At 38.7% G+C, this 72,089-nt stretch overlaps 5 protein-coding genes and 2 long non-coding RNA genes across 9 annotated transcripts; 1 reads left to right on the top strand and 6 right to left on the bottom strand.

Annotated features, from left to right (window-relative positions):
• Nucleotides 1–14,122: 14,122 nt before the first annotated feature.
• On the bottom strand, nt 14,123–18,843 carry LOC113321296. Of its 3 annotated transcripts, none has more exons than XR_003346599.1 (11): nt 18,061–18,843; nt 17,879–17,973; nt 17,615–17,751; nt 17,438–17,488; nt 17,242–17,333; nt 16,665–17,133; nt 16,125–16,217; nt 15,840–16,041; nt 15,601–15,675; nt 15,185–15,282; nt 14,123–14,958 (listed from the first exon to the last, which is right to left on the bottom strand). It is a non-coding gene; the product is annotated as an uncharacterized LOC113321296 (long non-coding RNA). The 3 variants fall into 3 exon arrangements; XR_003346597.1 differs by having other exon boundaries at nt 15,185–15,270; XR_003346598.1 differs by lacking the exon at nt 15,185–15,282.
• A 756-nt stretch (nt 18,844–19,599) lies between these two features.
• On the bottom strand, nt 19,600–20,661 carry LOC113325066 (AP2/ERF and B3 domain-containing transcription factor At1g50680-like). The gene has a single exon (XM_026573303.1). The coding sequence runs from the start codon at nt 20,659–20,661 to the stop codon at nt 19,600–19,602; it is 1,062 nt and encodes a 353-aa protein (XP_026429088.1).
• An 819-nt stretch (nt 20,662–21,480) lies between these two features.
• Nucleotides 21,481–22,479, bottom strand: LOC113325065 (AP2/ERF and B3 domain-containing transcription factor At1g50680-like). Its single transcript, XM_026573302.1, has one exon. The coding sequence runs from the start codon at nt 22,477–22,479 to the stop codon at nt 21,481–21,483; it is 999 nt and encodes a 332-aa protein (XP_026429087.1).
• Nucleotides 22,480–27,141: 4,662 nt separating this feature from the next.
• LOC113325064 (mucin-5AC-like) lies at nt 27,142–38,848 on the top strand. Its single transcript, XM_026573301.1, has 6 exons — nt 27,142–27,418; nt 29,414–29,472; nt 35,685–35,807; nt 35,883–36,953; nt 38,391–38,471; nt 38,561–38,848. Exons 1-4 carry the CDS (start codon nt 27,142–27,144, stop codon nt 36,894–36,896), a joined length of 1,473 nt encoding a protein of 490 aa, XP_026429086.1. The 3' UTR covers nt 36,897–36,953; nt 38,391–38,471; nt 38,561–38,848.
• A 791-nt stretch (nt 38,849–39,639) lies between these two features.
• LOC113320294 lies at nt 39,640–41,621 on the bottom strand. The gene is made up of 2 exons (XR_003346017.1): nt 41,445–41,621; nt 39,640–39,891 (listed from the first exon to the last, which is right to left on the bottom strand). It is a non-coding gene; the product is annotated as an uncharacterized LOC113320294 (long non-coding RNA).
• A 6,110-nt stretch (nt 41,622–47,731) lies between these two features.
• LOC113322034 lies at nt 47,732–48,449 on the bottom strand. The gene is made up of 2 exons (XM_026570041.1): nt 48,233–48,449; nt 47,732–48,145 (listed from the first exon to the last, which is right to left on the bottom strand). The coding sequence occupies exons 1-2, from the start codon at nt 48,256–48,258 to the stop codon at nt 47,824–47,826; spliced, it is 348 nt and encodes a 115-aa protein (XP_026425826.1). The 5' UTR covers nt 48,259–48,449; the 3' UTR covers nt 47,732–47,823.
• Nucleotides 48,450–65,005: 16,556 nt separating this feature from the next.
• On the bottom strand, nt 65,006–67,042 carry LOC113321015 (mitochondrial import inner membrane translocase subunit Tim13-like). Its single transcript, XM_026568892.1, has 2 exons — nt 66,807–67,042; nt 65,006–65,427 (listed from the first exon to the last, which is right to left on the bottom strand). The coding sequence occupies exons 1-2, from the start codon at nt 66,924–66,926 to the stop codon at nt 65,278–65,280; spliced, it is 270 nt and encodes an 89-aa protein (XP_026424677.1). The 5' UTR covers nt 66,927–67,042; the 3' UTR covers nt 65,006–65,277.
• Between the last annotated feature and the right edge of the window lie 5,047 nt (nt 67,043–72,089).

The following is a 72,089-nucleotide window of genomic DNA, read 5'->3' as shown; positions in this document are numbered from 1 at the left end:
ATTACGGTTTGTAGTGATACACTCTCGTAATCATATGTAGAAATTGACATTTGTCCGAATTTTCATGCACAATGTATGAAAATTGCATTGATTAGCATATTTCTGAAACTTAATGCTCCTAGGAATTGAACTTAATTAGCGCAAGGCGTTAGGTTAGTCTTTAGGTAGAATTCACATTTGCAGCTCTAATGTGTTTGTTGATGAACTCAGGAAATTGATGGAGTATTCTTGCAATAAGGTATTTTAGGGCTTTTGATGATAGCGAGATTAAATACGAATTCTGTTTATGCATTCAAAAACTTGTTTACAATTGAAGATGAAACCTTTATCCAATATTTTCTCATCCTTGATTTGCGTGCGTTATTGTTTTGTTTGCTTTTATTTTACTTTTAGTTTATAAAAATCAGAAAACCCCCCTTGTTACTTATAGGAAACCATAACATATTGACAACCCAAGACCTCTCTGTGGGAACGATCCTTTCTTGCCCTTGCTATATTATATATTTTAAGTTGTGAGAAAGTAATATTATTATTGACGCATACGACAGCAATCAGTAATCAATTTAATTGTCAAAAGTTTTGCTCAAAGAAGACTTTCGGAGCAAAAAACTAAATAATCAACCAAGATGATTAATTTAATTCATAATGCTCAACATATAGCATCTTATGGAACAACCAACAAAGCCAATAAGAATAATCGACTTAGTTGTATCGTGCTCAACATAAGACACACAATGGAGCCTTCACGGTAATACAAAAAGAATGGATCAATGAAGATCAATACCGTGGATAACATACAAGGATCTATTCTATTTTCCATCAAAACGACATAATAGACTTTATCCTTGTCACACAAAAGATTTTATCCTATTTTCCATCAAATACATGACTGCATAGGCATAACTTTTGTATTTGTCAAAAGTCCATTCGTCCTTTCATCAATACGAATACCAATTCATGAACGACTTTACTTTTGTCAACATATGTGACCTTCAAGTTCACGGACGCAAACAATACATATCCCATCATCAAATTGCAATATCACAAAATCATAAAGATCCATACTTCAATAACATCATCCTCAAAATATTTTTAGAATTTAAAACCAATAAACCTAAAAAATAACATAAGAAGATGAAAACAAAAATAACTATGTGTAGTCACAATCATCGCTATTGAAAGCACTAGTTATTCTTCTAACTAAACCAAAAAGAAGACATAATAGGCATCTAAACCTCTTATAAATCATCTCATTTACCTTAAATATTCTTCTCGTATTCCCTATATTTTTCAAGCTCATCTTCGATTAGGTCAATCCTTGATTCAAGACTATCCATTTTCTCCTCAAGTCTTTTGGAAGAGACTTCAAGTTAATTTTTCAGAGCACGAACTTGTTCCAAGACGAGATTCATGGTTAAAAAGAGCTTATCAAACTGAGAGACAGTAGGGTTCTCATCAGAAGAAGAGACATGTTTGTCATAGCACATCTCATTGTCAGAAGAATCAAAACGAATCTTCTTCGAAGGAAATATAATCGTCGTCCATACATCACTTTCTTTACTCAAAAGACTAGAGGAGGACATGATAGAGAAGATGGAATGAGAGTGCTGAAGAGGTAGAGATTTTAAAGGAATACAGGTGTAGAATTCCCAAAAACACCCTTTTTACCAAATCCTAATAGAAGATGGTTATCCAAAAAGCTGAAGCCGTTCACGAACAAGACCTGGTAAAAGCACAAACAGAAAATAACAGGATTATATTACAGTCCTCTTGTATATCATGATTCTTGTATAAGAGGAATAAAACACAAGAATCATTTTTCAACAAGATTATCAAGCGTAAGGCCTCCAATCCAAGGTTGGACTGGGATAATCTTTGCAAAGAGAGAAACCACCCATTCCACTAGGTTTCTGCTTATCCATTTGAAAATGAGAGTTATGAAGAACTTTCCTATCCATTGTAATCACAATTTTAAAAAACTTGACTGCGGATCCTTGCAAATCCTGCACCGTTTTTGAAAACCCCTTTTGATGAAAGGTAGACTTCCTTTTCTTTTTCAGCATACAACAGTTAGCCAGGCAGGACTGTTTTTGATTTATCGTGCTAAGATGATCCTGAGATGATCTCAAATGAACCGAGAGATTTGGTAGATCCTTTTCTGAGAAACTCCTGGAGTTCAACACAAAATCAGGAGAGGTTTTTTGATCCAACTCATGAGACACAGACGGACATGTCATGAAGGAATCATGAGAATGATTTTCAGCAAAAAGACTGTGAGAGCAATCATAGATTTCCTCAGGACAGTAATCAAGAGTATTCATCCATGCTTTAGTTATCTCTCTTACCTCCGTTTCTGGATCTTTCGAAGTGACCTGAATACTTTTATAGCATGTAAGACCAGTTTCATTAGTACGGCTTTTCTGGATATTCTTATCCTTTACATTGACTAACAGAGTTTCTTTTTGAGACTTTATTTTGCTACGTATGAGAATTTTCTTAAGTTTCTGTATAAACAGAGACAACGTAGAAATAAAGCAATTCTCACTTTTCTCGTTCGTCAATTTAGGACGACAGGTATTACAATCAGGAGAAGTGACATGATTGCTAGACAATTGATGGTCATCTCTTGACATGTATTCGCGATCGAAAATTCTAAGTTTTCCGACAAGTGTGTTTCGCGAAAGAGTATTAAGGTTATTTCCCTCAACGATGGCATGTTTTTTGGACTCGTATCTGGATGGCAGCGATCAGAGGATTTTTATCACAATTTCCTTTTCAAGAATGGTCTTACCCAATGCACATGATGCATTAACAATTTCAGACAGTTTGTGATAAAAATTGTCAAACGATTCTTCTTCTGCCATATAAAGGTCTTCCCATTCGGAATTAAGGTTTTCAAGCCTAGATTCCTTTTCACTGGGGTTACCTTCAAATACGCTTTCCAAAGTATCCTAAGCTTCTTTAGATGTCGTGCACAAGGCCACATAATGTCGAAGATTTGGGGTAATAGCATGCAGGATGGCGTTTAGCCCGTCGGAGTTTTGCCTTGCAGCAATTAACTCGGCAACATTATACATAAGAAATTATTTAGGTACAAATGCATCTCTTTCCATAACAAAGGGAGTTTCATATCCATTCACAACATAGATCCATGATTGGAAGTCACGCTACTGAAGAAATGTGCGCATAACAATTTTCCACCATAGATAGTTTGAGCCATCGAAGACTGGTAGTACGTTTACAGAGATATCACTTCCGTCCATAGAGTCAGATCGCTACAAACACAGACTGGTGAGGTTTTTAACGTGTTTTACTGCTCTGATACCAATTGAAAAAGCGGGGGTCTAACAACACCATCCAGTATTTTGCTTAGCAGTCTGTATGGACTAACTCCAAAATACTTTGCTAGAAAATCAACTAGACAGTCAGACTCAATCTAGATAAAAGTATCTCAAGGAGTTAATATCTCTCTCTTGAATTGATGTTTACTCAAGCTAAAAACAATAGCGAGTCTTTATCAAATACAAGGATTAACTTGGACGGTACCAAAGACCAATGTACAAGTGTTAATCAATGAAATCAACAACCACAAGGTCGGATCTCTAATCGATTAAACTTTAACGCACAACCTGTATTATTTCAATTATAAAGATAAACAATATAATGCAAATAACACAGACACCAAAATTTTTGTTAACGAGGAAACCGTAAATGCAGAAAACCCCCGGGACCTAGTCCAGATTGAATACACACTGTATTAAGCCGCTACAGACACTAGCCTACTCCAAGCTAACTTCGGACTGGACTATAGTTGAACCCCAATAAGTCTCCCATTAATTCAAGGTACAGTTGTACTCCTACGCCTCTGATCCCAGCAGGATACTACACACTTGATTCCCTTAGCTGATCTCACCCACAACCAAGAGTTGCTGCAACCCAAAATCGCAGACTTGATAATAAACAAATCTGTCTCACACAGAAAAGTTTATCAAAGGATAAATCTGTCTCCCACAGAAAAACCCTAGGTTTTTGTTCCGTCTTAAGATATGAAAATCAAGGTGAACAGGAACCAATTGATAATCCTGTCTTATATTCCCGAAGAACAACCTAGATTAACCAATCACCTCTTAACGATCTTTCTTGACTACACAAGCAGATGTTGAGGAATCACAAACAGTGACACGAAGATGTTTGTGACTTCTTTATCTTGCCTATCGGAGAACTCTCACGATCTCAAGCCAATAAATAGATTGTACTCGTACGATAGAAGATGCAAGATCATATCACACAACTACGATAAAAGTAGTATCGGTCTGGCTTCACAATCCTAATGAAGTCTTTAAGTCGTTAACCTGGTTTTAGAGAAGAAAACCAAAGGTTAGAGGAGAATCAACTCTAGCGAGCGCACTAGTATCACACAGACGTGTGGGGATTAGTTTTTCCCAATGCTAGATGTCTCATATATATAGTCTTCAAATCAGGGTTTTGCCTTAGTTATAAAGCAATCCATATTCACCGTTAGATGAAAACCTGATTTAGATTCAAGCTAATATTTCTCAACCGTTAGATCGAAAACTTAGCTTGTCACACACACTTGAGATATACGTTTACTGGGTTTGTGAAAACCGTGCCCAAACGTGTATGTATATGTTGGTTCAACATATTAACCCAAAAGGTTAACCATATGAGCATTTCATATTAACCTTGTTCTTCGTCACCATAACTAGTTCAATTGACTCAAATGAACTAGTTAGAGAGTTTTTCAATTGCTATGAGATCTTATGTAACTACACAAGACACAATTGAAACAAAGATGATTCGATTCGATTGAATCGGCTCATGAACTTTATAGCCACGGTTTGCATAAAGCATTCCTTAGTAATTTAAGTTTCATGTTCAGAGCACATCTTTAGATCATAACCCACTCAAGTACGCAAGCAAGTTCGCGGACTTAAGGCAACCGGCAGAGTTTTCCAAACTCAGAAGAAAATCTCGGCAAGGAGACTTCTGCCAGTTCACAGACTGAGTTCGCGGACTAAACACGCAAACGAGTTTTTGGAAATCCCAGCAGAAATTCTCGGCAAGAGAACTTCCGTCAGTTCGCGGACTGAGTTTGCAAACTGAGTTCGCGGACTTGGCAAAGCCAATTCCTCCGGTTTCTCTCAATCAACAAAGTTCATGAACTTCGGATTAAGGAATAGGACTTATGCACATATGTGTTACCACACAATGCTTATATCCATCATTGGTTATATTGACCTAAACTCTCATTCCAACCATTGAAACATTCTTAGAGGACTTTATATAGTTGTTACACTATTTCTCGTCAAAGCGATTTTCAAAGTAGTTGAAACAATATCACTTTCGTCATTAGGTGAAGATAAACCCGACCAAAGCGAAACGCTTTACCAACACATGATTTCGAGATATAGATAGGCGAGATATACTCGGCTCGAAATATCAAATGTGTATGATCCATTCTATATAGCATACGACTTTTGTCTCATAAGAGGTAGGAGATAGAAGAGATACATTTTTGAGTGATACATAAGTTCAAGTCTCCACATACCTTTTTGTTGATGAAGTTCCACGGTTCTTTGAGTAGATCTTCGTCGTTGTATGATGAATCTCCATGAAGTCCTTGATCTCAACTACACTTTTCTATCCTAGTCCGAGACTTAGTTATGTAGACTAGAAATCAAGACTCATAGTTTTGATCACTAACATTGACAAACATGCTTGAGACAGCAATGCATGCGAGGTCGACCGAGCTATGCTATAAGATTTCCGAAACCGTGGTACTGAAAATGCTAAACATGGAGGGGGATCATTACAGGAAGTGAACCAAGAGAATGTTCGTAATGTAATCCAAGATGTCAATCAAGAGGTGATGGAGGAGAATATAATTGATAATGTTATTGAAGAAGAGAATGATGATGAATAAGAGGAAAGAAATGAAGACCAAGGAAGAGTTTGAAGAAGAAAGAGAACATGTTGAAGATGTAGAGGAAGAAGACCAAGTACAGGGAAAACAAGGAGAAGGACAAGAGGAAGAGGAGGAAGAGGAAGAAGAAGACCAAGAGGAGGATGAGGAAGAAGAGGAGGAAGAGGAAGAAGAGCAAGAAATTGTTCATGTTAAAGAGAAAGCGAAGCCGAAGCCGCCTTGTGCTAGATACTCACACATTCCACCTGCTAACTTGTGCTTATCACCGAAGAGCCCAACTTATGGTACTCTGAATGATGGAGGGACAACATTGTTTGGCTACAAACACTCATGGGCCGCGAAGATCTATGCGAAAAAGGTATTCTTAACTAACAAAAATAGTTTTTTTTTTTCTTTTTTTGATATGTTTCGTTAAGAATTAATAGTGTGATGTTCTTTTTGTAGGATCATAATGATGCAATTCGTCTTATTCGTCGTCAAAAGGCGTCCAAATGGGATCTTTCCAAGGAGTGTGTCGAGTTTTAGGCTAAGGTTAAAGAATGTGTGTTGTGGAGAGTTATTGATCTCCAACATGTGGATTTTGATGTTGTTGCCGTATCCGCATTTCTCGAGAGACATTATCCCGAGACATATACAATGCATATTCCATTTGGCGAGATGGGAATTATTCCCGATGATTGCATGAACATCACCGGCCTACCCGTGTAAGGTAAATGTCTTCGAGAAGGCTACGACCCCTCGATACGTTATGAAGCTCTTGAATCATTGGCTCTAAACTGTCTAAGATGGGATGCAAAAAAGGCCCAATGTGAGTTTAGACGTGTTGTGAAGTCTCCTAAACGTGGCGATGAGTATAATCCCAAAGAAACAAATGGATCCTTGAAGAAGATGGTCAAGAAATTTAAGTTGGTAAAGTTGAAGAAAGCATTTGAAGGGACAACTCAGAAGGTGAAGAAGGGAAAGCTGATGATGGATAAGGATACGCTTAGGCACCATGTCGCCGCTTATTGGTTATATCACCTAGGAACTGTCATTTTTCCCGACACTTCTGGAAATAAGGTAAATGAACATTATCTACAGCTTTTGGAGAATCTCGATGAGATGAACAACTACTTTTGGGACACTGGAGTGCTTGCATTTGTTTTAGAAGAGATGAGAAAGGGGTCGAGAATTAAAATAACTCAAATTGGAGGTTACCTAACTCTTGTTCAGGTGAGCTTCTACATTGTTAATTAACAAAATATTTCGTTAAAATTTTCTGCTTCCAATTCAATTTTCATATATGTGGTAAATATTTTTGTTTTTTCGCATAGGTTTGGATCTACGACCACTTCCCTAAATTGGGATTGGCTAGGGAAACTCCAAATTATCCCTATAACGAACCTACAGCAGGAAAATGGGTGTTTTTGGACGCACAAAAGAAGTCTAAAGAAGAGCAGTTGGCTTCGTTTGAGAGAGCAATTGGATGATCTAACGGTGAACGATGTGGTATTTCACCCATACGCCGTACCCGGTGATGTCCCTGTAGATGAAGATGATTTGAATGGTTACTCTTCCGTCTCGGCTTACTATGTACCAATTTGGCATCCTCACGGCTACGCAATTTATAATCTAAGGAGAATACTAAGACAACTTTCTTGTGTCCAAATGGATCCCGACGTGGAGAATGAAAATTTCACTTTGATGGTTAAAGGAACAAAGAATAACGAGAATACCTTTGTGCCAAAACATGAACCAACTCCTATGGTAAGACATTGGAATGAACAAAACAAGTACAACTTACCATTAGGTGATTTAGTACCTTGTGGAGAAGATGTAAATGCATATGAAGAAGATTATATGAAGTTTTATCAAGAAATTATTCATCATATTGTGATAAATAGACAACAACAAGCTATTGCTGATAAGGCGAAGGCGAAGGCAAAGGAGAGGGAGGCTCAGAGAGCTCAAAAGGAGATGCCAATTTTTGGTGAAGAAGCCATTAAGTTGTGGGATAATTTGGTAAGTACATATCTTCTCTTTATCTTTAAAGTTGTTACAAATTGTTGAAAATATATTTACTTATGGTAAAAATTGGAATCAGGTGAAGAAGGGTACGAAATTGTTGAAGAAATGGATGACTAGAATCCATAATGGAGAGTCTATGTCGCCAAAGGAATAAACCTTGTATCACAGCCAGTGGGAGCAGCTTATGTCTCAAAGAATGGTGGAGACAAGTCGGTCTAAGCAAATGAGGAGGGGTCGACAACAAGGAGAAGGTTCAAGTCGTGAAGCTATTACCACGGTGGAAGAAACCGGTGGAGGAGATGAAACCCCAACTGATGAGGAAGTTCCATCTAAGACTCGTGGTGAAAAAGGAAATAAAAGGCCTCGTCGTAGTGGTCGTAAGTGATTTCGTATGGTAGTAGTTTCAAAAAACATCTTAGTTATGGATTTCGTATGGTTTAATTTCGTATGTTTGTATATTTTAAATAATTAGTTGAGGAATTTCGTAGTTTGGTATGTGTAACACTTTTATATTTTGTTTTAATTGCGTTTGTCTTTTTATTTTATGTTTGTTTTACAAGTAGAGCGCAACAACTCTCCAATGTTTTGGCTACAGGGAGAAGTTCGGTTAGTCAGTTATGCAGAAAACCGAACACCTATTTCGAAAACCTGTGAAAGTTTAGCAGGTAACCGATCATAAAGTTCGGTTCCCACATAAATTAACAAGACAACCGAACTCCAAAGTTCGGTTTGCTCGCGAATTTTTAGTCATTGCCGAACTATTATCTGTAGACTCAAATAAAAGTTCGATTTCATCTTTACTTTACCTGGTAACCGAACTTTAGAGTTTGATTAGCAAAGCATAATATTCTAGGTTGCCGAATTCTTCTCTGGGGACTCAAAATTTTTCTTTTGCACAAGTTGGAAAAGTCATTCTCTTGATGAAAAAATCACACAACTCCATTCTTAGGTTTGTTTTAGAGTGGTTTTTGTATCAAATATATGTTCAGTTTGTGTCCGATCCTTCCAATAAAAGTTCGGTTACCTCATTGTTTTCCCTGTAACCGAACTTTGCAGTTCGGTTTGGTCGCATCTTTTTATCTGCTAGCCAAACTGTTAATTTGAAATTAGAATGTACTTATCTGACACAAATATAAAGTAACAACTATTTTTATAGCCTTTATACACCTCAATGGTATATATATGTGTCTCATAGTTAACTTTTTGTTTCAAAATCTCCAAAAAATGGCAGCTACTAGTCCTAAATTTACTCTAGATGAAGATCTTTCTCTTTGCAGAAACTACATACTATACTATCCAAAGAGGGGTGAAGAACGAAGAATGAATGGTATTATGAGTCAAAGTTATTGGTGTAAAATTCATGAGAAATTCTGCTCCGACACAATAAACCCTCATAACCGTGATCATATAGCTTTGTTCATTCGATTTGGAAAGATTAGAGAAAGAGTTGTGGAATTTATGGCTTTATTTCGTATTGTAGGTACCGACTTAGGGGTGAAACCGGAGACGAAATCATTTAACATCAAAAAATGAATGGCGAAGATGGAAGAGAAAGAATTTCAAATATGAAGATCATTTCCGCATCCTTAAAGACTTTTTCATAACGCGTTTCGGATACTAAATGTTCTGTAATTTTATTGAGGAAAGTCCTGTAATAGTTCAGAATGTCCTGTAATTTCATTTCTAAACCGAACTTCTATCCAAGAATTTCATTTCATTAAATCCAAAAGAAACAGAGTGTTCGGTTACCTTATGAATTTTTTTAGGTTGCCGAACTGTACTGCCAAAGCAGAAGTGGCCTGAAAATATGTAATTTGGCAACCTGAAATATTTGCGCAGGTAGCCGAACTAGGTGTTCGGCATTCTCTGTAATCATACTTTCTAACCGAACTATTATCTGTCAACTCACTTACTAACATTAACTCAATAATTGATACCACACTTCAAAAAACATAGTATTTAATTCAAAGCTTTCCACATCTCCATGTTATGCTCATACATAATACACCAACCCAACATTATATCGGGGTTAAATGCAGGCCAGTAAGAGTTTCCGGAGATCAGAGGCAATGGACAATCGGGTTTTAACCGGAGGCCTATAAAGTGGTTGTTGTCAATCAATGCAATCACACATCTCCTTCGTTTGAGTTGCTCGACACATACCGTTGTTTTTTGGGTGAATGTGAAACTAGCATATTTTGAGAAATAATGAACCACACAATTGAATGCCTTGGCTATTAAGTGTCCACATATCGACATGCTCATCCAATAATCCATTGTGATCGGATGGCCCCCATGAAGACGAATTTGATACCTAACAAATTGCTCGTTGATAGTACCTTCCCCGCATGGTCTTGTAAAAGGCCGGATTCTCCTTTAGTTTCCACAACAACCTTTGCCTTACATGAGTGATTGCACACCCATTATATCGCTTGGCACCTTCGATGAAAGGCCCTGGTTGTTGTACGACAACATGAAAACCACAATTACCATCCAGAGGAACTTCGTCGGTGAATATAACGAACTTTCTAATGTACAGTGGTAGCTCTTCCAAGTAGTCTTTATTAATAGGTGGCAATTGAGTTGGTTGGCTTGGTGGCGATGGACACATCAGACCTTTTTTCTTTAAATCTCGCTCACTTGTTTCTCCTTTCTCCGCAACACTCCTACCTCTTTTCTTAGAGTCCTCAAAGTAATTTTCATTGGTCCACTCATGTGCACAAGGATCTCTAGTATTTTCATTTTGCTCACTCTTCTTCTTAGCCAACACGTTTGCATATTCTCTAAGTTGCTTTTTTGTTTCTTTGGAGCGTGGCCTACCTTTCCCTTTGCCTTTTTGCGGTTCATGAACATTTCCGAAGTTTGTGGATATATGATTGTCCTCATGTCATCCCAAAACATTTGTTTTTGGAGCTTGTTCATTCCTCAGTACATCTCTATTACGGTTCTTCCCATTTCGTTGTCACCAAACTCTTCCCCGGCTTCTTCTCCTTTTGGAGGGGGGATAAAACTTAGATGCTTCCAAAATGGATCAATGTCGCTTAAAGGGATTACGCCATCCTCGTAGTTGATTATGATATGGCGACAAGGGAGTCCCATAGACTTCTTCATGTTACAAACACACACCTCATCCCGCTTGGTTTCCCACTTTTCAATCAACTCGACTTCTATAATCAACAACTTCATACATTGACGAGATACGTTGTAACGGATTCCCTTGAACAATTGGTTATTAGCATACTTTCCCGTCAATTTGAATATACGTATTTTTTGGAACTTCTCTTTAATTCTATCAAAGTCGCGCTTGAAGTAATTTTCCATGGCATTCCACACGGTCACAAAATTATCAACACATCCAAAGATATTCTTCTTCAACCGGTGGTGAGCCGACTCTACCAAACTTGTCGCTTGATTTCCCAAGTGTTTATATTTGTTGGTATAGACATAAACAAAGCTCTCTTTGTGCGGTTCCAACCATTGGCGAAGAACATACGATACAACATCGGGGTAACCAGAAGTATCCCAATGGGCGATAAACATCGCAAAATTTAGATAATACTCTTCCTCGGTAAGAGACCAACACAATTACTCCCATTCACCTTTGAAAGCAACCCATTTAGTGTAATTTAGTTTGTATTGTTTTTCAACCTTCTCTTTTTCATCCTCTTGTTTATCTTCCCGTAGATTCTTAACCTCCTCATATCATTTTTTCTTGGGTGGACATATTATTGGCTTGCACATATTGACCAAATTACACCATATATGGAACGTATAAAACATATTATGGGCTAGTGGGAACACTAACTCTATTGCATTCATCAATGCGACTTCATTATCGGTCACTATAACCCCGGGAATATCATCACCTCGGAAGATTTCCTTAACTTGTTGTAGTTCCCAAATGTAACTAGGTTCTTGCTCGTCCCTTAAGAAACAAAACGCAACGGTAAACGGTGACTTCATCGAAGTACGTCTAACAATATTCAACAATGACATCTCGTACTTGTTTGTCTTAATTATAAGTGAAATCCATTATTAGAACTTCATGAAAACATTGAGCCAATTGAACACTCGTCGGATGCGCAATGAAGAGTTGTGTTATATCTCCGTCTGAATCCACATCCTTTTGAACCGCGTAGTCTTTCTCTTTAGCCAAGAAAACAATTGTTGCATCAATTGTCTATCTCTCCATTCCTTCCTTTTAATCATCTCAATTGCATTGTAAACGGCGGACAAAGATGAGTGGTTATCCTTGTTATCTTCCTTTAGTATTTGGAGCATTTGAAGTGGTGAAATATTCATTTTCCTCATTTTAGCTACCTTGTCCATCTCTTTAGGAGTTAGCTTTGCCGCCATGAAATGTCCTTCAAGATGCTTCGGACGAGGGTGGTTATGACGACCTTCCATAAACCGGTAGAGAACCCATCCATCCAAATCTTTGTTATGATTAAATGATAGCTTGAATGGGAAATTAATCTTATTTGAGAAAGTTTTGTTCTTCCTATTTGTCTTTCCCTTATAAACATAACCCTCCCTCTTGTGGATTTTGTCGGGATCACCGCTTCTCTCACATACCATTTTAAAGCGAGTTTTTGTTTCATTCCCATTCAAAACTAAAACGCACATGTCTTTTTGTGCATGTTTTCTAGCCCAACTCTTTGCCTCCGCCGGATCTTTGAATACCAAGTCATTCATGTAGTGATGGGATGTGTCCTCGTACAAAATATCAACTAGGGAAGGTTGATTTTCCGTTGGTATTGGATCACATTCAACCTACGAGAAATAGCACAACGTCAATGACAACCACAAACAAGAAACATTTAAAAGTTCGGCAATGTAAAAAGATTATCGGCCTTACCGAACTCAGAGTTCGGTTATCTAATCACTAGAAATATTTTGCGAGCTTCCCGAGATTTGATGACAAATTTTCTCCTCAAAAGTTCGGCAACAAAGTTAGTTCAGGTGACAAAACCGAACTCTAAGTTCGGCAACCCCGATAGTATACTAGACTAAACCGAACTATTATATGTCTACTCTATGCTATTAGTTCGGCAACGTGTTCTGGAAAAAGATAACCGAACTCGGAAAAAACTCCATTAAAATGGAGTTCGGCTACCTGCGTATGCTACATCAAGTAACCGAACCGCACATGCAAAAGAGTTCGGTTACATCGCAATGTGTATTTTGTAACCGAACCACCTTGACCTAGCCGAATTTTTTTACTGAAGTTTTCATTTTGGCCAATTTTTTGCACAATTCAAGCTACATTAACAAAATTTGAGCCATACCTGAGTACCCATATCTTGATCTTGTGGTTGTGGCTGATAAAATTCATCATTTGGGTCGTTAGCTTGAGTTTGGGGGAAAAAACATTCATCATTTAACAAATAACTCATACCCGGATCGTTAGAAGTATTGACAAATACTCTAAGAGATGAAGGAGGTTCTGAATCTAAGGAGAAGTTATCATCACATGAATCACTCATATCATATTTAGAAAACTCAAATTAAGATTTTTGGGATTCAACCCTATTTTTCTTCATCTTTTCTTCTTCTTCTTCTCACTCAATAATTCTGATTCTAACATAAGTATCCTATTAATAACTCACTAAACTCTAATTAATCATTACACTAACACTAACTAATCATTACACTAAGAGCAAGTCTTACGGTGGAATCCATCCATCTTCCATCTTCCACGCCACCTCAGCACTTGAAATTGTAGATGGAAGTGCAAGTGTAGAGGTGGAATAGTAGAAACGCTATTCTTAATAGCGCTAAGTGCTATTCTTCATAGCACTAAGTAGAGCTATTAAGATTAGCGCTACCTTGTGCTATTAAGAATAAAGCTTTTTTTCAGCCATTAGATTTTCAACCGCTCATCTTAAATCTACGGATAAAAAAAAAGCTCTATTCTTAATAGCGCTCAGTGCTATTAAGAATAGAGCTCAACGCTATTCTTATTAGCCTTTTTCATCTTTTAGCACGCTATTCTTATTAGCGTTTCCACGAATTCCACGGACCCTTCCACCAAATCATGGAACCCTGTTCGGATTTTCTATGGAAGACCCCAACTTGGAAGTCACTAGACTTGACATTCCATGGTTTTTCCACACTTGGAATAGCTAGGATTCCACCATAAAACTTGCTCTAACAATAATTTAATTACAAAGGGCTTTTTTGGTATTAACGAAAATAAAGATAAGGGGTGTCTGGATTTTACTTCAAATATCCATCCCCAAATAAAATGAGTATTCCCCCGTCAAAATGAGCTAGTGCCCAAAAAATCGTTCATGTTTAAAGTCACCAATGGATAAAGTTGGCATTTAAAAAATTGAGCCTCTCAAACCGGCCAGTTTGCTAAATTAGAAAATGAAAATAAATACTTATTGCCAATGATGAATTTATGATCTGTCTCAAGGCCTTTTACTCCTCTGGTTGTGGTGATTCCAAAATTACCTGGTCCCCGTCCTAAATTTCCCAAAACAACTTCTGGCACGGTACAGCTCTGTCGATGGCACTTCTTGTAAACAAGTTCAGACAAAACCAGGTTCCTCATCTTGCTTCACTGAACAAGCGCGTTGATAAATTCAAGCAACTTTGTTTGATATAATCCATCAGTATGTTCAGTACTTCCCCAAGTGTCCACAGTTCCTGGACAGTTCCGATGCGAGTCTTCACTTTGATGATGCTTGACAGCAGCACTATCATAAGTATTTAGCAGCTTCGGACTCTGATTTGAATGTCCAATCCAAATAAGGTTACGGTTTGCATAAATTTGTGCACCCCATCGTCCATTTGGCTGCAACCTGCAAACAACACCCTTAAATCTTGCAGATGGTGTTACGGTGATATCTTGTCTCTGTGACGTTTGTTCGTTACACGGGGACTATGGCTGCTATTACAGCTGTTTGAATCGTAACACTCTTCTCCTACTCCATTTAACGCTGCAGTATTTGAACCATATTGAATATCCCTTCTTCCATTAAATAAGCCTTTGAGAAATTCTAGAAGAACCAAGAAAAACAGAATCAAAACACAAACAAAGCCTGTTATTTGATATGCATATCAAATAATCTTTGATGAAAAATACACACTCATGGTAAAGTTATGCATTTGCAGAGATTGTAAAAAACGACAGTACTGGATGAGAAGGAATGAATGCAGCTAATTTTGATTTATGCAGTGCTCAGAAGCAAATCCAGTTTGCCATAATAGTGTCACGAGTCTAACCTTATGAAAATGTTTCACATCCTCCTTATAAACATATAGGCAGGTGTTAAATCAGTATCACCATGATTGAGGTATTCCTGGTGTGTCTGCATACAAAACTTTGGCAATTTAAAATATTTGAATTTGCAAGACATTATAAAAGAACAAATTAGAAAATTTTCAGTCTTGAATTTCTATAATTGAAAAAGCAATCACAACACATAGAAGCAGCAAGAAAGAAGGGAAAAATGAAAATGTGTATGATGTGCTACACTGGACAAATGTTTCATGCAATAATGGAAACCCTCAGATGAACACAGACAAATGGTTTTTAACCGTTCTTACAAACTTCAAGAAGAATAACAACATGCTAAGACCGAATTATTTCAACAAAATGTACACGGACAGTAAAGTTAAGCAAGCAATTCAATGTGTACCTTTTGGAGCATCAGTCTCGAAGTAGTGATAGCTGAAGTGGAGTGTGGGTGCAAATAAATTCTTTGGAAAAATACCTGTTATTATTATTACCATCAAAATCAAACAACAAAGCAGTGAGAACATAAATAGGCTATACAAATCCAATTCAATTTAGATAAATAGAAAACCCCAAAATATAAAAAGTTCAGCACATAAATCAATAAAATGACTAGCAGCATCATTTATACGAAGTACTTACTTAAAAAGCTAGTCCCAGCGGCAATGAAGGGAACATGACAGGCCTAATTGCAAAGGCGGAATTTCAGAAACGATACTGAAGCTCAAGTCAATACAAATTTGTGCAAGCAATCACTGTCTTGCAGATTCTTGACTAATGATCAGTGCCACAGGCTCTAGCATATACCACATTCTCAAAAACATAGGTACCATTCAATCCAGGCCTGCGAGCATCAGCGATTCAGCATTACTAAGCCATGGTCTATGTTAAGCTAAAATGTCCAAACATATATGCTTCATATAATACCTGCCAACAATCTGTACGGGTCATTGTGGCCTGAAAGTGCCCTCAGCATCGATGTAATTTGCTTTTCCTTCACCACCCCTTGATCTAGTGAAGCTGAAAAATATTCATGCATCATAAATATAAATGACTATTAATCAGCATCAAATTAGTCTACTTCACTACTGCGTATTACTTCAATTAGATGATCAGCTTAAGGTTCTCTATCCAATTATAATGCTCTAGACGAACTATTTTCCAAGAAAGCGATGTAACGAAAACAAGACCAAATCTTACTTGCCAATTGGTATGCACTAACAAATGTCAATTGTCGTAATCTAGAGTTCTCTTGATCTCGATGTTCTCTGAATGATTCAAGCCTTTGCGCATTAAGTTAACTAGCACTAGATTGGATTAGTGTTGGTTGAAAATGGAATGGACTACTAGTTTCATTCACATTCACCTATTGTCGTGATTTATTCAGTTCTTTTTGAATTACAATTGAAACCCAGAATTAATCTAATCAAAATCAAACTAAATAGCAAGGATAGAGATTGTTATTACCTTATGGAGTGAAAAAAAGCAAATCTTTGGAAACCACACTCAAATTTAGTGATGTTTCTCTCTAATTAGCTGGTGTTGACGATGAAGTAGTAGTTTGAGAGGTGAAAAACAAGAAGTAAGTTCTGATGATGAAAATCAAATCTTTTGGAGAATAATCTTGGAACCGACAGAATATGATTGATTGAGAAGATGAAACAATTAAGTGATTTCCTCTCTAATTAGCTGAGGTTGATGATGATATAGTGGTTTAAGAGGTGAAAATCAAGAAGAAGTAATTGATGAAACTGCTGCTGCCTGCAGGTGTTCGCTTGTTCTTTTCTGTTTGTTAATTAATAAGCTGAAGAAGTGAGTGAGTGGGATCCAGTGAGGAGGATTTGTTCGACTGATGGAGAGACTTTTCTGTTTGATGATGATGTTGATGAGACTGTGCACCACTCTTCTTCTCTACTCTCTATTTCACCAGTAGCTCCTACAAGTAACAACCAAAAACTTAACATTTAGAGCAGTTGTTGTCCAGATTGGTGATACAAAAAGTACCGGACTAAAAATGTAAAGAGTTGAAAATCAGCGAGAGTACCATGTCGGTAATCTAATCTAATGCATTGAGCTCCAAACCGGAAGTATTTTCAGCAATCTCTCCAACTATTTATTCCGAGATTTATTTCTTCTCTGATAAAATCAAATAATCATCTCAATAAGTACAGATTCTGAAATAGGAATCGATCGATAATCAAAAAAGTAAGCAGACAAACTAGAAGTGGGAATTCTGAAACCTATTGACATGATGATTCTGAAACCTTTTGTGTTGTAAACCTCGAATTATCCTCCTCAATTGAAATGCACCAGAAAAGAAGAAGTTTCGAGTAAGGAGTCAATCCATAACAGTACTTATTATGCAATCACAGTACATTAGTGCAATCAAATAAAAAGTACATTAATGAAGTACTTACAAGCAACAGAATTCCCAGCACTCAATCCATTAATCCTATCCCCAGTAATACAAACTCTGATAAACAGCAATATCAATAGCTTCTTCTAATGCAGCTAAAGAATTCTCGATATCCAAATTAATCCCATTGCTATCATTCTGCAGTTCACATGTGTCCATTTGTAGTCAGTGTTTGCTCATAATCCAAAAGGCATGCACAGGAAAGAACTCTTGAATCTCAGTGATTCTAAGAAAGTTAAGACAGAGAATCTGGTATTATTGTCACCTGGTGATATATAGTAAAGATAACAGCCCATCTATTTTACATGCGCTAGAATATAAAACTTCCTTCAGCACTCCTATAATGTGTAGATGAATAATCTGATCCAATAAATCACCAAACAACATTAGAATGATGTCCAAGAACCCGGTATTTAAGTACTAGAAAACTCACGAAAGTGATCTTACATTCCAGAGATTCTGCCGAGGAAATCTCCAATTCGTCAAACTCCATTTCGCCGAACTCCATTTCTCCAAACCCCATCTCGCCACACAAGACTGAGGGGCAATGGTGAGCAGAAATGGAGAGCGGCAATAGTGAGCAGCAATGGTGAGCGGCAATGTTGAGCAGCAACGGTGTTCTGCAATGAATAGATGGCGCTGGATGCGAGGTAATGAAATGTGAAGCATACTCCATCATCAGCTTTCTCAAACAAATCCAAATCATTCCTAGAACATGATGACCACAAAATCATCAGTATATAATCAAATTACAAGGATTACGAAAATAACTAAACTAAATCTTAACACCGTGTTTACAAAATTAATAAGATGAATGTATTAGAAAATAAATAAGAGTGCCAAAGAAAAGCCACTAAGCTTTGGGTCGATTTGTGATACCAAATCACGAAATTGGGGGCAAAAATATCTATTTAAACCCTAAAATTAAACAAACTCAAGAATTTTTCTCACATCTAAAAGAAATAATAACTAAAACAAAACGCAAATCAACATAACAAGAACAGCTAATAATCATTAAAAAAATAATTATAAGAAGAATCGAAGTCGCTGTAACCAATAAATTTCAGTGAGATTTAAGTAATAAGGTGGTAGAATTTCATGTTCTTTTGAGGGAGAGTTTTTATAATGATGAGAAGAAGTCGATTTGTTAAAGAGCGGATGATACTACTGGTAGTATTGATGATTATAATTCAGATCTGCATCTGCTCTTCATTTTGAGCTTCAGATTTTCTTTTCTAGGTAGAGAGAGAAATAGTAAAGTAAGGAACAGGGATGATGTCGTCACTTCGAACTTTTCCCAAAATTTTCATTTCCCGCCCATTCCTAAATTTTTCAAAATTCAAAAATTTCGAATGTCTCTATCAATACGTGTACTTTTACCTCAAAATACTAGTATATTTAAGCCTACTTTGCTAGTCTCATCCAAGGAATTTTTATGGGCGCACACACCATAACATTTAGCCGAAGGCTTCACTTTTTGTCGGGATAACACTGCAAACGTTGTGGATGAAAAATGCTCAAAAATTAAGCTTATTTTTGGCGTAGAAAAGATTTATCAACAAAAATTTGAATTTTTGAACTAAAGTCATTTTTATTTGTTTTTGTGATCGGTAAATTAAATGATTTGATTTAAAAAGAAAAAAAAAAGTTACAAATAATTATCTTGATGATTGCATCTTGAGTAACTAAGTAAAATATAGGACACGATACAAATATTTTGATTGCAATATTGAATTTGGGCAACTCAAGTCGGGTTATGCCATTATGTTGCATTTCTGGCCATTCTCGTAGCTTTAGTTTTCGAACAAGTCAAAGTGCTCAAATCAAAAACATTAGTTAAAAGGAGCCAGACACTGGTGTGAAAAATTGAAAACAAAAAATTGTAGTAGCTAATGATGTTTCTATGATCTGTACGTCTAAATTCCTAGAAATCTAACAGACAAAATTGCAAAGTTAAACGCACAACTCATCTGTCTCTAATACTTGTTAACTAATGTTCACACCAAAAAGCATGACAACCTTTTTCTTGTCCTCCTCTCTTTGCGGTGGTGCAACTTCCATGTCTTCCTGATTTTGCATTAGTGTGCTGGTAGGCCTATCTGATGGTCCACTTTCGTTAATACTAATCTGACCAAAACCTAATTGTAAGTCTTCTCTATTTCCAGCAGCATGCGTACCAACAAAACCACCATTACTCTCAGCTCCATTCAACGCTACGTCAATCATGTAATACTCTTTCTGCTCTTTTCGACACTTGTAAAACGTAACCATGTCCTTGGCCTCTAATTTCCTGTCTTTGACAAATCGGTTCCAACCTCTGGTGAACACATAACTCTGGCTAGATCTCCAATAGCAGTACCGGAACGTCCAACACTTCATCTCTCTGTCAAAGAATGATAGCTGGATGTCATCTATCACGCCAGGATGCTTTTCTTCTTTCGAAACCTCGGGGAAGTACTTTTCAGCAAACCTTTTAGGAATCACAAGCCTGTTCAGCTTCCCGACGTCACTTGGAGCTAGTTCTTTCTGAAACAACTGTTGGTACCATACGTTAGCACTTCCCACGGTAGACAAGCTCAGACTCAAACCATCAGGTTGCTTACCTTGGTTCAATGAACGAGAGTTGACAAATTCATTAAACTTTGTTTGGTATAAGCCATCCCTGAGCATACTCAGTATTTCATGTCGTTCAAACAGATTCTGGAAATCAGGTTCCAACGAGGTTTGAGGGGTCAATGGATAGTTACGAGGTGAATCTTGGCTTCTTAGATGGACAGTAGCAGAATCATAAGCCGTAGCCGCTTCGGACTTTGATTTGAAAGTCCCAATCCAAATACGTTCTTTCTTTACGTATATTTGTGCACCCCATCTTCCATTTGGCTGCGAAACAACACCCTTAAATCTTGCAGATGGTGTTGCGCTCATATCTTGTCTGTGACGTTTGTTCGATCCACGGGGACGATTGCTGCTGTTAGAATCTGAACAACCTTCTTCTACTCCGTGCAATGTTGTAATATCTGAAACCCTACTCAACATCTCTTCTTCCATTAAACTAGTCCTCAAAAAGAAAAATAATCTAAGAAGAAGCAAGAAAACAGATTCAAAACATAAACACATCCAGTTTTATTAAATAATCTTTAATGAGAAAATACACATTAAGAAAAAAAATCTTACATCGAAAGCGCAAGACTGTTCTTCAGGCAGGGGAACAAGATATTTGAATAGATATCATTGATCGAGTACTCAACAAAATCATGGTTTTATAGAATCAAAGATAAAATATAAACTTGACAAAGCTATTAGCAGTCTATTTGAGGTGTAAAATTTGATAGATATTTGAGGCTTTACCATATTAAAAACAAAACAAAAATTCATTGTATTTTCTTTCCATATTAATATTTATTACTTAATTTAGTTTTAATATTCGGCTTAATGCGAAATCAATGTGAATAATACCCAAAAAAGGAAACTGTAAGAAAATTGCTAGAAACGAAAGAAACCCAGACTGGCCACCCTAACGTTTGCTGATCCGGAATGGTGTAATATGCACTTCAACTTTCCGAACGTATCTGTAGGACGGAAGACGGATATTTTGCATCACTAAAAAGACCAACAACTCTGGACACATACTTTAGGCCTGCTGAGTCCTGACAATGGCATTTTCCCCTGACACTTTGATGAGTAGCAGTATTGGTAGTTAAAAGAGGACATGCAATCATTTAATCATCAGTTCGTCCATGCGAACAAGTTAGAATATTAACTAAAAGAACAAGTAAAAGATCAGAGAAATACAAATTGGTAATGCTGTGTCTAAATTCTTAGCTAGAAATCTAAAACAGAAATTTGCAAAAGTAAACACACAATTCATTAACTAATGTTTACACCAAAAAGTCTGACAGCCTTTTTCACCTCCCCCTCTGGTTGTGGTGGTCCAGTTACAGTACTTTCTTTAACCGTAATCTGATCACCAAAATTTACACTACTTCCAGCAGCGTATGTACCACCATTACTCTCAGCTCCATTCTGCGCTACGTCAATCATGTAGTACGCATTCTGCTCTTTCTGACACTTATAAAACGTAACCATATCCTTGGCCTCCAATTTCTTGTCCTTAACAAATCGGTTCCAACCTCTGGTGAACACATAACTCTGGCTAGATCTCCAATAGCAGTATCGGAACGTCCAACGCTTCATCTCTCTGTCAAAGAATGACAATTGAATGTCCTCTATAACGCCAGGATGCTTTTCTTCTTTCGAAACCTCGGGGAAGTACTTTTCAGCAAACCTTCTATTAATCACAAGCCTGTTCAGCTTCGAGACGTCACTTGGAGTTAGCTCTTTCTGGAACAACTTTTGGTACGATACAGCTGCGTCGTTAGCACTTGCAGTGGTTGACAGGCTCAGACTCAAACCATCAGGTTGGTTCAACGATCGAGAGTTTACAAATTCATTAAACTTTGTCTGGTATATTCCATCCCTGAGCATACTCAGTAATTCTTCTTTTTGAAACAGGTTCTGGAAATCAGGTTCCAATGAGGTTTGCGGTGGATAGTTCCGAGGTGAATCTTCACTTCTTCGAAAATAGACAGTAGCAGAATCATAAGCCATAGCCGCATCGGATTCTGATTCGAATGTCCCGAGCCAATAACGATATTTTCTAACATAAATTTGTGCACCCCATTTTCCTTTATTCAGACTAAAAACACCCTTAAATCTTGAAGAACTAGAGGTTTCTTCTCTTTGACGTTTGTTCGATCCACGGGGACTATTGCTGCTGCTGTTAGAATCTGAACAACCACCTTCTCCTGGTACTCCATCCAGTGTTGTAATGTTTGAAACCATACTCAACATCCCTTGATCTTCCATTAAACACAAAATCTAAGAAGATCAACCAAGAAATTAATTACTACTGAATAATCTTTGATGAAAAAACCTTGTGCGAGATAAAGACTGTTCTTCAGGTACGAGAAGAAACTTGATAGATAGCTGCTGATATCAACAATCTTATTTATATGGTTTCATCGGAAATCAAATATAGATATAATCAAACACAAATAAAATATTGATTTGACGAATTACGGTAAGCACTTCTATTTTAGGTGTCATTACCTTATTTAAGACAAAATTGAGTATAAAATCTATGTTCTTTCCATATTTATAATCACCTTCTTAAATTATTTATTTTCACTTATTACTTAAAAATAACAAAAAAGGAAACTGTGCGGGAAAGAAACTAGAATGGCCGCACGGCTAGCCCTTAACGTGCATGAGGTTTTAGCTAAGGAAGCTTAACTCTTGTTTTTCATCAAAAGTAATCGCCAAAAAATAGCGTCAGTGTGATTTCCTGATTGATCTCCTAAATTAACAAGTTTACTGTGCCAATTTTTTTTACTGTACAAAATAGGAAAAGGTTTTGATCCCGCAGTGCGGGATCATTTTTGAACTAGCAGGGTTATAGCCTTTGGATTTGGGGAGATATGAGGTCTGTTAAAGTAGAATGACCTCACCGAGTAATTAGTAAACTTTTCCAATAACTTATGTTATTTGCTCAAACAACACAAAAGTAGACATCCATAGCCGTCTTCCTCTCCATTATCTCTGCTTGTTAATGAATCTTTTGTCTTATGATTTTGTTGGCTGAATATATAAGCACCCAAATCTTTGTCCCAAAGTCTAATCAAAATCTCTTCATTTGTTGTTCCTTGAGTATTTTATGAATTATGGTCCGGTTATTTTTAGTTTGGATAGACCTAGAAACACTGTTTCCATATTTTTCTGGACAATATGCAACATTGCTAACAGGGGTACCAAATTAACCTCGTTTAATTAGGGGTCCCTAACAACAATTAGGGGCCTGCACTACATGACAAAAAAGGTCATGAAATAGCAAACATGGGTTATCCTTTATCCCATTTTTTTGAAATGGCTAAACTACCCCTAAATGATTAGTGCTAATGATTAGTTAAGTTAAGTTAATTAGTTTGTTTAAGTTAAAATCAGATTTAAGAGTTAAAATTTGGGGGGAAAAAAAGGTAGTGTTTTTGTTTGTTGAGAAGAAGAAGAGGAGTTATTGTGGGAAAAGTTAGGGTTTTTAGAAATGAGTGATTCTAGTGGAGGAAATGATGTTGGTGAAACTTCAAATAACAACCATGATTGTGTTGATGGTAAGATTGTCTCAACTAATCCCATGGATTGGATGTTTGATGAAGAGATGTAAATAGAGGAAGCCATGAATAATGGTGAAAATGAAGAACATATTGCTCAAAATGAAGGAACCAATCCTCGAAATGAAGAACCCGGAGCTCAAAACAATCAGGTAAACTTCCTACATTCTTCAAATTGTCTGAATGGTACTTCAAATGGATGATTCATGGTCACTATGAAACTACTCAGAGTGAGGGTCGTTATAGTCGGGTGTTGTATAAACTAACGACTCTTTAAGGTCGTCAGTATATTCACACTACCAATGACGACTTAAACCTGCAACTTTTCCAGGTTATGAAAAATCGTTAGGGTGGTGTGATAAACATTGATGACTCTTTTAGCTAGGTCAGATAGGGTCGTTAGTTTTTTTGTTTACAGAAAAACGACTCTAAAACCAAAACTCTCAGTAAATAAAACACTTATAGTCGTCATATATGTATTCGTAGCAGATGACGACCCTAGCCAGCCATTTCAAATTTTATGTAGAGTCGTTCGGTTTCTTAGTTAATATACTAACGACCCTTGCACTGGATTGTCATAATTTTTGATTCCATAGGATCATTTCATTGAATCGTAAAAGGCATACATCTTGCATAGCGTTACATTGAAGGAAATGAAATACAGTAGATAATAACGGTGCACTGATACACTTAACCATAAATGGCATAATTATACATAGTGCCTTCCAAGATAAAGTAGCAATCGTCGAACTCAAACTTTTTCCCACGAAGCACCTCATATCGCGCATTAGCCTTCCCCAACTGAAAACACAAAACAAAAACTTAGTTAGTATTGTTCAAAGGTTTTGATAAGTTTTACCTCTTGTTTAAATGCTTACTCTTATAACACCCAACATATTGGGCATGGCTTCCCTTACGGCCTTCATTTATATTTTGAAAGCATCACATTCCAATTTTATCTCCTCGAATCGTTCCTTGACGAGTTTCAAAGACCTTGAGTTGCGATTTCCGTCCAACGCCACAAAAACGATGAATACGCGGATCCACCAAGCATCCGATGTTTGATCAATGTCTTTGTCTTGATCTTCGAAGTGGTTTGTGACTGTTTTCCAAGCTCTCACAATGGCACAATTCTCCTCAGCAGTGTAGGGAATACTCATGGTGTTTCCTCTTGGATGATGAGAATGAATGTAAAGGTTGAGAAATATGGTTTGGGTGAAGAAGGGGTGAGATATGGGTCTCTATTTATAGAAATTTACGACCCAACAGTCACTTTTGAATTTTTAACCGTTGCCCGACTCAACCACATTTGGTGAATTCAAAATTCACATTAACTGCTATATGGGTCATTACCTTATATAATAATAAAGTGACGACTGTTGAAGATGGAAAGAGTCGTCTTTTATTTTGTTTATTGGTTGACGACTCTACTATCAAAAAGTCTTTGTGTTAAATAACATTTAGAGTCGTTAATATGTCTTTCTTCAAAAGTGACGAATCATGCCGACAATTTCAAATAATTTATAGAGTAGTCACTTGTTTTTTTACAAACCATGACGACCCTTTCTGAACTATAGTTACTGAAACAATATTTGAAGTCATGCATTTTATTGAATCCGAAAAAACATACATGTACTTGAAATAAAATAGAAAGAAAACACATAAAATAATTCGGAAAAAAACACACATGTTCTATGAAATAAAATAGAAGGAAAAGACATAAAATAGTTGAATACTGTGACTACTCGTTTTCCCGTAGTCTACGTAATGCATACAGCTCAGAGAATCTGATGCTAAGTAGTATAGATATCTCTGTTGAACTGATGATGCTAAGTAATAAAAGATATCCAAGATCACAATAATAACAAAGAACATAAAATATAATGTAAAATCTTCTAAGTTATCAGGAGACACGAGAGATTACGTGGTTCGGCATTTGTCTACGTCCACGGGGTAATGAGTGATTGTTTTTGTATTAAGTATGGTGGTTACAAAGATCTTAAATGCTTCCGAAAGTAATAGAGAGAACTCAAGTTGAAGTAAATACTTAAGTTCTAAACATTAAAGAGGTATAAGCTTAAGACTAGATCTTCTCTTCTAGTTATTGAATGCCCTTATTTGTTGGTGAGGTTTGGTATTTATAGCCCCTTTTGCTCCAGGTATATCTTTGCTGCCTTTGGGTTCATCGTCTGCTGATACACCTTTCGTACACATTGTACCTTCGCACACCGCTCGCCTTATCCAGTCGAACACTGCCATCTCAGCTGACCCATGTTCCTTTGGAAACTCCCCAACCTTAGTATAGGTTGTACCTTCGTTCACCGCCAGCTTCTGCCAATTGGGTTCTGCCACATAGTCTCTCTCCACGTGCTCTGATTATGCGTGTAGATAAGAGATTTGTGCATTTAATGCCGATTAGGTATCTCATCTAATTTTGTCCCTTCCCCAGCTGCCTCCTTGTAGACTAGGCTTTTACTCCTCTGATCTCAACCGTCGAGGCATCCTTTCTTGGGACGAGATAAAGTAGATCTGCGAAGGTATAGTTTGTAACGCAGGCTTCTTTGAATAGCGAGGGATACACAATTAACTTTTGTATTCAGCCACTAAGATCGTGACACGTGCCCTGCAGAATATTGGTATTCACAGTTTTCCCCTTTTCTTTCATATTCTATCGCTTGGTAGGATTGGAAGAAAACTTCCGTTACGCCACCATTTTGCACGTACCGATTAGGTGGTCCCTTCATGGCCCTTCATGCAATAACTTCCCCTTGAATTTCGGGACATCCAAATTTTTGGATTCTTCAGCCGCCTATAAGAAGGAAACAAAGAGAAGGAATTTTCATTAATTCCTTTTCTTTTTTCGTCGAACTGTCGCTCTCCATCTATTTCACTGAGATTTTTCTTCTGCTGCTAACTGCTCCATCTTCTCTTTGATTTCTCAAGACTCGGATTCAGCCTCTTGTTATACAAGTAAGTGACACTTTCTTTCCACTGTTGCCTTCATATTTCTCCATGCACGATTTTGTCTCTCCTCTTTTGAGGGCTTGATGTTGTTGTGGTGCTTGCATGTAAGAATTGTAGTTCTTTTTTCCCCTTTCCACGTTGTGTGAGGATTTGGGTTTCATCCCATTTCGCGTTTTGATGATGATTATGCCATGATTGTTCTTTGTCTGCATCTTTGATCATGTGATGAATGATTTTCAGTTTTTCCATATGTTGAGTTTAAACCTGCTTCCTTTGGTTGATTTAGTAAAACTCATGCTCAAAGTACGCTGGTTTTTGCCCCAAATTTGCTCATTTAGTCGACTGTGATTTTCACTCCGCCATTGATGAGGGACTGTTCTCCCTGTTGGTGTTAGGAGATATGAGACTTCCGAAGAAGCTTACGCGTAAGGGTCCGAGGACCTCTTCGTCGACTGATCCACCTTCGCGGATGGATCATCCAGATGCTACGCCATCTACACCACCTGAGGACGCGGATATGCCTGTTGGTACTGAGGTGGCTCTGACTCCTGAGGATGCTGCGGATCCGGAGGTTGAAGAAATTGTTGTTGAGGACCTTCCGCCTCCTCCTCCTCATTATGAGCTTCATAGGCTTCAATTGTGTGATAAGGATAGCTTTGTGATGAGTGCCAAATATTGTATATATTTATCCCTTTTTGTTGGCATTTAACTCATCTTTTGTGCAGTAATTCTACATTTTATCCCATATTCTGTATTTTCATTGTTTTCAAGAATAAATATTTTCTGACTTAATTTTGCATTTTTAGGTAATAAATAAAGTTTGGATGAATAGCATAGCGGAAAAGAGCAGAAAAGTAGTGAAAAGCCGGGAGGAATTACGTAAGGAAGCCGCAAAGAATGGAGCGCACGTCCAAAAAGATAGGAATGGGCTCAAGGAGGAAGAATTGTTCTTAAAGAAGATATGGGATTGGCATACCCAAGGCCCAAAATCCTTATCCAAACCCATTTTCTATATCCATACCCGCCTCCATTCTCAGCCGTTAGATCGGATCCATCTCATCATCCGATGGTCGCTCCTTCATCGCGCATCAAAATCTGAAGCTCCTGCAAAACAGCATAGTGCCTAAATTCCAAGCCATCAGATTAGAACACATTTAGATCCTACGGTCGCTTCTTTGCCTGCTCATCAAATCTCGATACTTCCGCTTAACACTACAGCACCTAACCTCGATCTTCGCCGTTAACTTTGTTGTATTTCACAATCCAACGGTTGAAGTGATTCATCTCTCATACCACCGTTAGATCTACCAACCATCTTCACATCCAACGCGTCTCCTCGCTAGACATCAAAGTTTGATGAACCCGCTCAACACCTTAGCCATCGAACCCATCGACCTCAAGCCAAACACCCTCTTCTTCCCAAATCATTTTCTTTCTTTCTTCTTCTCCTCCACCCGACAGTTGCAGAGCTGCAACTGCAACACCATGTACGCCACCACCATCTCTTCCATCACCACCTCGAGCTTCACCATCATCCAGCTCCCTAGTATTTCCCTTTCTTGTTCTTAGCATCAACCCTAGGTGCTACAGATAAGAAAGAGAAAAGCTAGGGCATCAGTAGACGCAATTGGGAGCTGTGGAGCAGAGGAGGAGCAGAGGGAACATCAACAGGGCATGGGTCGAGCTTAATTCAGAAAATTGGTGAGAGAATTTGATTTTCCCCAAAATTTTAGGGTTTCGAATTAGGGTTTGTATTTTTTGTTGTAAACTATAAATAGGAACTGATGTGTAGAGAGAAAACTGTTCTTGGACTAGCCAAGTTTCCACCCAATTTGGGTTAGGTTAATTTCAATTGTTCCTGCACTGTTAATTGTTCCTGTTAGTTTTCAGTTTCAACTGTTAAATTTCTTGCCATTGTTAATGTTGCTTTGTTACTTTCTTGTTACTGTTAAATGTGTTTTTGTTAATGCACTGTTAATGTTAATGTGTTAAATATCATGTTAGGTTAAATTTATTCCTGTTAGTATTGCAATGTTGTCATGTTAGCTCACTGTTGTTGTCACTGTTAGTTAAATTTTCATTTGTTGTTCCAATTCACTGTCTTGTGATGTTAGTATGATGGAATGCTAGGCTAGAAGCCTTTAAAGCACTGTTTTGATTGAGCAGTGGGGAGAAATTAGTGCTCATAGCAAGCTAATTTTCTTCCCACTCCATGTAATTGCTTAACTCTATTGCATTGTGTTATTTGAGTAGTGGGGAGAAACTAGTGCTCACTAGTGACAATGAGCAAGCTAGCTCTCTTCCCACTCTAAAAGAGTGCCTTAGTTTAGCTCCATGTTAGCTTAACCTTCTTCCCCTGCCTTAGGCTAGTTGCCTTTGTGTCATTTCACTTTGCTTTTGTTTTGTTTTTGCTGTTTAGTTTTTCTTTCATTGCTCTGCATTGTTTGCTTGCCCTGCCACTCCATCTTTGCCTTGTGCTGTGCACTGCCTTGTGTTGCTGCCACTCCATTTCCCTGCAACTCTGTTGCTTTTCTTGTTGCTTCCCTTACTGCTGTTTTCTTTCTTTGCCCTGCATTGCTTCTTTCCCCTGTAGCTGCTGTGCAGCACTTGCTCCTGCTGCTGCAGCCAAGCTGCAGCTGCCTTTCTCTACTTCTGCTGCACTTCTTCTGCAGCTCCTACTTCTGCTGCAACCACTGTTTGCCACCCCTGTGCTGCTGTAGCTGCTGTTGCTGTTGGCCTTGCTATTGCTGTTGGCCTTGCTGCTGCAGTACTGCTCCCTTTTTCTGCAACTGCTGCTGCCAAGCTGCTGTTGCCTTTCTGCTGTTGCTCCTGCCTACTCTTGTTGCTGCTCCAAAGCTCAATTCACTCCTGAGCCCAAGTCCCATTCATAAGTGAACAACTGAGCACAAGACTCAGTTCACTGTAAGGCCAAAGCCTATTAAAATGTTAAGCCCAAGTCATAGTTGAACTGTTGAGCCCAAAGCTCAATCCAGTTTCTAGAACCAAAGCCCATTTGCACTTTAAATATAACTGAGCCCAAGCTCAGTTCATTTTATGTTTAACAAACCCACTAAGCCCAATCCATTCAAAGGGCACTCAAACCCAATAGTACATTAAGCCCAACACTTCCAAAGGGTTTCTAAGCCCAAAGCAAATCTAGGAACCCATTTAGCTAAAACACTTCCGAAACACACCCGATCTCTGTGGATCGACCCGTACTTGCACGAGCTACAACTGACAACCGTGCACTTGCGGTATTACTGTAGGCCCGTTTTCATCGCATAATTTCTATACACTTTCCGGACCTGCCAAGTTTTTGGCGCCGCTGCCGGGGATGGAACCAAGTTTTTGGCGCCGCTGCCGGGGATTGGTGCTGTGTTTTATCTGTGTGTTTTTAGCTATTTTGTATTTCATTTCATAGCATTTGCATCTGCATCTGCTTCATTTCATTTGCTGTTGGACCTGCTGATCCTGAACCTGTTTTTCCTCTGCTGGGACGCCACCAAGGAAAAGAACCAAAACCCAACTGGGTTTTTGCAACAATATCAGAGCAGCTGGGCTGTGCTACAAAGGTAAGCCTAAACCCATTCAATTGAGAGAACCCAACCTGTGGGCTTCCAATTTTTTATTGTGGGCTTGTAATAATTAACCCAATTTTTTGGGCTTTTTATTCCTCTATTTTGGGTTTGTAATAACTTATTTTTGGGCTTGTTTGTTTAATTTGTGGGCTTGTATTTATTTTGTGTGGGCTTGTTTAAATTCTTTCATTGGACTTGTATTTTGGACTCTGGGTTTAAACCCAGCTGAGCTTATAACCGATTGTGGACTTGCTTCCACTCGAGAGTGGACCTCGAAACCAAAGTTTTAAAACAAACGTCGGGCCTTAACCAACTGGGCCAAATTAAAATTTCAAAATTAAAACTTGGATTTTCGTAGGCCGCAGCCTTCCATCCATTTCATTAGAGGCTTGCACAGTGGACTTGCTCCCATACAAAACCAAATTTTATTTTATTTATATAAAAAAAAAAAAAAAAAAAAAAAAAAAAAAAAAAAACCTTTTGTTCCTTTTGTATATATTTTGCTAATCCAATTTGATCTCGGCTAAAATATGTTGGATTTTTGCCTTGAATAACGGAGTTTTAATTCTGCTTTCGCCGAAATCGGGTATTCTCTCTCCTTTTAATCTACTCAGCATGTCCTTTTCCATATGTTGCATTTTAATTCTTTCCATATTTTGAAACATTGAGGACAATGTTTAGTTTAGGTTTGGGGGTATAGAGTAGATACCACGATAATTTGCCATAATTGAAAACAAAACTCCTTCTTCTTTTTGAAAAAAAAAAAAAAAAAAAAAAAAAAAAAAAAAAAATTGAAAAATTAAAAAAATTAAAAAATTAGAAAAATCATAAAAAATGGAGCTCATTTACCTTGAAATGTTGACTCTTGTGCAAATATGTATTTTTATTAGGAGTCTTAGTCTAGATATTTAGGCACCCTGATTCTAGCACAATTCACATAGTGATAAGAAATTTGCACGCGCACGATCTACCAATACATGTATGGCCTCGATCTTCAAGGTGTTGGATAGGAAGTTACGATTGCCAATCACTTTAGAATACTGAACGAAACTTGACTAGCTTGTTCTTTGGTTGGTTGGGATAGAAGGTGGAGGTTACATTAAGAAAGACAACCATCGAATTTAACTGGGTGCATCAAAAAGGGCTACCTCTTGCAAAGTGTCATGTAATCTTTTGTTTCTTTTGTTATGTATCAAAAGTGTTCGTAGTTAAAAAAAAAAAAAAAAAAAAAAAAAAGAGAAAAAAAAAAAGAAAAGAGAAAAAAATATCAGAAAAACCAAAAAAATCAAGTATTTATCAATTCCATCATCTCTTGTTCCAAAAATAAAAGAGAGTAGTCAATGTAAATAAGAGTCATGTAATTTGTCATCTTTTATTGTTTCTTTGTAATAAGCAAGGAGGGTGTATGCCATTGATGTACAACGCGAGAAATTGTGAAATACCTCCTACTCATTCACAATTCTCGTAAAGTCCGGACAGCTAGCTAGATTTCGACCTCAGTTCTTAGCCTGAGAAACTATCTCTTGGTGATTAGTAGTCATGATTTCAGATCTTTCTTTACACATGTGTAGATACACTTTACACTCTTATCACATGTCCTTATTTGTTATCAGTGCTAGGATTGTGCCTTGATAGCTAGATTGACATCTCCATTTTGCTGTGAGCTTAACTGTTTTGCACATGTCACGTTTGATGGAATCTGAGCTTATATTTTGCCCTTAGGTTTTGTAGGCACACCTCTGGTAAACCTTCACGAGACTTCAACTCGTCCACTAGGGACACTTAGTGGTTTAAAAGGCTTAGTGCATACGCTAAATGCATTCGAGAGACCAGCGACAGTGGTATAGTTAGGATTTCCTTAGTTTTGTTTTACTTGAGGACAAGTAAAATTCAGGTTTGGGGGTATTTGATGAGTGCCAAATATTGTATATATTTATCCCTTTTTGTTGGCATTTAACTCATCTTTTGTGCAGTAATTCTACATTTTATCCCATATTCTGTATTTTCATTGTTTTCAAGAATAAATATTTTCTGACTTAATTTTGCATTTTTAGGTAATAAATAAAGTTTGGATGAATAGCATAGCGGAAAAGAGCAGAAAAGTAGTGAAAAGCCGGGAGGAATTACGTAAGGAAGCCGCAAAGAATGGAGCGCACGTCCAAAAAGATAGGAATGGGCTCAAGGAGGAAGAATTGTTCTTAAAGAAGATATGGGATTGGCATACCCAAGGCCCAAAATCCTTATCCAAACCCATTTTCTATATCCATACCCGCCTCCATTCTCAGCCGTTAGATCGGATCCATCTCATCATCCGATGGTCGCTCCTTCATCGCGCATCAAAATCTGAAGCTCCTGCAAAACAGCATAGTGCCTAAATTCCAAGCCATCAGATTAGATCACATTTAGATCCTACGGTCGCTTCTTTGCCTGCTCATCAAATCTCGATACTTCCGCTTAACACTACAGCACCTAACTCCATCCTGAGCCGTCAGTTTCGTTGTATCTCGTAATCTAACGGTCGCTCAAGATTTATCCCTATCTCGCCGTTAGATCATCCATTAACTACACATCCCACGGCCCAGCTCGTGAAACATCATCTCTTGATGAACCCGCCTCACACCAGAACATCCCATACCCTAAAAACCATCGAGAACTACACATTACATTTCTCTTCTTCTCTTTCTCCCGACCGTGTGCAGAGAGCTCTGCAACCACCTCTCCCTGCCACCACCATCACTACCAGTCCTTGCCACCGCCGCCTGCGCCACCCTCACCACAGACACCATAAACCCATTCCCTAGTTGCCTCTCTTTCTCGTTCTTAGCATCCCCACACACTAGGTGCTACAATCAAGAGAGAGATAAAACTAGGGTTTCACCACAGTCGACAGAGGAGACCAAAAGAAGGGGTTGCTCGAAGAGACAGAAGCAGAGGGGAGATGGGTTCGACAGAGGAGACAATTTCAGGGTAAGGGTTAACTTTTCACAGACCCTAATTATGTACTGTTTTCAATTTGGGGAAGAACAAACCCTAATTTTGGGGGAATTAGGTAATTTAGGGAATTTGGGTCTGTATGTATAAATAGATGCTATGGGGTGTGTGTAATTTTCATGTTGGGACTAGCCCACATCCAGAACTTCCAAGTTCTGTTAACTATTCACTTTTAAATTTCAGTTCACTATCCATGTTTGTTTGTTGCTGTTTTGTCAATTTGTTTATGTTCAAATGTTGATGTTAATGTTAAAATGTGAATGTTAGTATTCCTGTTATGTTTAGTTTCATATCATGTTAATACCCTGTTAATGTGTATGTTTGTACTTCCTGTTTTAATGTTCATGTTAGTATCTTGTTACTGTCAATGTGCAATTTTAAAATGTCACTGTTATGTTTAATTCATTGCTAAGAAATGATGGTATGCTAGGATAGAGCTTTAAAGCACTGTTTTGATTGAGCAGTGGGGGGAAATTAGTGCTCATAGCAAGCTAATTTTCTCCCCACTCCATGTAATTGCTCAACTCTGTTGCATTGTTGTGATTGTGCAATGGGAGGAAATTAGTGCTCATAGCAAGCTAATTCTCCTCCCATTCCATTGATATGCCTTAGAATGCCACCACTGTTAGCTTCCCATCTCCACTGCCCTTGGCTAAAACAGCCTTGGTTTGTTCCATTTTCCTCCATTGTTTCCTTGTTACTTTAGTTTTCCTCCATTGTCATTGATGTTCTTTGTTTTGTTTTCTTTGCTATTTTGGTAGTTTTCTTTACTTCATTGTCCTTGCTTCTTCACATTTTATTGCATGGTCTTTGCTCCTGCCACTACTTGCATTGCTGTTCACCTGCTCCTGTTGTGCAGCACCTGTGCTGCCACTTCTCCTGGTGTGCTGCTACTGGTGCCTGCTGCACTGCTACTTGCCTCTCTGCAGCTGCTGCTGCCAATCATCTTTCTCTGAGCTCTTGCACTTCTGCTGCTGTGCATTGCCTCCCTTCCACTGCTGCTGCCTTCCAAGGCCAAGCCAAAGACTGCTGCTTCAACTGAGCCCAAAAGCTCAGTTCACTCTCAATTCTTTGAAGCACAGTTCAGCCCAAGTCCGAAGTCCAGCTAAGGCCCAAATCATACCAAAAGCCCAGGTTTAAATCCCAAGCTCAGTTCACTACACTGAGCCCAAGCCTAAGAATAAGGCCGAAGCACAAACTCAACTGAACCCAAGTTCAGCCCATCAAAACCACTGAAAGCCCAACTGATTCCAAGGGTATTCATAACCCATTAGCACTCAAGCCCAAACACTTCCAAAGGGCTTCTAAGCCCAAAGCAAGTTAGAAACCCAAAATAGCTAGAAACTCCAAACACACCCAGTCTCTGTGGATCGACCCGTACTTGCACGGACTACAACCGACGACCGTGCACTTGCGGTATTACTGTAGGCCCGTTTCCATTGCATCATTTTTATACACATCTCCTGGCCCAACAAGTTTTTGGCGCCGTTGCCGGGGACCATTTTGCTTTTAAATATACACTCCCCCGCTGCCTACCACTTTGCTCTTCTGTCCATAGCTGAGATCACCAAGTCTTTTCGTCTCCATAAGTTCGAGACCTCATTTGTTGATGGTCCCGATGTTTTGACTGAGTCCCTGATCCGGAGTTTTCCTTATGACGAAAATAACATCCTAATCAGTGTTGGTCAGTTGGTTGCTGGTATGCTCCTCCCTTTGTTTAGTAGAAAGGATCCCTTCTACTATGATGTCTTGTCTATTAGGGATGACCCAGTAAATAAGACTCAGGTCCGAGGAGTTATGCAGTATACTGGAAACTTTTGGCGTGCCCTTCGTGAAAGCTGGTACCGTAGAAAGGGTGAGACAACCCTGAAGTCCTATGATCCCTTTGCTGAGGGGAGATCTAAGCGAGAGGATTATACCCCCGCCAACTTCAATGCCACGCATGATGATGCTATCCATAAGAGTAATCTTCTTCCTTGTTGGCCCTCGTCGTATCCATGTTACTGCCAGGAAAATCCGGGAAGGAAATAGCCTTCGTCTATTGGAGGAGATTGATAAGACTGGTTTGACTGTCATCCCTTACTCTGCCAAGCTACCTTTGTCGAAGTCTGATCGCATTCGTCTTGACCATGATGATCGCTTGGACCGTACCCCTCTTCGTGTGATGGGTCCCTAGGCCTATGGTTTTACTACTGTTGATCTTCACATTCCCCTCACAGCTTTTGCTATACCTGAGAAGTATGATGGATACCAGCCTTGAGTATTCAACCCTGCTGCTTCTCACGAGGGATCCTTCGTTTTTCTCAAAGATGTTTTTGCTTTTGAAGGTTTTTGCTTCGTTTTTTCTTGATTTTCTGATGGATTTCTTTTGTAGTCTGCCCCTACTGCCCCTGCTTCGTCTGCTGGAACTGGTCCGGGCTATACTGGTAACTTTGTGGCTACCAGGACTAGGAAGAGGAAGGCTTCGGTTGACGCAGCTACACCAACACCTACGGAGGTAAGGATTACTGTCATACCTTTGTGCTTGTAAGTTCCTTAGTATCTTTCCCCTGATCCATAGTTGTCGCTATAGTCTTCCAAGAGGAAGGGAAAGTTGAAGGGTGTAATTGATCTTGAAGCTTTGGATGAGGATCCCAAGGCTGTCGAGGAGGTGCTGGAGGATGAATCCATGGAGGATATTAAGGATACCGGCCTCAACCCTCGTTTGGATGATATTGAGGAAGATTTTTCCAAGGATATCCTCAGTCCTGTTCGTGCTGGTTCGGTGGAGGGTAAGAATCTTCTTGCTGGTAGTGGTGCTCAGTTGATCAACCCTGTTAGCGTTCAAGCTCCTGTTCCTACTTCCTCTTTGAAGATTCCTTCGTTTTCTGCCCCTACCAGAGCATTGCATGTTGTCTCGGCTACTGCTGAAGCTGTTGTCGTATCTTCCAAGAGTCTTCCTTCATCTCCTGCTACTTCGCTTCAATCTAGTAGTTCGTTTGCAAAGTTTGTTACCCCCGTGATGAGAGTAAGTATTTCAGGCTCTCAACCGAAGAAGAAGGTTGTGATTTCACTTGGTAGCTTCTCCTTCAATGTTACGCCAACTTCATTTGGGAGCGCTCAATCTGTTTCTACTGCCCCTGTTAGTAAAGTCGTAGGGCCTCCTCCTTCGTCACCAGATTGGACTAGACTGGGTAATCTTCTTTCTGCTGGTGACATGGACTTAGGAGGAGCTCAAGTTTTTCCTTCGGTTCCTAGCTCATCCACCATGCCGTGTCTTCGTCGTGGTGAGGGTTCTACAGTCGTGTCCCTTGTTCATTCTCAAGCGGTTGAGGGAGTTGTTGCTGAGCCTAGACAGGGTAAGCTGTCCGAGAACTTGAGCCTTGGTAGCTCTGATGATGTTATCCTCGAAGCCATCTTGCGGGACTCTAAAGGTCCTTTTTCTGTTGGAGTTGATCATCATCGTCTTAGTAGTTCTTTTGAGGTGGCTTCTCAGCTGGATGTGCTATCTGCCCAGTATCGTGCGACTAAAAAGTTGTTCTTTTACCCGGACTGCCTTCGCTCTAGTCAGAGCTTTGGTGAGATCCGTAGGGGTAGCATCCAATAGATAGAGGCCTCCATGGACACCTACGCCGATTTCCTCCCTCGCCTCTCAGCATTCTCAGTAAGTAATTCTTGCCTTACTGTTTTGCTTCTCGTTTTTGCTCTTCATCTGCTCTTATACTTCTTTCTTCGGAAGCTTTGTAAGCAGATCGATGTTGGTTATACCTTATTCAACGTTTATAGAGCTAAGTGTACTCATTTGAGTGCTCTTTTGGAGCGTACCCGTCAAGAACATGCCCTTGTTGTCTCACAACAACCTTCGTCTAGTAATGCTGCTACTGCTGTTAAGATATCTTCGTTGGAGGACGGTCAGAGAAAGACTCCGAGATCCTTAGAAGTAGAATATTGGTATTCACAAATACATTGCGCTTGAAAACCTAAACAAGTTTAATTATATGAGGCGAATTGCCATTCGATTTCTTCCAAGAGACTATAGCAGTCCTCGTGCAAAAGCTCATGGCCGTACTTTAATTTGTATTGGCTCCGACCCAAAGAGTACTGGAAAAACAATTTTTTTAATAAGTTAGTTAGCGTTGTTGAATAAACGTAACCAAGAAATAATTTTTGATGAACGGCCTATTGATTCACAAACTTACTCTATCCATTCGAGGTACGTTGGGAAGAGCGTCAGCCCGAGCTTTCAGTTCGTCTCTCAGCAGTACACATTCATTGGATAAATAATGGTACCTTTCCCTTATTTGCTGGAGCGTCCTTCTATAACGATTTCCATTTAGTGCTTTAAAAACTTTAAATACACGTTTTCACCAAGCATTGGATGTTTGATCCATATTAAGGTAGGGCTTTCTGGTTGGGTCTTGGTTACTGGCCACCCATTGCGCTTCCTCAAAGTCGTGCTTCATGAGAGTGGTGTGTGCTCTAACAATAACAACATCTTCTTGATTATTGAACGGAGTTGGAGCCATTTTTAGTGTGTGAAAGTGATGGGTGACTGATTTGGGAAGATTGAAACTGATGGATGAAAAACTTTGAAAGGGATAGGTCTTTATTTATAGCAAAGATGTACCCAGCGGCTAGTTTTTTTTGTTGAATAAAACCGTTTCTTTGTTCAGAAAAAAGCAATAACTACTCCTAGGAATCAAACATAAATTTGATATTCAAATTATGCAATAACTGCATGTAGAGTCGTCATTGGTGATATTTATAACCTAACGAATCTTTGAGAAAACTGAACAGAATTGTCTGCCTTTGTATGTAAAGAGTCGTTATCATACTGTTAGGGTCGTCATTCTTAGCAGATGAGTCGTTAGCCTGCAATAACAACCGTGACGACCCTATCCCTGGTATACATACCGGATTTGGTCGTCAACCTGGAAAAAAAATTAAGTGACAACTCTGGTAAATTTAAGAATAACCAGAATTTCTATGCTAATGAGTCGTCAATGTGCAAATTCCATAAGTAACGACTCTATGGTTTCCAAGGTTAATTAAGTTTTAAACAGTAACGACTCTATAATTAAGGTTTTATGTATTGTTGTAGTTGGTGGTGCAACCAAGTTCTCAACCAGAACCAGTCTCTACGATGGGTCCGGATACCTCCCAACACTATATTACTGATTTGGTACGTTTCCCTTAACCGTTTAGTTATAGTTAATTTTAAATTGTTTAATTAGTGATCTCATGAAAGTGTAATTTCTTTGGTAAGTGCAGATATGGAAAGACAAGGCTGAGGCCAAGGAATGACTTATCTCAAAGGCAAAAGAGAAGATGTATGTGGTTGTTCAAAGCAGACACGTCAATTGTAAGAAGATGGAGATGGTATGCGAGAGATCGGGGAAAAAAAGGAGAAAATCACAAATATAAGAATTACAAATATGAGAAGAAGACGACTAGGGTCTAAACATGTAACGTACGAGAAAATTTTCCCTCCAAACGGGTTGAGTTTAGACCCGTCCAGCAAGGTTATCCTCCCGTTCCACCACTCGAACTCGAAGTATAAAATGAAACGAAAAATGCGATTTCTTAAATAGAGTATCGATAGTTGAAGTAAAATGATACAAATTTATGTGATCCCATATGCAAATGGAGTACACATAAAAATTCAAGAGTACAGTTTGAAACTCAACTAAATAGGATCTCCAAAGAAAATTTAGATAAACACAATAATTAAAAGCAATAAAATTAAAGAAATCAAATTTAATTCCACAAAGCAACAAATTTAATTCCGCAAAGCAACATTTTGTAAGAAGTGATTAAACAATAAGGTGTAAAAATGTACACTAAAATTCTAGGGAAACCATTTAGTCCAATACTCCAATTGAAGACCTGTAACATTTTTGAAAATCAAAGGGAACCCACTTGGCCAATTATTTTGAACACTATTTGAAGTCACATCAAAGCTTGAGAAAACAAAAGGACTCCTAACTTGAACAGACTACTTTGTTACTAAATCAATACAGACATGTTCGACAGTGGTTCAAATTTACATAATTGCTAGGTATACAATTAAAAATGAGCCAAAGAATGCACAACTAAGATGATTTAGGAGGAGTCTATTAGTTGAAATTAAAATAAAATGGACCACTTAACAGTATCAGTACTACTCATTTAAAGAATGTGAACATGTAAATGTAAAAAAATTGGGATTTCAAACAGTGGCCATATATAAATTCAAAATGCCAGTAAAGGGGTTTCGTAACCAGTCCACACATCTAAAAATCCGAACTTAGCATATTTGATTAAGGAAGGCAGGAATACATCACAGCAAAATGAGCCTGCCAACGGTAACGTATGCCCAAAAAATATAAGACCTTTAAACACAACTACGGTTCCAGACAAACTATTTAAAAACTTTGCATAAGATCCCATTACAATATACACAGCAAAATGCACTACAAAAGCATGGGTCAAGCAAGAAATTTAAAACAACCCAGATAGCCCCGTGATATACACATTATAGACAAAGCAAAAATACCAACTTTTGCTCAAGCTCATGGCTGCAAGCTCTTCCCAAGCTTACTGCCTCAACCTCGCTTCGTACTCTGTGGAAAACAAAACCAAAACGGGGTGAGCCACAGCCCAGTAGGGGTAACGAAATAATATACCAACGACGAACGAAAAGAAATCAATCTAAAAGAGTTGAGCATGTAAAATTCAGAAGCATATAAATATAAAGCTTGACAATTCCCAATTCATTTGAAACACAAAAATGAAATAATCGTCAACCGATGGTGAAGAAATTCACATTTTGCTACTAGTGAGTACCAAACTCTAATGTTAGGATAGTCAGGATATCAGCCACCGTCCCGGACGGTCTTCCGCGGGTAGCCACATTTGTGGGATGCCCCTATGGGCCTAACAAACTCACCTGTAGCCTTCCATACAACTTGCTCAACAAATCGCTTGCAACAAATCCAAGTAAACTCCCAGGTGAAGCCGTAGCTTTTAAAACTAATTCCATTAATCCAAATCATCAAATTATAAAGAAATTAACGATACTGTAATTTTGGATTCGTTTGTGAAAGACATGTGAAACCAAGTAATCCTTATGAATCAGTACCAACGTATTAAACACAAAGGAGTAATTTCTGGCAAGCACCACTTAGAGTACAAACACTTCCTGCTCATTGGATAAAAGATGTCGACAACCCTATACAACCCTATACAGATGGGAAAAAAATACAAATGATTCAAGTATGACATAAAAATGAAAAGGCCTCGCATTTTCATAAATTTGGAAAATCCAACAAACAAGTCAGTCATAATTGTCGAAGGGATTTTTCAGTGAACAACATGGCAACCAAATCCAAATTAATATGAAAAATTTAAGAAACTAAAATGACAGACTAACAGAACTTTTGAGTTGGCAACTCATTTACTGTTGATAAAGATCGTACTAAAATCCAAAGTAGGAAGCCTTTACATTTCAAAGTAAAGTACAAACAAGTTAATTCAGATTATCATTTTCAATCTAAGAAGAGATTCCTTTGGTAAAATAATACTGAAAACACATTTAAATCAATATGGGTATGAGACAGTGAGACAAAGAAGCGTACAAAGGGATTTAAATTTTGGTAGCTGTAAATGGAGCTTCAAATACAAAATTCATTTTTCCATTTGATGAATAGTTAAAAGGAAGGTTTAAAGTTCGTATATCAAACTTGATTTATGATAAAGACTAGTAACTGCAAAAATCAATAAGAGGCACACATGGATAGTTTAAAACAAGAGTTGTAAGTAAATTGGTTGGCTTATAAATGAAACTAAAATTTCAGGGGTTACCATTGAAAGAAAATCAAGCTACTGTCCATGCAAACTGATTCTCATAAATTATGAAAGGAGCTCCATTTACACATTTTATCAAACAAGGAACATGCCATACATGAACACCAAAATTTCATTGAAAATTCATGACTTATGCAACAGGGAAAGGAAAACAAAACCAAATTCTTCAATGTTTCAGATTCACACCCAAGAACAAACATGCGATAATAACCACAGAAAGGTTGCAAGAATTAGACACAAGAAATAAACAAAATTTCAAACCCAATTGCAAAGTCTCGAAGTAGAAGTTAAAGAGGAAGAAAACCCCTACCTTTGCGATACTCTGAACTATTAATGGTTGCATAGAAAGAAATTGAATCCGCGATCGGGACCCTTTGTGATCGTGTTGGTTAGATAGAAACAGTGACGGACTTTAAGAAGAGGATATCGGAAATAACAAGGGAAGGGAGGCTTGTCTCTGTAGATTTAGTTTTAAAAAGAAAAAGGACCAGCATACCCTTAGCTAATCGCATGTTAGTCACATGTCATCCGTGCTAATGATTCTATCGAATTTCCATTGCCTTTGTTAAACAAGCACCCTAATATTTTTAAGGGACAACCTAATTATAAAAAAAAAAGATTTGAAACCACTCATCAGGGATATACACATCCTACGTTAGGATCGCACACGCACTCTATACAGCTCTAACATTCCACTAAAATGGGTTGAGGTCCGTTTCAGAGTCGAGTAGAGATTTTTAGTAGTGTTACAACAAAACAGCGTCGAAGAAGTGTGGATGCCCGTTCATGATTTATTTCAAAAGGCATCACGAAACTGCTCGATGAAGATTGAATAGTATTCCGGACGGTCGTCACAACCATCCTCCACCTACAAGTTTGTATGGACACCCTGCATATGCCCGGTTAAAACCGCATCAAATGGAGAAGGTTTGGCAGATGAAGGGTTTTAGGCCTCTTAAGATCCTAAATTTCATAAGAGCGGAAGATAAGGATCGCTTGTCTACCATTTCCACAATCTACGATTCCAAAGCAATGATCAAGAGAACCGAATGGGATGGTAGATTAATTATGCAACAATCTGAGCGGTTAGCAGAAAAACTTAACTACGCCATGCAAACAAAAGTTGGTCAGGGAGAGAAAGTGACTCATATTTTTCTTGCGCACTCAAGGATGGTGGATTTGTCTCAGGGTTTTTATCAGGTTCTATTCATAGATGCCACTTACAAGACAAACAGGTATAACATGCCCATGTTGAACGTCGCCAGTCATACTTCGGATAAACAATCATTCACCGTGGCATGGTGCTTTATGGAAAAAGAAGAAATAGAGGATTATGTTTGTGCGTTGGAGAAAGTGAGCTAGGTTGATTTACCGTGGCAAAGAGACACCGCATGTTATATTTACGGATAGGGATTTTGCAGTTATGATTGACGTCCGTCATGTTTTTCCACTAGCTCAACATTTTCTTTGTACGTGGAACATCCAAACCAATCTTATTTCTAACTGCAAGAATCAAATCCAAAAGATCCATACTAACAAGGATAATCAACGTTCGAAGGAGGAAGACGAGCATTTGAGTCAACTCTCTAAAAAGGAGCGAGCGGAAGAGAAAAGGAAAGAAAAGGAAAAATACGATGAAGAGGGGGATCTATGACAAGATTTTTGCAAAGATTGGGACCATTTGGTTCATTCGATGACCGAGGTTAAGTATTATGATAACTTGCATAAGTTTATTGATGATTGGAGCACGAATCATAAGAAGGTTGTCGAGTATTTCCTAAATACATGGTTGAATCCTTGGAAGAAAAAGTTTGTTTATGCATGGACCAATAGATACAAGCACTTCAAAAATGAGTCTACAAGTATTACAGAGCAGTCTCATGGACGTTTGAAAAAAATTATGGAAGAGAATAATGGTGGGGTAGTTATGGTACAGGAAGCTATTCACGAGCACGCAGAGAATGATCTAAGAAAAATAGAGGAGCAGATGGAGATAAGTAAATACCGTTTTCTGATGCAATACATTGAAGACAATTTTTTTTATGGGGGGTAGAACACCATGCATCATGGTGGGAAATAATCCATATGATGGAAGAACTTCTAAAGTTTAGAGCTAAAGCGGCCGCTGGAAAGGTAATGAAGTGTAATTGTACAACCGAGATATGGCTCGGCCTCCCGTGTAAACATAAACTTGGTGGATACAAAGATATCATTCCTCTTGGAGATATCGATCCATTCTGGCAGAAACTTTCAATCACCCCAAATCCCACAGGAGACGCTTAGCAAGAATTCAGAGACTTGGAGATTGGAAAGTACATCAACGAAAAATACCGAAAAATGAATTGTACAGGAAGACAAATATTGGTTTCTAACTTGTGGCCGACGGCCCGTAAGAGATTGGGGGTAGAAGAAGAGCCAATAAAACAAAAACCACTTGGGCGTCCGTCAACTAAAATGCCATTTAGAGAAACTGTGAATGGGGACAAGAGCTGCACAAGTGACCCATCACGTCATGAGTATGTCCAGGAGAAATATACGGAGTATGAGAACTCTTTCCTTCCCAAGAAAAGGGGTCGGCCAAAAAACCAATTAGTCACCCAAAGTCATATACAAGTGAAAGAAAATGAGGATATGGATGTTGTTGAGTGTAGGGTCGGTACCCAGCAAAGCCAAACGAGCGGAATGGTGACGATAAGAGGAAAGGGTTATCCGTGCACCCCTAGAGATTCCCAAGGAAGACCACATCGTGTTGCTTACACTTTGTATAAAGAGTATACCGAACAACTTCCTTACGTTATCTTGGATCACCTTATATCCACCGACGACGTTGACGGCGATGGCAATTGTGGTTACCATGTTGCAACAGAACAATTAGAGCATTGGGATGAAGCGGGCAAACTAAAACTTACCCAAATCGAATATGTAAGAAAGATAATGGCCGCTAAACTCATTGAGGACAAGCAACTCTATCTAACAATGACCATGGAAGGAGATTCAAAAGACAAAGAAATGAAGTTCAAGGAGTTGGTTTCCAACGTGAAATGGCGAAAGGGGTCAAAGACGGACGGTTATAAGTTTTGGATGCAAATGTCTTTTGGTGCCCAACTTTTAGCGGACACATTCACTTGTGTAGTTCATGTGTTCAGCAAAGGGTTCCCCGGAGGCTCTTGTACGTACGTACCCTCAAGAATTAGATGTGAGCCGGCGCTATAGGAAAGAAGAATTATAATGGCACATGTCAACATGAACCATTACATAGGCTTGAAGATAACAGAGGAATGTCCTTTGTCACGGGTGGGATATGGTGACTGGGGAGAGTTCACTAAGGAGTGGACAAACCAGTACGAGTACGTCATGAACTTTTGGAATACTTTGGACCCAATGTCGGATTACGTTGACATGGTTGATGAAATGAAAGAATGGAGGAGTGTTTAATGGTTTGAACATGTTTATTTTGAACTTTGTATTTTGAAGCATACTTTTGGATGATGGTTTTATCTAAAACATGTACGTTTCTATTTTGAAGAATGCTTAGTGAATACAATGTCATTTATCTTTCCCCACAAATGTGTTTCGGTGTTATGTTTTTGTTTTTTGACCAACCGTCGTTAACTTTTAACGGCTAACGCGTAACGACCCAAACCTGCCATTATCAATTCAGTTGGAGTCGTTACACCCGATACCAATAAAATGTAACGACTCTAAGGGTCCATATAAGTTCATCTCCTGTATGTTTTTGTCACTTAAGGTCGTTGACTATTTAATCAAACGAATAACGACCCAAACTTGGTATTATATTTTCAGTTAGAGTCGTTACTATGGATACCCATAAATATTAACGACCCTAAGGGTCTATATAAGCTCATCTCCTGGATGTTTTTGTCACCTAGGGTCGTCCTCGTTTTAATCATAGAATTAACGACCCCAAACTACCAATTATATTCTTATCAAGGGTCGTTATTGTTGAGACACAAATAACTAACGACTATAAGGGTCCACATAAGTTCATCTCTTGGATGTTCTTTTCACTTAGGGTCGTCAACTATTTAATTATACAATTAACGACCTAAACCACCCTTTATTTTCTCACTAAGATTCGTTATTGTTGGAACCCAAATACCATGACGACTCTAATGGTCCGTGTAAGTTACACTCCTGGATGTTTTTGTCATTTGGGGTCGTTAATGGGATATAATATAATGTAACGACTCTTCGATTTTTTTTGTCCTCAACGACTATTTATGAATACACTTTTCCCAAAAAATTGAGCCGTTGGGATATTTTGTATATAAAGAATCGATCACGAGGTAGGAAATACAACCGAAAACAATCAAAGTAAATCATTTTTTCAATGTCAGGTCCATCATCAACTACCAATTCAATTGAAAACATACTTAGAAGATGCAAGCGACCAACCAAATCGATATTGGCAATGGAAGAAAAGATACGCAAAAGAAGCATGTGACCTACTAAAAAACCATAAACTTACACGCCGTATCCTACGAAGGAAGAAGAAGAGATGCTCGAGGCCACAAAACGAGGCAAAGAACAAGCCCATCTCCGAGAAATATTCAAGCAAGTCGACGAAGAGACGGAATGGGTTAAAAATTATTACATCATCAAGGATCTTCCCGAAGAACATCAACATGAGAGTATATTTTGGAGTCAAGTTGGTTGGAGTCCTTTCGTTAATTACAACAAGAAACTACGCTATGATTATGAGCCGTCACACATTCGTGATAGGACGATTCACGTTATGAGATTGGGCACCAAGTACAACGAGTTTCTCGCGAGACACAAATGGGATAGGCGTGCGGCCCAGATTGCATATACCAAATGGAGAGGGGAGTCATTTTATCACATCGAAGCCGCAGTGGTGATTTAATCACGTAATAACATGTAATTTGTTGAGTAACATTTATGTTAGACTTGATGTATTGAGTAAATGGTGTTTCTTTTTATCCAACAAGCTTGTTGTGGATTTAAAAAAATCCGACCGTTGAACTACCCCTTCTATAAAATACACACCCACTCCTCTTGAGAAAATTGCCCAAATCATTACATTTTCTACCAAAATACTTAAAATTTTAGTGGTAGTGGCGGAATGGAAACCGTATGAAGATTTGTGTCTCGTTAAATCATTTGCTGATACGTTTCGTGAACGTCAGAATGAAATTTATTACATGTTTTGGAAGAGAGTGAAATAGTTCTTTAATGGGCGAACCGGGAATCCCAATAACCGCATGTGGGGAGACTTGGCTTTTCGATTCAACTACATGAAAAGTTCAATGCGAGAGTATGCTAAAGTTAGGAATATGGTATAAAAACATCATCCACAAGCTCCTCTTAGGGAAAAGTAAGTAAGACGATAATATTCATTGTTAAAAGTTCGCATCGTTAAAATTTAGCATACTAAAGCTTAAGAATTCGTTGAATTTCAGTTGGAACGCTTCAATGGGCTATGGAGAATTCGTAACGGGGAAACTAAGTTCATTCACCACAAAGAATATACCACGTTGTACCAACGTGTTAGGAGGTTCATCGACGAACATTTGATATGTCAAATTCTAGAATACCCATATTAACTCTTATGTAATACGATATTAATGTAATGTTATTTTATTTATCAAATCAAAGTCCATTCTCGTTCCAATATTATAGTTTCAAAAATGGGTCGTCCACCTATATAATATACCTAATAACGACTATGTCCATAATATTAACAGATAACGTTTCTCTCTTAAAGAGTCGCGTCATTTTAATAAGAACACTACTGACGACTCGAGGATGGAGTCGTTAAGTAGCTACATGATAAACTTAACGACTCTACAATTGGAAATTTGGTTCTCTCATGGATGTTTGTGTAACTCAGGGTCGTCAATTATTACCATATAAACTGAAACGACTCTATATGCCTAAAAGTGGTATTCCCATGATTTAATACACAGATAGAGTCGTTACTTTTGTATATGTTCAACTTAACGACTCTACAATAGAAAATTTGGTTCATCTCCTGGATGTTTTTGTAACTTAGGATTGTCACTGCTTTGCGTTTAACTAATAACGACTCTAGCTACGAAAATAAACCGAGTTTTCTGTTTTAATTTCTCTAAGGGTCGTTAATCTGTTATATCGATATCATAACGATTCTAAGAGAGTAATATTTGTTTGATCTTCTGGATGTTTTGGTTCAATAGTATCGTCACTGATTTCTATATAAGTAGTGACGACTCTATTGTTAAAAAACAAATGCAGATTCTGGATAATTTTTAGTAAGGGACGTTAGTATTTTATACGAAACTTATGACGACTCTTGATATGTTTCAACTAATTGGTTAACAGTCGTCATCCTACAGTATAAAAAGATGACGAAACCTATGGTGGATCATTTGTTTAAGTCTTATTATTTGAAAACATTAACACTAATTTAAAAAAAAAAAACTACTAACATATAAAATAAAGTGGTAGTGTGTTAACAAACGGAGTTTAACAAGCAGTAGATAGTTGTATCAAACAATAATCGAACAAACAAACTTAAGTTCAAGTCTACAATAACTAAAGGTCTTCCATGACTACATTATAAGAACATCTCCTCACTCAAGCATACGACCTCTACCTCGGCCTCGACCTCCACCTCGGTTTCGACTTCCACCTCGGCCTCCCTGACTTCCCTGAATTCCTTCACCAGTTTATGTCCGGATTCTCTTACGACGGCTTTGACTTTCACTAGCTCTTAGGGAATCAACATCTTCTCCTTCCTCCGGGTTTTCCTCACCTTGGCTTCCTCCACCTTGGCTTGCTTCACCCTGTTGAGCACGTTGTTGATTCATTTGTTCTCGGGTTTTCCTGAGCCTCTTACTTTGCTTTTCCAATTCAGCGAACATTTTCTTTGCTTGTGGATTTTCAATGTGACTGCAATAATCAGCGTACTTACGATGTCGCTCAGGTTCTATCACTTCTCCTTTGTCGTCCGAACAAAAAAATTCCTTGATAAAAATCTTCATTCGTTCCCTTTATTTGCATTCAAATACCAATTCTTATTAAATAACTTATATTTGTATGTTTATGAATAACACAATACCAAAAATAAATACTTACCACAAGCTTAAGAATGGTGGAATCATCTCTGGTATCAGATGTAGAAGCCGATGAAGATTCCTTGTTTCTCCTTCGAGTGCCAGGAGGATCTATCCGGATGACCCGAGGGTGAGAGAAGCGTTCATACCATTCCAAGTAATCTTCTGTGGACTCGTGACCTTCATTCACATGCTCCCAAAAAGAGACGTCTATCTTGCTATCATGCTTATGCATATCATCCCAATGCTTGGTCTTAGGTTCAGGTTCGTAGACAACCACTAATTCCGAGTCGTCAGACTCACATTTGTCTAACTTGTGCTTGAATTACGGTTCATAATCCGGTACGGGTGAATCTTGAATATACCCAAGATGACACGTGATTCTCATCGGATTATATATTGAAAAGTCGTAAGGGTAAAACAGATGGCCAGTGTATTACACAACATCTTCCATTGCGCTCACTCGATCGTTCTTATAAGGATCAAAGATTACCTCTTCAGCTGTGATGTTATCCAATTTTTGGCGCATATCTAACAAAGCATCCTTTTGTTCCTTATCCTGACAGCAGTGTACAAGTATCGAGTCCCTCTTGGTTTAGTTTTGTTCCATTTTGGGTTGATTTTGACGTCGGAATTATCTTTGATCAATGAAGGGAAACGATCGTAAATCCACACATATATTGACACCAAATAAAATAAAATAAAACAATATGATATGTATAAAAATATTCAAAGAATAAATAAACATAAATAAAGTAGACAACTTTGTTCAATCCAATTACCTAAAGTAGAGCCGTATTCCCATGAATTTGAGAACATCGTTCCCGAGATGCAGTTGATAACTGACAATTCAAATGTGCTACCATGGCAGTCCCCCAAGAGTAGTTGTTGACATCTTCCAAAGGATCCAAAGGTTGAAGAAGGTTGACACTCACCCGGTTACCTTTACTGTCGGGAAATATAACCGACCCAAGTGTGTACAAAAAATACCCAGACGCCGCATAACGACATTGCATATCGGAGAGACCTTCAACTTTCTCTCTGATTAGTGTTCCAGCAAACATCTCCCTAATATGAATGAGTTTGAACTCTTTCTTCGGGTATTTCTTTCCCTTCACAAAAAGGTCATATGTGGTCTCTTTGATCCCAGCCAAACAATCTCTCGGTGAATCCATAAATTTCTTCCCAACTAAGCCTTTTCTTGAACTTGTCATTGGTGGATTTTCCTTCGAACGGCAGCCCTAATATCTGATCTGCATCATCGGGTGTCAATGCCATCTCTCCAAAAGGGAATTGGAAGGTATGGGTTTCTCCGTAAAACCTCTCACTGAAACTTGATATTGCAACCTTGTCATATGCAATCACAGAGCTCACAATGGCATACAAAGCACAGTTTTCAATAATCTCCTTGACTCGTTCACATTCATCCTTTAGATCCCACAAGGACATTTTCGCATAAAAAGATTGCCGCCTGAAAAGACGTACGACATTCTTATGATCCTACAAAAGAAAAAACAAGTAAATGTAAAAAAATAATTAAAGTTAACATCAACAAATCAAATATTAAAGCAAAGTTGAGATTTTTACGATTGTTTCGTAGATGGTACGAGCCCAGCTGCCCTTATATCCAAATAGAACTTCGCAGCCATCTCTAGGTTCTCCTCTCGCTTTACCACCACGAAGAGGTTCCAGTAGCAAATGTATGGCGGGAATGTGTCTCGTGATCTTTGTAACTGGCTTTCCATCCTTACATCTCGTCGGTTTCACCTGATCTTCCACTATCTCCTCATCATCACCACCAATACCCTTACCATCATTACCTTCATCATCCTCTTTCTCCTCCTCCTCCTCCTCATCATCATCATCATAAATACCCTTACTAGCATTACCTTCATCATCCTCCTCCTCATCATCACCATCATCATCACCACCACCACCACTAAGGCCAGAACTACCATTAAAACCACCATTACCATCGTCATCATCATCATGAATCTCCTTTTGTTCCATAATTTCTTCCTCATCGCTTCCGGAAGCAGATACAACAAGGGTGGAAGAAGGTGACGAATCTGACGAATCATTATTTGGGTCTCTTGGTTGGTCAATACACAACAGTACCTCATTCGGCTTTTTTCCTCGGTATGGACCGACATTTAAGTATCTGGTGTGCTGGGGAGGTTTGGAAGGAGGAGTGGGCATGTGTTTATTGTCTTTCTTTTTACTACAATGGTAACATACACAAAAAGGGAACAAATAAGTTGAGTATTCCATGCTATCAAAACAAGGGTCGTCACCTTATTCCTTAAAACACAAACGACTCCTATAGAACTTATGACGACTCTAACAAATAATGTGACAACCCTATCAGTATTTTGGGCAGTGAGCATTTTTGTTCTGCAACTAGGGTCGTCATCTAAGGGTAACGACTCTAATCTACACCAATAGAGTACAATGACGACTCCAATATATCTATTGACGACGCTTCCAATTTTTAAGACAGAGAGACTGTTCTTAGCAGCATTAGGGTCGTCAGTGATTCAATTACAGGGATAACAACCCAAATCTAGGGAAAAAATTAGTAGTAGCAGAATTAGGGTCGTTACCTGAAACATCATACAACGTAACGATTTTTCATAAAGTATACATGCATAAGAAGAATCGTTAAGGAATATGAAAATACAGAGTAACGACCCATTCACGGTAACTGAAAAAATTCGGTTTCAAACTCAATTTCACAATCAAAACACAAGAAAAAATCGAAACAAAAGTGGGTTTTAGTCACTTACTTTCTAATCGGCGCCATTTCCTCTTCTAATTCTTCCCGACTTGTTACTGCGGTCTTGGTTTTGAGATTAATCTTCAATTTAGGTTTCTCTACCAATTTAGGGTTAGCAAACTTTCCTTTGTACTCATTGGTTCGAGTCATGTTTGTAGAAGAAGTTAATCATTGATTAAAGTTTTTCGTATCGACGAGGAATCGACGAAGAAAAAAAAATTGGGTCGTCAATGAAATAGAGGAAGAGAGAAATCGGGAGAGAAACGGAAGGGGAGGGGAGGAGTTTTTGATTTTGTTTTAGAAAATGAATTGGGGCCTTATGTTTAGGGTTAATAGGTTTTTGATTTTGTAGTAAGGGTAGAATGGTAATTTCACCACCTTTTGGAACCCCCTAAAAATTTTGACGTGGGTATAAATTGGTCGGGCCAGTAATTATTTTTTGGGACCCCCAATTAACGAGGCAAATTAAGTGGGGTGTACTAAAATTATAATAAGACAACAAAATTTCATATAGGAAAAATCAGTTTTTACCTTGGCTTGGTACACCCCCACCAATCCGGACACCCCATTAGCAGCCTTGCATAATGCCAAAGTAAATTTTTGCAGTCCGAGCATGTATCTATTACTTTGTCATGGCGGCCTAGGATTTGGCCAAGCATCTAGATGGCAAGGCTGTATGGTACACTACACGTACATGTGAAATGCTTGGTGTCAGAGCTAAATTCAAATGATAGCTACAAACAAAACAAGGCCAGTGACTCGTAATATTCTTTTTTCTTTCACTTATTTTTGATGCTAAGAGAATCACATAGACATGGTCTTGCTTCAAAAAAAACGACAGTCATTGGTAAAACGAAAATCTACAGGATTATTAAGAAACATACTACTCCGAAAATGGACTGTAAATTGAATTTTAGTTTGAAAAGTTCATCAATTCAAAGATAACACCTCCGTTACACTGTCACTCTTCCATTTCTATCCTTGAGATTCCTCTTATATCCTTTTAACTAGTCATGAAAAGAATGAGAAATTTGGTGATAGTGAGAATAGCCCACCATCTCCATTGCATAAAGGCAATGACTTCCACCACCAAAATTAAGTTCATGAAATGGATATCCCAACTCAATCCAAATTTATCTCATGATTCGAGGCAACCGGATCTTAGCCTCTAACAAGACAGAGTCACCAAAGCCAAGCATGTTGCTTTGCTCGAAACTCTTTATTTGATTTTATTATTATTCAAAAAAAAGTAAAAATTATAAGAGGCACCTTACATATAAAAGCTCAGATAGCTAGAAAGAAAGAATGAGGATTTACCAACCACGATGCAAGGACTTTCAAATTCAAGGATAGCTAAAAAGAAATAATGAGGAATTTCCCAACCAAGATGGGAAATACGGGCCGGCAAATGTAAAAAGACTGTTTGGTAATTGCCCTCAATGCGTTGGAATACAGCTATTGACACACAACATTTCGGACGCATTGCTTCTGGCTGTGTTGTTATGGCTGTCGTTGAGCGCCATTAGCTGCAGGGAGATAGGCGTGCGCTGCAAAACATCAACCAAGCAAAAATTAGTAAAACGTAAACCATTTTCTGTAAATGAGATTATCTACATAAGAAAGGTTCAGTAGCATTGTCTAAACAAGACTAACCCATTAGAAACACGATGAGAATAAAAATCAAGGAAATGCACAAAGAGATGGTTGAAGAATATGCAAAAAATAAGGACAAGTTTAGTAGTAACCTCGAAACCAAAAACCAGAGTAAAGTTTTCCATGCCATGCCATGGCATTTCTTTTTAGCAGCAATCAACCCTGTGAAGTGAAACCGTGTAAAACAAACAAAGAAACAAAAGAACTTATATGAAACTCGTAAAATCAAAAAGGAATTAGGTCAAACAACAAAGTGGATGAAAACATATCAGTGAATGCCAATGAAAAATAACCTCAGCCGTAGTAAGCAAATTATTAGAGAATATATTATACTGTCTTACTTATTTTTATTAAGGAGAATATCTCCTGTCATAATTATTGTAATGAGGAGATTATCTCCGCCATAATTTTGGTATTCCCAAAAGGGATACTATTCTTTTATAATAAGAATTCTGGTGAATAGAAATCACTAAGGAAGTTATCATCAAATCCAAGATGGTATCAGAGCGATACAAGGCTCGTCTAGTTGCTAATGGTAAATCTCAACAGGTTGAGGTTGACTGTTTTGAAACGTTTAGTCCGGTTGTCAAACCATCTACTATTCGTACCGCTCTTACTATTGCTACTTCGCGTTCTTGGCCCATACATCAGCTAGATGTCAAGAATGCGTTTCTTCATGGTGACTTGACCGAGACAGTATATATGCATCAGCCTCCGGGGTTTGTTGATCCTGATCAACCTGATTACGTATGTCGACTACGTAGGTCACTCTATGGTCTTAAGCAGGCTCCACGGGCGTGGTTTCAGAGGTTTGCCAAGTTTATCACTAATTGTGGTTTTCGTGCTAGTGTGTGTGATCCCTCCCTCTTCGTTTATCAATCAGGTTCCGAGACGGCATACCTATTATTATATGTTGATGATATTATTTTAACTGCCTCTACTGATGCTCTCCTATGCCGCTTCATTGATTTGATGAAAATGGAATTTGCTATGTCTGACCTTGGCCCGTTACATCATTTTTTGGGTATTACTGTTACTCGTTCATCCTCAGGGCTATTTTTGTCTCAGTCGTTATATGCACATGACATCATTGCACGTGCGTCCATGACAACATGCAATCCAGTGGCTACTCCGGTCGACACCAATGCCAAGCTCAGTGCTACCTCTGGCCCTGCTATCACGGACCCCACTTTGAATAGAAGCCTAGCCGGTGCTTTGCAGTACCTCACTTTCACACGACCAGATATATCCTATGCAGTCCAGCAGGTATGTTTATTCATGCATGATCCTCGAGAGCCTCACATGCAGGCCCTTAAGAGGATTATTCGCTATCTTCAGGGCACAATTGATAACGAATTATTTCTCTTGGTCTCCGCTATCTCTGGCTGAACAGCATACTCTGATGCTGATTGGGCGGGTTGTCCTGATTCACATCGTTCGACTTCTGGCTTTTGTGTTTTTCTTGGAGACAACCTCATCTCCTGGTCATCAAAACGTCAAGAAACAGTTTCTCGATCCAGTGCTGAAGCAGAATACCGGGGGGTAGCAAACGTTGTTGCTGAAACAACATGGATTCGCAACCTTCTTCCAGAGCTCCATCTACCTTAACGACGTGCTACTATCGTGTATTGTGATAATGTAAGTGCGATATATATGTCTGGAGATCCTGTTCAACATCAGCGCACTAAACATGTGGAGATTGACATACACTTTGTTCGTGAACGCGTTCGTATTGGTGATATTCATGTCTTGCACGTCCCGTCTGAAAACCAGTATGCTGACATCTTCACCAAGGGCCTTCCACGACAGCTATTTGTTCGTTTTCGTTCTAGTCTTAGCGTTTGCTCCTCTCCCGCTCAGACTAAGGGGGTGTATTAGAGAATATATTATACTGCCTTACTTATTTTTATTAAGGAGAATATCTCCTGTCATAATTATTGTAATGAGGAGATTATCTCCGTCATAACTTTGGTATTCCCAAAAGGGATACTATTGTTTTATAATAAGAATCCTGGTGAATAGAAATCACTAAGGAAGTTATCATCAAATCCAAGACAAATATTCATCTGTCTAGCATCATTAACAACAACCTGAAACGACACAGAGAAAAACATGAAAGCGCATCCGAGAAAACAGAAAGGAGCAGACACAAAATATAAACGCTAATGACTTGTACTCCCTCCGTCTCTTGTTATTCATGTTAAAATTGTGTCCCTCTTGTTATTCATGTTTATATTAGAGAATATATTTTTATTAAGGAGAATATTCTCCTTAATAAAAATAAGTAAGGCAGTATAATATATTCTCTAATAGTTTACATGATTAGAAAGAGGAGGCTCAGATTCGCGTCTAGTCTGTCGGACAGGGACAGGTATCTAGCTCCTCCGATATGGCTGCAGAACTGGTTGCTCAAATGAAGGAAGAATGGGGAATCACCCCCATTCAACTTTCAAAAGAGCCGTCCAGGAGTTCCCCACCTTGATTGAGGGAGAAAGATTCGCCAGAAGTCTGGAACCTTACTTTATACAAATCATTATCATTGCCTCATTTGAGAAAAAAAGAAGGCTTACAATGTGATATCCCGGTCTAAGCATATATGAGAAAAAAAGAAGGCTCAGATTTGCGTTTATAGTCTGTCAGATATCTGGTTGCTCAAATGAAGGAAGAATGGAGAATCACCTCCATCTAACTTTCAAAAGAACCATCCAGGACTTACCCCCCCCATGATTGACGGAGAAAGATTTATCCAAAGTCTGAAACTTATTTTATACAAATCATCACTACCTCGTTAAAGATTAAAAAAGAATGTTCACAAATTCAAACGTGCAAGAATGTTTCTGGATTCTTGTTTGTCAAATCATAAACAACATAAATTTTGGACACGATAGAAAGCACAGAACAACATATACTAGTAGCACTAGCAAGTTTAGAGAACAACAACATTAAAGCGGAGGCTCAGTTTGCATTTATTCGGTCAGACAGGGATAGGTATCTATCTCCTCCAATATGGCTCGGTTTCTCAATGAAAGAAGAATGGGGAATCACCCCCAATCAATTTTCAAAAGAGCGTTCCAAGAGTTGCCCCATTTGATTGAAGGAGAAAGATTTATAACAAGTCTGAAACCTTATTTATACAAATCATCATCAGTGCCTAAGGATAGTACGCTGTATACTATGAGCAGCTTAAGTCTAGAGAACAACAACATTTAGGAGGATGCTCAGATTCGCATTTATAGTCTGTCAGATAGGGATAGTTATCTATCTCCTCCAACATGGCGGCAGAAACTGGTTGCTCAAATGAAGGAAGAAAAGAGAATCACCTCTATTCAACTTTTGAGAAGAACCATCCAGATGTTACCTCCCATGGTTGACGGGGAAACATTTATCCAAAGTCTGAAGCCTTATTTTATACAAATCGTCACTGCCTCAACTGGAGGAAAAATAAGAAAGAATGCTTTCACTTTGAAATTCCGGTCCTAGATAGTTTTATGAGAAACAATTCTTGTTGTTATATATATGAAAGAAAACAAAGAACGAAATATACTACTAGCAGAAAAAGTCAACATCATTAAAGAGGAGGCTCAGTTTGCGTTTATTCTGTCAGACAGGGATAGATCTCTGTCAACCAATATGGCAGCAGACTCATCTTCTCAAATGAAGGAAAAATGGGGAATCACCCCCATTCAACTTTCAAAAAAGCGTTCCGGGAATTACCCCCACATGACTGAAGGAAAAATGGGGAATCACCCCCATTCAACTTTCAAAAAAGCGTTCCGGGAATTACCCCCACATGACTGAAGGAGAAAGATTTATCAAAAGTCTGGAACCTTATTTCATATTAATCATCACTACCTCATTTGGGAAAAAAGAAGAAGAATGCTCCAAATTTGATATTCTAGATAACTCTATGCGAAAGAATGCTTGCTGATGTATATATGAAAGGAAGCATAGAAAGAAATATACTACTAGCACCATAAGTCTAGAGACCAACGACACTAAAGAGGAGGCTCAGTTTGCATTTATTCTGTCAGACAGGGATAGGTACATGTCTCCTCCAATATGGCAGCAGACTCGGTTTCTCAGATGAAGGAAGAATAGGGAATCACCCCCATTCAACTTTCAAAAGAGCGTTCCAAGAGTTACCTCCCACGATTGAAGGAGAAAGATTTATCGGAAGTCTGGAACCTTCTTTTATATAAACCATCACTGCCTCATTTGAAAAAGAAAAAGAAAAAAAAGAATGCTTACAATACAATTCTAGTTTTAGATAGCTCTACGCGAAAATTGCTTGCTGATGTATATGTATGAAAGAAAGCATATAACGAAATATATTGATAGCAACATAAGTCTAGACAACAACAACATTAAAGAAGAGGCTCAGTTTGCGTCTATTCTGTCAGATAGGGATAGCTATCTATCTCCTCCAATATGGCTGCAGAAACTGGTTGCTCAAATGAAGGATGGATGGAGAATCACCTCCATTAATTTATCAAAAGAACCATCCAGGTGCTACCTCCCATGATTGTCAGAGAAAGATTTATCCAAATGTCTGAAACAGGTTTGGATTTAGTCTATCAGATAGGGATAGGTATCCATCTCCTCTAATACGGCGGCAAAAAGTGGTTGCTCAAATGAAAGATGGATGGAGAATCACCTCCATTCAACTTTCAAAAGAACCATCCAGGAGATACCTCCCATGATCGGCGCAGAAAAGAATTATCCAAAGTCTGAAAGCTTATATTTCATATAAATCATCACTGCCTCTTTAAAGATTAAAAAAAATGTTTACAATTTCAAATGCGCAAGAATGTTGCTGGATTTTTGTTTGTGAAAATATAAACAACATAAATTTTTGGACATATGAGAGAAAGCAAAGAACGAAATATACTAGTAGAAGCATAAAGTTTAATGAGTTGAACGAAATATAGAGTAAAAGGAAGAAAACAAAGAGAAAGAAAAGGTCACTTAGCTGTGTTCCAGTATATATCTTGAAGCTTCTCTGATGAGGGAGACTCTCCATTTAGCACACATCTTTGCACCTCTCCGTCTTTAGAACTTTGCCGTCTTCCTTTGCACCTCTTAGTTGTGTAACTGAGTGGTGGTCTGCCTTTGCCGTCTTCCTTTGCACCTCTCAGTTGCGTAACTGAGTGGTGGTCTGCCTTTCCTTTGCACCTCTCAGTCGCGTAACTGAGTGGTGGTCTGCCTTTGCCGTCTTCCTTTGGACCTCTCAGTTGCGTAACTGAGTGGTGGTCTGCCTTTGCTGTCCTCCTTTGCACCTCTCAGTTGCTTAACTGAGTGGTGGCCTTCCATTGGTGTCTTCCTTTGCACCTCTGACTCTCAGAACTGAGCGGTGGTCTGCATTTGATCGGATGGCCATCTGTGAACAAACATAAGCAAAGATTAAGACAAATCGGATGATGGACTGACATTAGTCCATATACTAGTCTAAGTCAATGCAGAAGAAGAAAATGAGGCAAAAGTACAACCGGCAACTCTTCTCTTTCCCCTTCTCCAAAATCAACTTTGTAACAATACTGATTTTTAGTTGACAGGAACATCCGCTTGTGGTTATGATCAAATGCAGGTCTTTGGACACCCTTGTCCAAGCATATTAATCCCACTCATAAATCAGGTGCAAGCATACTCCTTGTGCTCATCTAGCATCAACGAAGAACTCTTTACAAACACAAGACCGTGGTGTATCGGTTTTCCCCTAACTTGTGCTTATTTCTTCAGCCTTTCAATAAGCTTTCTTCTAGATAAGAATTGGCCATCCAATTCTTCTTTTATGACATCACAATGCCACAAAAATGCTGGTTCGCAACCAGACTTTGCATTACCACCAAGGTACATGCATTCAAGAGAGATAATTTTAATCTTCCACCAACTGGCTACGATGAAAACACCTTCAATCTATCACATAGACATGTTCTTCATCTACTTTGCCGCTGCAAAGGCCAACATCATCTTTGCATTCAGGAATTTCCCCTAAAATTCCCATTACTTCTTGTAATGTACTCGCTACTGATAACACCACAAAGATATGCATTCCAAATGCGTAATCTTTGCATACTTGTGAGAACACATGGACTTTAAACACCTGACTTGCACCATAGAAGTCATCATACTCCATAGTTTTGTCATGCCATCACTTGAAAAACCCGGTTTTCAATGATTCTTGCATGTTCGTCTAACACTTTGGGCAAGAATTTTGACACCTTTGTCATAAACGTTCATGGCCTACTGCTACTTCAAGCTTAAAGTTCATTCCAATTGATCTTTCCACACAAGACCAACTTCTTCTAGTCTCCATACTAGTGAAACCCAAACAATTCTTCACTGAATTTGACAAACAAATGACACCAACTTGAGTAAAAGAGAGAAAAATCAGCAACTGTGTCCCCTAACCTCGCTCTGATACCGGCTGTCACATGCCCATTTAGTCGCCTGAAATTTTCATGGGACTTGACCGACAATGATTTTGGTTCAGTGAATCATCTTCGCCCACAATCACTCAACCTTGCATACTTGCATCAAAGTACGCGTCTGCCTTCACTCATAAGGCCTTGCACAACGGAAGTCTTTTCTTCTTTCTCTCTAACTCTTCGTGCCCCCATAAGCATAAGAGATTCTTCCATGTACTTAACCAATTCTCACACAACATCAGCAACATAATGAACACAAAGATTACTGCAACAAACCCATTTTGTTGCACTAAAGGAAGATTACAAAACTCGTCCAACTCATGTACCAAAACAGGCCATTCACCCTCTTGGTGAATGCCTAAAACACTCTCTACGTTAGTGGTTCTTCTCTCAAACGAACAACACTAAACTTATTGATCCCTAAGCTATTTATACAAGCTAATTATCAGGCCAAACTTCTGTGCCTTGGACAGCCAAGTGTCCAAGTAGTTTCCATAACCGCCACTTTCAACTGCCACCTTTTGAGTTGTCAAGCCAACAGGTGCCACACTTGTTCTTGGTGGCTATGAATACTCTAGTATGGTTATAAACACACTTTATAACCGTTCCATCTTGTATCACTTCATTGGCATGCTCGCAAAGCCATACACCAACTCCTAATCGTCACTTGAGCCGTATTGTACACTTGTTGTGCCATACTGGATTCTTTCTTGCACCAATGTTCAGCCATCTTGGCCGTGCATGCTTATCATTCCAAACTCATGCACGAACAATCCTTATGCTTCAAACATCGAGGCCATCTCCTTAAGATCACTCTAGTTACTCATGCGTCATATATGCTCCACTTCGCCAATTAGCTTGACAACGGAAATGCAACTCTTGCATTACCAACTTGTTTGCATTGTTCAAGCTTTGGCCATCCTTGAACTAATGCATAGACTAATCCTTAGTATATTATACATGCTTGCATCATCCTTGAGTTTGGGCCAACTCAATTCCACGGACATGCCAACATGCCGCATGCCAGCATGCCAACATGCCAACTTGCATGTTGCATGTTGCATCTTGCAACTTTGGCTTTGTCTTGACTTCTACTTAATGAAGATTCATTGTGTCGGCCAATAGCTTCATTACTTATCCAAATGCATTTACAATATAGTGCCACCCTTGCACTTTATAGGCCCTGCGGGGTTGTGCCATTCTAAGCACTTGACAGTCCACGCAGTGTCCCGCCATCCTGGCTGCACACTGACTTGGCCTGCAACTCTGTAACGCGTAATCATTATGTGCCACTTGCATGACCGTAACAAACCTCCCCCGCCTAATATGTTCAACGCCCTCGTTGAACGCAACAAAGTATACTCGTTATACTTGTTCTCTGGCCTTGTACGCTTCTGAGCCCTTCTCAGAAATCAGCAAACTTTTCTTGGCCTTTAACCTTGCCAAAATTTCTCTGCCTAGTACTTTATGCCATCACTTAGCTTTACTGCATTTCCATTGATCCTACTATCTTGAACTTTGTTGTTGCGTCGCGACCGCTTTCAACTCCATCTCAAATCATATATCAACACCCAAGTGCAACTTGGAAATTCTTCTTGCCAATTCCCTGAATTAGGCTTGAATTTCACTTGAATCATTTGCACCTAAGTACACACAAGCAATGATTCCTCCCAACTGATCACACTGATCATTACCATAGTTTTATGCCTTCACTTTCCGACTTTAGTTGCACCATGCAACTTGACAGGACTTATACAAAACTTGGCCTCATTCTTCAATCATATGCGCCTACGCAAATCATGCCATGCCTTAAGGTATGCACTCTATGACTTCATACCACTCTTGGTATGCGCCACAATCTATAGCCTTTGATGCACTTTTCCAACATCAGAACTTTTAATAGGTTTGGCCTCCAAATCATGTTGCAAAATTCACCTTCTTGGACTTGCATCATTTGTATGCCAAAGAACCTGCACCTTGTTGTTCTTTGCTTGCATTGTCGCAAAATCACGATTGAAATGCATGACTTTGGTATAGTCATGACTTAGGATACCCCTGACATCAGACCGTCTTTTAAGACCAGGCATCCTCTTCACGCGCCTTTGAAACCAACACTTTAAACATCACTTGCTCTTTCAAACTACTACGCTTTAATGTGGCGGAAAAACAACATCATGTTCTTCCAAACAATGAGTTACTCTTAACTCATTTACTTGATGGACTTACATCTTCATTCTTGCTACGTTACTCCATGCTATCGCTGCCATCTGCCATTGCACTTCCACATAACTCTCAACAGCAAACTCGACTATGCCACCAACTCTATTTGCTTCTTTCACTTTCAGCGTCTTCTATTGCATATTTTGGCTTAATATGCTATGTAGCATCTTCCACGCGAACTAACTTTACTTTGAACGAAAGAGGCAAGATCTTTCACTTCAAATACTCTCATTCACTGCTACCTTACATAGACATACTTCATTCCAACACCAAGGTCCCCTCGACCCAAACTGAAAGTATACTCAAACTTGAGCAAATACTCGCGCCAACTAATTGCAACTTATAATACCTAACAAGCCTTGCAATACTGACTTCATCTTCGCTTCTAAGCAACAAAGGAAGCGAGACAACACCTACTGTCCCCAATGTAGCAATTCACTTTGCCACATGCACTCTCCCAACTATCAACGTTCTTATGAAACTCCCATAACGAAGCACAATATAATTGACACTTAGTTGAATAATCTTTATAGACGGATGCTATCATTTTGCTTTAGCTTTCATGAAGATTTCTTTAATACTGGCCACATGCCATCTTTATGCATCACCACTACTTTGTCCTTCTTTTCCGCATCCACAATTTGTCCTAACTTGCATCTCCAACTGCATCATGCATCTTGGCCATGCCCAAATATCATTTGACACATGCTACTGTTTCATACATGCTATGCCAATTAACACCCAAATCTTGACACAAACTTGCGCACCTTTGCACAACTGGAACGGACTTAACTTCATGATTCTGAGCATCACCATAGAGCTCAGCAAAGTCATATCACTCAATGACTTCCGCGGATAAACACTCTTGGACAATCTTAACAAGGCCATAATCCTTGCAAATGAGGCGTCACTTCCTACATTCCATGAAGCAAGAATGCCGCATTCTTCTTCAAACTTCGAACTCATTTTTACTGACCATGCACAGCTGGAAACTCTTGTCTTTCCCCTTATCCAAAATCAACTTTGTAGAAATACTGATTTTTAGTTGACAAGAACATCCGCTTGTGGTTATGATCAAATGCAGGTCTTTGGACACCCTTGTCCAAGCATATTGATCCCACTCATAAACCAGGTGCAAGCACACTCCTTGTGCTCATCTAGCATCAACGAAGAACTCTTTGCAAACACAAGACCGTGGTGAATCGTTTTTCCCCTAACTTGCGCTTATTTCTTCAGACTTTCAATAAGCTTTCTGCTAGATAAGAATTGGCCATCCAATTCTTCTTTTATGAAATCACATTGCCACAAAAATGCTGGTTCGCAACCAGACTTTGCATTACCACCAAGGTACATGCATTCAAGAGAGATAATTTTAATCTTCCACCAACTGGCTACGATGAAAACACCTTTAATCTATCACATAGACATGTTTTTCATCTACTTTGCCGCTGCAAAGGCCAACATCATCTTTGCATTCAGGAATTTCCCCTAAAATTCCCATTACTTCTTGTAATGTACTCGCTACTGATAACACCACAAATATATGCATTCTAAATGCGTAATCTTTGCATACTTGTGAGAACACATGGACTTTAAACACCTGACTTGCACCATAGAAGTTAGCATACTCCATAGTTTTGTGATGCCATCACTTGAAAAACCCGGTTTTCAATGATTCTTGCATGTTCGTCTAACACTTTGGGCAGGAATTTTAACACCTTTGTCATAAACTTTTATGGCCTGCTGCTACTTCAAGCTTCAAGTTCATTCCAATTGATCTTTCCACACAAGACCAACTTCTTCTAGTCTCCATACTAGTGAAACCCAAACAATTCTTCACTGAATTTGACAAACAAATGACACCAACTTGAGTAAAAGAGAGAAAAATCAGCAACAATGTCCCCTAACCTCGCTCTGATACCGTCTATCACATGCCCATTTAATCGCCTGAAATTTTCATGGGACTTGACCGGCAATGATTGTGGTTCAGTGAATCATCTTCACCCACAATCACTCATCCTTGCATACTTGCATCAAAGTACATGTCTGCCTTCACTCATAAGGCCTTGCACAACGGAAGTCTTTTCTTCTTTCTCTCTAACTCTTCGTGCCCCCATAAACATAAGAGATTCTGCCATGTACTTAACCAATTCTCACACAACATCAGCAACATAATGAACACAAAGATTACTGCAACAAACCCATTTTATTGTACTAAAGGAAGATTACAAAACTCGTCCAACTCATGGACCAAAACAGGCCATTCACCCTCTTGGTGAATGCCTAAAACACTCTCTACACTAGTGGTTCTTCTCTCAAACGAACAACACTAAACTTCCCTAAGATATTTATACAAGCTAATGATCAGGCCAAACTTCTATGCAACCGCTTGCACAAGCCTTGGACAACCAAGTGTCCAAGTAGTTTCCATAACCGCCACTTTCAACTGCCACCTTTTGAGTTGTCACGCCAACAGGTGCCACACTTATTCTTGGTGGTTATGAATACTCTAGTATGGTTATAAACACACTTTATAACCGTTCCATCTTGTCCCACTTCATTGGCATGCTCGCAAAGCCATACACCAACTCCTAACCGTCACTTGAGTCGTATTGCACACTTGTTGTGCCATACTGGATTTTGTCTTGCACCAGCGTTCAGCCATCTTGGCCCTGCATGCTTATCATTCCAAACTCATGCACGAACAATCTTTATGCTTCAAACATCGAGGCCAGCTCCTTAAGCTCACTCTAGTTACTCATGCGTCATATATGGTTCACTTCGCCAATTAGCTTGACAACGGAAATGCAACTCTTGCATTACCAACTTGTTTGCATTGTTCAATCTTTGGCCAGCCTTGAACTAATGCGTAGACTAATCCTTAGTCTATTCTACATGCTTGCATCGTCCTTGAGTTTGGGCCAACTCAATTCCACGGACATGACAACATGCCAACTCGCATGTTGCATCTTGCATCTTGCAACTTTGGGTTTGTCTTGCCTTCTATTTAATGAAGCTTCATTGTGTCGGCCAATAGCTTCATTACTTAGCCAAATGCATTTACAATGTAGTGCCATCCTTGCACTTTATTGGCCCTGCGGGGCTGTGCCATTCTAAGCACTTGACAGTCTACGCAATGTCGCGCCATCCTGGCTGCACACTGATTTGGCCTGCAACTCTGTAACACGTAATCATTATGCGCCACTTGCATGACCGTAACACAAGTCCACTAAGCTGTACAACTTAAAAAAACTAGGAAGATTTCAAAAGAAGAAGATGGTTAGTTTCTTGATTTTTTTAAAGAGGAAACCTGTCTGTCTGTCTACAAGATTACTATCCCCCCTAATTGTGCATCTCTCTCTCATAGTGCAAGTCATTTGGTAGGTTTCATGTAGCTGGGAGAACATTATTAACTTCTATGTTGATCTATATTGTCAGCCTCAGGATTCATCCTAGATTCAGCAACCAAGTTAACAGCATATCTAGCCAAAGCAGCTGCATTCTAATTTTAAGGCATGTCCTTGCAGTGACAGCAAGCATTAGTGAATAGGGAGCTGGCTTGATCAGCTTTGAATTCTAATATCAGTATCACACACTTTTGGCCTGCTGAGCATTTTCGCACACATACCATGACCCTTATCCCCGAGTCCTGGCAATTTACCATAGATTGGCCTAGAAATTCGACCAACTGAATTCAGCCTCACAAGAGATAAAGAACAAGTTAAAGAAAATAGCCCAACCCTTGAGTATGCTTATTATATAGAGAAGGTATTTGATAAATTAATTTCACTTGCCATTACATCATTTGGTCCTACGAACCAACAACTATTGCTTCTCGGCTAACATATCTCAAAACCAAAAAAAGACAAGTTTTTAAAGGACCAAGATATCAAAAGATTGTGATATAATATCTCAAAGATGTTCGCTAGCAACTTTCCAATATGCCAGTGATGAGTTACAAGGATAAAAGATCCAGCTGCGGCAGTAAACAATTCAACGCGTTTGGCTAAACAGAGCACGACTAACAATACCAGTGGCTTCAATGTATCGATCCACACATCTGGAGACGCAACTACTTTCACCCCCACTCAGGCTCGTTCCAGGCTTAGTGATACACTTCGAAAAGCATTTGCCCCTGACAGTCTGATGAGTAGTAGTAGTAGTAGTTAGAAAAGGACATTAAAGCTAGCAAATCAATTGTCCTGTGAACAAATTACAATATATGTGCTATACTCATGATGCATCAGAGTTAAAGAACCAAAGAACAAGTTAGTCAGACGAGATAGCTACTATGGTTTATCATGATGTTCCTTAGCACCAAAAAACTTTCAGAAATTTGAATCCACACCATAAATCTGTATGTTATGTCCTACTATGTACAGATGCACCAAGTTCAGTAATTTCGTCGAGAAGGAGACAAGTAACATTTACTAGAAAGGTTATCATGGATGCAAGGCATGAGTTTTATTCTGGGAGAGCAGTAGTTAACACAGTAGGAAAATAAAAAAACAAGCTAGTTACAAATAAAACACTAGTACCCCCTTTACTACGATGGCACCGGCCATTTAACCTAAAGTTGTGAAAACTCACAGAAACTTAAACCAGTGAATTATGCAATTGCCTAGTCTAAGAAGAAAGAAGATTGAGAATTAAACCAGTGAATTATGCATGAATTTTAAGAATTCTACAAGCACTGGAGGTTCAATGCTACCACATAGTGAATTATGCAATTGCCTAGTCTAAGAAGAAAGAAGATTGAGAATTAAGGACACTGACATAGTGTTAAAATTGTGCGTGTTCTACTATGTTCAGTAATGTTGTCGAAATGGATACAAGAAACATTTATTTGAATGGTTACCACTAGATCGGAGACTGTGATTATCATGGATGCAAGGCATGAGTTTTGTTCTGGGAAAGCAGCTACCCACACAGGAGGAAAAATCATAAACAAGCTAATCACAGATGAAAGACTAGTACCTCCCTTACTACGATGACGACGAAGGATAATACTCTGAGTAGTTATTACATGAAGAAGTAAAACCATCCCAGATGATCCTAAACCACACTCTCCTCCATATAAAAACAGAAACTTAAACCAGTAGAAGCATGAAATTTAAAAAGAAAGAATCAAGGCTACCACATAGCGAATTATGCAATTGACTAGTCTAAGTAGGAACTAGATAGAGAATTAAGGATACTGACATGAAAACTGTTAAGGGCAAACAAAGGTCACCCATTCAACAAATTGGGTTTTCTAAATTGATTCGGAAGAGTGACTGAATTAGGGTAATTAGTAATTAGTGACATGACAATCAAAAATTAGGGTGATATTACTACTCCATATCCGAAGAGATATTCAATTAGTAATTTACTCAAGCCAAATCTGTAAGGGGTTTATTTTTTGTGCATAATAAAAGGCATCGAAAATAAGAACATGATACACTCAAAATCAAAGTAAAATCATACCCAAAGAAAAGGACAGGATGACAAGAAGATTGGGATTTAGGGTTTTATGATTATACCTCTAGAAATTCCTCCGCATAAGCTTGAGCAAGCTGAGATTTGAGCTGGTCCATGAAAACCTCAGGTGAAGGCTGAGACCCCGATGAAGAAGAACCACTTGAAGAAGATGAGAAATCCATCACTCAATCTACCGCTAATTCCTTCCTACTGCTTTCTTTCTCACTCTCCCTCTCTTTAGAAAAACACCTATCTCTATTTGCTCAGAAGAAGTCAAGTAACCCTAATTTCGTTTCTCCAAAAGTCTCAAATATGCACTGATTTTTCTTGAAAAAGAAGATAAAAACTCTTTCCAGTCCATCAAGCCCAGCCCATTTACCCAAGTATAAGCCCAATACGCCGGAGGTTGTTTCAACTTTTCTCACCGGCCACCAGGGGATGGAAAGTGCAAACTGCAAACTTACATTTAGCCTTAGCCTTAGCCTAGCCAAGCACCCTGGTGGTGCTCGGATTTGGTTTTATGTTTAGCTCTAGATTGCTTCAGTTTTAAGGGTGGCCACTCCGATCACAGGCTTTAGACACAAATTCAGCCAGCCGGTCACTAACTTCACTGAGTTAACACACAAATTTGGTCAGTCCACTAGATCAATCGCGTGTAATCTCAGATACGCTTGCTTTATCACTGCCAAATAGTTGATCTAGCTAGATATGAATTTAGCAATGGGAGGAGTCCCATAAGTATGTCCTCTGGTACTTTTGGTGTCCCATTATTGTCAACCATCCCAAACTTGAGCCCCAGATATGGAGCGCTCTATGTCCAACTGTAATGTACCTTCTATTCTACCTTACTTCTAGGCTAGCCCTTGTATAACTCTGGTATGCCTTATAGTTCTTGTGACGTGTCGATTAATATTTGATCATTGTTGTCTGTTAGGTTAGAGCATGTGGCGTATTTGGATTAGTTAGTCATTAGGTTTTCCTTCCAATCATAAGCCTATTCAAGAGGTAAGGAAACCCTGTAATAAGCTAAGAATGAATTAATGAAGTTTTAAGGCTGCTCCGGCAGAAGTTACTATTATCCGATTATTTTCCGTCCAATTTCTGTTCGTTTCCGTTGAATTCCATCTCGATTGTACTAATAACAGTACAACTGGCATCAGAGCCATTCCGTCCTAGCATCATGGTGGCTCAGACTTGCAAGGAGCTACAAGAAACCAACAACAGACAACAAAATGAGATCGATACTTTACATTCGAAGGTAAACAATCTTGCTCTGCAACTCAGTACTATGTCTACCAAAGATGATGTACAGTCGCTGAGGACAAAGATGGTTACTAATATGCAAACACTTAGGGCAGATGTTGAAAAGAGTTTTCAATCTCAGTTGGATTTTTTTTTCTAATCGAGTTCTCAACAAACATCAACATGAAGCTTCAGGTTCCAATACTGGGGGATTTGATTCTAATTTTTACTCTGGTGGACGAGATTCTACTCAACTTCATCGAATGCCTAAGCTCAATTTTCCTAGATTTGATGGCGACAACCCAAAAAACTGGATCCAGAAATGTGAATACTACTTTCAGATGCACAATATACAGGAGATACACAAGACACGGATGGCCGCCATTCATCTAGACGGTAAAGCCAATAAGTGGTATGATAACTTCTGTCTTAATAAAACTGATATTCCTTGGCCATATTTCTGTGATAATGTGTCTGAAAGATTCGAGAACCCTGCTCAGGATAATATAGTTGGCTTGTTCAATAAATTGGCCCAACTAACCACTGTTGATGCTTATTTTGAAGAATTTGAGTATTACAATGCATTATTACTGAGTGTTCACCAAGATTTTCCTGAATCTTACTTCATTGCTAGATTTATTGGAGGTTTAAAAGAAGAACTTAGAAATTCAGTTTTAATGTTTGATCCTAAAACACTACTCCGTGCTTTTTCACTTGCTAGAATGCAAGAAAAAACCCTTGTAATGCAACAGAAAACCCTTAAGCCCACACCAAAACCTTTCTCTCGCTCATTTTCAACTACTAGACAAGTTCCACCTACCACTTTTTCCCCTAAACCTCTTATTGTACCATCTACTTCATCTACTCAATACCCCACACAAAAATCTAATCCACCCTTGCCACTAAAGAGATTAACTCCTGAACAAGTGCAAGCCAGGAAGGCATAAGGATTATGCTTCAATTGTGATGAAGCTTACAAGAGAGGCCATATTTGTAAAAAACAATATTTATGTGTCATTATAGGGGAGGAAGCTGAGGAGATTTTTGACCAAGGTGGTGAAATTCCAAATGATACTGATGAGGATTCTCCCTTAAAAAGTGATATGAAGATCTCATTACATGCTTTAACTGGTACTATCTCTGGTGATACTATAAGAATTCCTGGTCTTTTAAAGAAACAAGTTATTTCCATTCTTATTGACACTAGTAGCACACATAGTTTTATTGATTCTGCTTTGGCTACCAGTTTAGCTTGTCCAATTTCCCAAACTGCAAGCTTATTAGTCACAGTAGCAAATGGTGACAAAACTGTGAGTTCTGGTCTTTGCTCTCAATTAGAATGGTCTATGCAAGGTCACAGATTCTGTGGAGATTTGAGGTTATTTCCGCTTGGTGGGTGTGACATAGTCTTGGGAGCTGACTGGCTTAAAAATCTGGGGGATTTTCTCTCAACCTATCCAAGGTAGTTAATATCGCGTATCGGTCTCGTATCGTCCGGGTTCGATACACCTATACAAAAGATATTACCAATTTTTATGATGATACATCATTAAAATTAGAATTTCAAATATTTATAAGACCTTAGAAAAAATAATAAGAATTATACACGTATCTCAAATTTCAAAACATAAGGTGGAAAAATCTTACGCGTTGTGACTGTTGTCCAATTTTGACAGTAAAATCTTTCTTATTATCCTTTCTTTACAATCGAAATAATCACAATTACAACTACGTAGTCAATAACAATCGCTCAAATTCTCCATTATCTGCTGTCGTCCACAGCAAAACCTAAATCCATTCAAATTCCTCCTCGAGTATCTCCACTATCTTCTGCCGTCCACAGCAAAACCAAAATCCATTCAAATTCCTCCTCGAGTATGTATGGTGTCCATCTTATATCCTAGGTATAGTCATTGATTTTATATCTTAAATATATTAGGGTTTTTTACATTCTCTAATTGACGTTGCACTTGTCTGTAAAGACTAGATGCATGTTGCTCGAAAAACTTATTCCCTTTATTTGGTGGTAATTTTGATAATTGATTATACTTGATGGTGCCTAGTTTTCCCTTTATAGAATTCATTTTTACCACAAATGATACTGGAATGCCTAATTTTCCCTTCATAGGTTTCATCTTAACCAAAGATGATATTGGAACCGATATTATCGGTGTATAGGTAAAACCGATATATCGGCCCGTATCGGCATGTACGAACGTTTTTATCGTTCTATATTTGTATCACTGATATTTTCGATATCGTATAGGTATTTTCCGATACCCGATAAAAACCTGTAATATCGGCATGTACAACCGATATTGACTACCTTGAACCTATCCAAGCTCTGCATTACCTTCGAACATAGAGGTAAGAAGATTACTTTAACTGGTGTTCAACAAAAGTCTTCCCTTAGCATGATGTCTGGCTGGCTCGACAGTTAAGAAATTCTTTTAAAAGCATTCTCATGGTATTGTTGGCCAATTATTCTCCATAACCTCCTCATCTGTACAACCGACCGCTCCTCCCAAGATTACCAACTTACTTCATCAATTTCCTGATGTTTTTACTGAGCCAAACACTCTACCACCTCCAAGAACCTTGGACCATAAAATTCCTCTCAGACCAAATGTTGAACCAGTCAACCTCAGGCCTTATAGGTGTCCTTATATCTAAAAATCAGTGATTGAACACTTAGTCAGAGAAATACTCAACTCAGGCATCATCCAACCAAGACACAGTCCTTTTGCTTCTCCCACATTTCTTGTCAAAAAGAAGGACAATTCTTGGATATTTTGTGTGGATTACAGAAAGCTAAACAGCCTGTAAAGACCCCCAAGCTCGGCAACACTATTAGACTAGTCAAGTAACAAATTAGCCGATAATAACTTGATTAGTTTAACAAGAATGTTAATTAATAGAAATTAATCTAACAGCGATTTAGATACGAAATTAGTACCAATCGATAGATCTCGAAAAGTTACGCGAAATGGACTACTCGGACGTGTCATTCAGACGTCGGACGAAGAAGATATATGTTATTTCAAGTGAAGGGTTGTGGATGGGGAAAAACGATTTGTTGGTTTTTAAGGAATTGAGGAGACGACCGTGCGGAAGAGACTCCTCGAACCGAGCGAAATGTTAAACCTCACACAGATGCACCGCTGCAAAGGGGGTGCTTTAGATTCGAGAGATCAATCTGTAGTACTCCGACCTAAATCAATACAATGACCGTTCCAGAGTAAATTCGATCACAAGAGAGGATGGCTTGATCTGTAGGAGGGAAGCTGAGAAATGCGTGGAATCAATGGTAATCAAAGATTGTGGGTGTGTGAATTCTGAATATGATAAGCTCTGAATGATTGAAATTGCTCAATTGAGAGTAGTTGCTCAATTGATGAGTTGATGATCTCGTGTTGTCAGTTTGACGTGAGATTGATGATACCGATGATGATTCAATCATGATTCAGAGACTTATTTATATTGCTGGAATTTTAGACACCATGATCCCATGAAGTGTGACAGTTGATGGAATCAAGGAGTGGGGAAGAGGAGATCGTGTTTGAAACCAGTTGCTCAACGCGTGGAGACTTGGTCAATTTTCCATCCACTACCTCGTGAATTCCTTCAACTGATTGCACGACTTGCTCACATTCCATCGTGTGTTTGAACACACGTGCCATAGACCGCCAGACCAAAACCCCAAGTGATATCCCCCAAAGTGACACGATTGACGTCTCGTGGTATGTTAGTCAATTGATGACTTCGTGGTCTGATGGGACGATGAGTCCATGTAGTTACTGAGTTGAACATGATGTTCTGAAACTCATGAGTTGAACATGTCATGAGACATAGGTATAGTTCTTACGATGAAGCGAGCAAGTATTGCTCATTCGATGGATCGTTGAATATTGGTTGTTGAACCAATATTCTTTGGCTTGAGAAAATATTTATCATCTGAGCAAGTGTTGCTCATGTGATGAATTGTTGAATATTTGATCGTCTGAGCATATGTTACTCACCTGATGGATTATTGGCAGCGTACCAAAAATATTAATTAGAATACTGGTCGTTGAACCGAGCATAATTAATAAAATTAATGACCA

The sequence above is a fragment of the Papaver somniferum genome, chromosome 11 (assembly GCF_003573695.1).
Source record: "Papaver somniferum cultivar HN1 chromosome 11, ASM357369v1, whole genome shotgun sequence".
NCBI lineage: Eukaryota > Viridiplantae > Streptophyta > Magnoliopsida > Ranunculales > Papaveraceae > Papaver > Papaver somniferum.
This window is presented reverse-complemented; position numbering and strand designations above follow the sequence as displayed.

What these genes read in the sequence shown, in the direction of transcription:
- LOC113325064 (XM_026573301.1), top strand. Translation starts at nt 27,142, where the DNA reads ATGAGACTTCCGAAGAAGCTTACGCGTAAGGGTCCGAGGACCTCTTCG. An exon ending in TGTGATGAGTGCCAAATATT is followed by an intron (nt 27,419 to 29,413) that starts GTATATATTTAT and finishes CTTCTTCTGCAG; the next exon opens with CTCCTACTTCTGCTGCAACC. An exon ending in CTGCTGTAGCTGCTGTTGCT is followed by an intron (nt 29,473 to 35,684) that starts GTTGGCCTTGCT and finishes TTTCTTTTGTAG; the next exon opens with TCTGCCCCTACTGCCCCTGC.
- LOC113325065 (XM_026573302.1), bottom strand. Translation starts at nt 22,479, where the DNA reads ATGGAAGATCAAGGGATGTTGAGTATGGTTTCAAACATTACAACACTG.
- LOC113322034 (XM_026570041.1), bottom strand. Translation starts at nt 48,258, where the DNA reads ATGATTCCACCATTCTTAAGCTTGTG. An exon ending in CCACCATTCTTAAGCTTGTG is followed by an intron (nt 48,146 to 48,232) that starts GTAAGTATTTAT and finishes ATGCAAATAAAG; the next exon opens with GGAACGAATGAAGATTTTTA.
- LOC113325066 (XM_026573303.1), bottom strand. Translation starts at nt 20,661, where the DNA reads ATGGAAGAAGAGATGTTGAGTAGGGTTTCAGATATTACAACATTGCAC.
- LOC113321015 (XM_026568892.1), bottom strand. Translation starts at nt 66,926, where the DNA reads ATGGATTTCTCATCTTCTTCAAGTGGTTCTTCTTCATCGGGGTCTCAG. An exon ending in ATGCGGAGGAATTTCTAGAG is followed by an intron (nt 65,428 to 66,806) that starts GTATAATCATAA and finishes ACTACTCATCAG; the next exon opens with ACTGTCAGGGGCAAATGCTT.